We start from the raw sequence: 72,089 nt of genomic DNA on the forward strand, positions 1-72,089 counted from the left end.
TACTTGAAGCTTTGCATCACAACAACACATCAGATAGTATCATTTGCTACCCTACTAGTAGTAGCCATAGCTTGATTTGAAGGAGAAGGAGACAAAAGGATAGAAAACACTCACTTGTTAGACTTGTTGATTAGGGTGTGAAGAGATCGATAGGTAGATCGATTTATAAATAGATGGATGGATAGATTGATTGATTGATAGATAGATAGATTGATTTATTAATTGATTGATTGATATACAAGAGAGAGAGAGAGAGAGAGAGAGAGAGGGAGAGAGAGAGAGAGAGGGAGAGGGAGAGGGAGAGGGAGAGGGAGAGGGAGAGGGAGAGGGAGAGGGAGAGGGAGAGGGAGAGGGAGAGGGAGAGGGAGAGGGAGAGGGAGAGGTACAAAGTTCAAAGGAGTTGTAATATCCACCACAAGGAAGGAGAGAAGAAGCTAGATTTGATATCGAGAAGAGCGAATCTCATAATCAAATATATGAGATGCTCACACTTTTCTTTTTGTTGATTGGTTTCTACTTGAGTATTCTCTATGGCCTCTCCATAGTGTATTGGATAAGCTGTGAGAAGAGGTGGAGCCCACCTATTGAGGTAATTGCCAAAGTTGGGTAGGCTTGTAATAGTACACAATGTAAATTCATATATAATTGAAGATAATGAAGAATAAGAGTAAGTGAGTCTGCACCAAAAACTTCTTGTATTGTTTTTGTTGTTGTTGTTGTTGTTGTTCTTCTTCTTCTTCTTCTTCTTCTGCTCTCTCTCTCTCTCTCTCTCTCTCTCTCTCTCTCTCTCTCTCTCTCTCTCTCTCTCTCTCTCTCTCTCTCTCTCTCTCTCTCTCTCTCTCTCTCTCTCTCTCTCTCTCTCTCTCTCTCTCTCTCTCTCTCTCTCTCTCTCTCTCTCTCTCTCATGTTGCATTGTCTCCACATCCCACCATTGTTTCCTCTCAACTGGTATTAGAACTACATTTGGAGGAGTTCATGGTAGAAGTGAGGAGCATGAGTCAAGATTTGCCACAAGTTTAAGGATTTGATCTTCATTGTGGCATCTATGCTTTTTTTTGTATAGATTGAAAATAGGCACACATATTATCACTGTACAAATCTTATCACCAAGCTCTCTCTTTAAGTCAAATAGGTGCTTCAATTTAATGAGCCATTGAGGTTCAGTTGTGAGGCTAATATAGCATAGGCATAGATTATTCTTAGAAGCTAGTGACCAGCCTAAGTGGAATAGTAGGAGGCATACTTACTCTTTTGAACCTCAAGGTCTGCTTGTGTTTGTCAACAGAGAAGAAGAAAGAGAGACAAAGTTGATGTTTTGTTGAGACTATGGTGTTTATGGACTCTATTGTTCGTTTGTTGTAAGAGGGTGTTCTCAATTTTAAAAACTTATGTTGATGAATTTTTAGGGAATGTGCTATTCATACCAATTTCACCCACTTTTCAATGTTTTGGGATCTACATAGCATTAATTTGATTTAAAAACTCTTTCTATGTAGCCGTTGGACTAAGGTTAACAAAGCTAGAATAACTTTCACACTACAAGAAGATGATATAAGTGTTTTGCAAGTTGTATTTCTTGAGATAAATAGCCTGTAATAAATTTTTTGCAAAAACATTGGTATGCATTGAAGAGTGCTTGGATTATTATGGTATTGCTTGGCCATTGTAGTCAATGCCCAATTTTGTACCTTGGTCACTTCTTTTCTTGCATGTATTGCAATGGTTATGGCTTTGTCTTCTACTTCAGAAAATGCATTGTTTAACATTCAAAAATTGGATGGGACAAATTCCTCCTATTGGATGAGTAGATTTACAATGTATTGGAATAAAAGATGCAAATTAATCCAATTAAATTATCTAGCATAAAGCCTAAGAGATGGGGAGATGTATGGAACAAGATGAATAATTTTACATGCTCTTTCATTATACTTATGCTATCTAAGTCAATGTATTTCAATGTAAAAGACACGAAAAGTGATGCTTTTGGAGTCTAGAAGAAGTTATGTGACTTTATATGGAAATAAATGTGTTACATCATAGTTATATTGGCTAAAGAAACTTATTGATATTTCCACAAAAGAGGGAGCTTCTATGTTTAATCATTCAATGCATTTAATACCATCTTTAGCCAATTGACAACATAGAAGATTACATTTCACAACTCCCTAAAACATGTTCTTTCTTCTCACCCTACCTAAATGTGAGGTGTCTACCAGTCTCAATCCAAGGCACACCTTTTAGTAGTCTATCAGTAGGTTTTCCAAATGATGCCACACCTGATGCTCCCTTGGAGTATTCAGGGTTTTTCACTTAGGCCCTATTGATTCTACATCGCAACAGAAGAGATCTAGCCAAACCCACTAGGATTGGCTTGAATTTCCAAGTTCCTAAAATCAAACAGGTCTCCTAATAGCCAGCAAGCATCAGTAATTTCAAGTTTCCACTTCCTACAGGATTACTCGAATTGAAGCAAACTTGCCATTGCACTTGGTTCAAAGAGAATGGGAGACAAAGGGGAGTGCGATACATCAACCCTTGTGCCCACATAAGGCAAAATCCCATTCCAGCCCCCTAAAACAATGCAAGTCGGTTCTACCTAATGACTAGTTGGTCAATTTATTATCTTCTTATTTCTATCACCGATTTAAAAAAGCTCCCAACTAACTGGGATGAGCGAGGACCTATCGAGGGTCACACCCACCTGCTTTCCTTTGATGACGGTATCATCTTTAGTTTTTTAATTACCTACAACACATTTATAGAAACATATACAAGTAGCTTCCTTAATTAGTCCATTAAATCATATGTTCTTTCATGTAATTTATCTCACAGACATGCATAAAATTCAAACAACCCTTGAGTAAAATAAATTTCTTTATTACATTGAAATTTTATTACAATTTTTATCTTTTCAAACATGCAAAAGATATACATAATTCCACGAGGGTACTCTACCCACCAAGATTCCACCCTTGTAACTAGTATCTAGGGTTCCAAGATCCCATCCTGGGGTCGCGAAGGGGCTCCGTCAGATTCTAGGAGTAATGTCGAATTTACGGCCACAGCCTCCCCTAGCACCCACATTTCCTACTGCATGAGGCTATCCCTATGGACATACCTTTTTCTACGAAGCCAATCTAAGCCTCTCGAATTGATAACCATGACCATCTTGGAGTAGGGTCTCGCAACTAGCTTAGGGGTAGCCTAGCGTGATCTTTCCTTTTTTTCCTGTTTGTCAATGTTTTTTATCAGAGATCTAGATTCTAGCGAACACAAACAATCCTTTCAAACAATGACAATCATACCATCGTGCAGTTCACAACTTCCATAGCCAAGGTAGACCTTATCCTAAGGTAACCTTATATTCTAATGAGGATTCTCCTCCCCATAAACAAGTGTTGAGTACATCTCTTACAACATGTTAAGAAAGACATGAATTTCCCATTTGGGGCTAACTTACCCAACATAAGCAAATTTCCTTTAGAAAAAAATATTGTGATAATAATTTAACAAGATGATTTACAAGACCCTTAAATAGATATTCACTTTTCATAACAAGCGTAATCAACCTTAACCTTATCGCGTTGACAATATATTGAGTTATTTTATTGATCTCAAGTGCGCATATAGTCTTTTACTCATTTCGTGCAATATCCTCCTGCAACTATTTCCATCATGATCTTACGGATTATAATCTTGATTAATCTAACTACAAATCATAGGAAGCACTTAACCATTTATGCGTGTATTAATATGCTTTCTAGATAAAACTGTCAATTCGTGTAAGTGAAAAATATGAAAACTAATATTTTTTAATACTTAACTCTTATATGGATGCTATCCATGCAATCTAACAACTAGATCTTGTACCATTTAATGCAAAAGCTAACATTTTATGTAAAATTTTGGTAAAATATTATTATTTTATGTGGCAATATGAAAATAATTACCTATTTTTGAAACATGAATAACTTGGTTTGACACGACGACATTGGAAATTTTGTCGTTGCTTGCACTTGCGTTCTCCACACCCGATGTTTCGTTGGTAGTGGCAACTTCGACAACCTCAGACACTCCCGTATCGTCGGCAATGCCCGTTCTTTAACCACTTGTGGTGGTTCTCATGATCTTTCCACCTCATCGCTTTAGACCCATCATTTGCAAGTGGATTAAAGAGATAAAGAAGGAGGAATAAATTTGGGATGGAAGAGCATAAGATAAGATAGCTTAGTTGAAGACTGAGACTAGGGGGTTGAGAGTTACTCATACTCTCTCTCTCTCTCTCTCTCTCTCTCTCTCTCTCTCTAGCTCTGTCTCACAGCCTATTAGAGGGGTATCCTTCTACCTTTCTCTTGTAGCCCCTTGGGGTCTCCTTGTGCCTCCCTAAACTACTTCACATGCCCCTTATTTATAGCTAAATTAGAGAAGAAGGGTTGTGGCTAAGAAGAAGAACTCTCTATGGAGAGGATCTTGGAAAAATCAATAATCTGAAGCTACCAAGATGCAATCTAATGCTCAATTCACAAATCTGATGGTTCCATTGGCTTCAAAAGGGGGCTAAAACCTAAGGACATCTAACACCTGCTCAAAAATCTTCCAGATCACTCCTCCCTATTTCGGAGTGTTGTTTGCTGCTTGTAACTGGGATTGTGATGTGTGCAATTTTGCCAATCCTTATTTTTGCTTTTAAATCTCCAAAATTGACTAAAAAATCACTTTTTTTTTTATATGACATCCTATTCTAGAAGTTTCCATAGATTTTTAGGATATTTACAATAAACAATATCCAAAATATCAAAAATATGGTAGTTTTGTCAAAAAATCTAGTATTTTTGGACCATCCATACTACACACACTGACATTAATGACTAATATGGCTCATAGCTCAAGGACTCCTTGGTTAGGTATTACAACTTATTGATCATCAAGGATATGGTTAGGGTTAGCTATGTATGCTTTCAATAAGCTAACATGAAGTACATTGTGATTTTTATATTCCCATGGAGTTGTATCTTGTAAGCATGGTCCTAAGCACTCAAGATTCTTATAGGGTCCACAATATCTTGGACTTAGCTTTTTAAAATCTCCTAAAGACAAATAACTCTTCTTTGGATATGGACACGGATGAAGACCATGTCTCTCTCTTTGAAGATTCGTTTTTGCCTTTTTAGATCAGCATATGCCTTTTGTCATTCCTTGTAGCTTGAATATCTTATTTGATAATCTTGATTTGATCATCGATTTCTTCTAACATTTTTCTCGAACCTTCTACCCTTAGAGTAGGATCGGAAAAACTAAGTGGCATACGGAAATCTTAACCATATAGTGCCTGAAATTGAGTCATTTGGATACTTTGATGATAGGAGACATTATAAGCGAATTCCACTAAGGGTAGATACTGAATCCACCTTTCAGTCCCTTGCTGCAATATATGTACGCAGAATATCCTCAATAACTTGATTAACTCATTATGTCTACTCATTAGTTTGTGGATGTATTAGGAGAAACATGGACTCTCTTTTTGGCCCCTTAAGGAGTGAATAAAGAAATACAAGCCTAACCAATGAGAGAGATGGGATCCTAGATTCATGTAACATGAATCTTCTAGCCATATCTTGGCCCAAACCTTCCCTCAGCAATAAAATAAGGGAAATATGGGGAATACAATGCTAACACTTCCTAGAAGTTTGTGACACGAATTTTGATTTTCTTATTTTTTTTATGTTTGACTTTTCATTTGTCCCATTTTCACTTTTCCCCTCTTTCTTAGGCAGAACTCAAATTTATCATATCTCTTTCCCCGCTTCTTCTCTCCTGATGAAATCTTACAGCCTCATTGTTGCTTGCCCTATTTGTAACCCTATGAAATTTCATTTCCTCTACACAGACACAGAGTGAGTTTCACACATTTTATGAGAGTAAAGCTTGTTCTACCAAAGCCCTAAGATTTTTTTTACAAAACTTTACAGGTATATTGTTCTCTTCCATGGATGTTCTATGGTAAAGTTTTATCTCGTTTGGACAAAACCTGTGCAAGTTATGTGCATTCCCTAACATGTAATTTCTTTTGTTTGGTACTCTAGAAGTTTCTTACAGTCAAGAACAATGATCTTTTGAACACTCAACTTCTTCTTCAACATCTTATAGTTTCTCTATAAACAAAGCTACATGTATGTTGTCTTGTTTTTTTGTTACTCCATGGTTAAATTTTATCTCGTTTGGACAAAATGTATGCAAGATATATGCATACTGAGTTTTTCTTTTTTTTTTAAACTCCCAGAGTCTTTGAGGGTGGAAAACAATGATTTTTTAAAAACTCAACTTATTCAACATCTTTGGGGTTCTTTGCAAAGAGAGCCACAAGTATATTTCCACTTTTTTTTGTTGCTCCATGGTTAAGTTTCAACTCATTTGGACAAAGCCTATGTAAGTTATATGTATGCTTTGACTCGATTTTTATTTTATTTTTTGCACTATAGAAATTTGTCACTAAAGGAACAATGGTCTTGTTATAAGTCAACTTCTTATTCAACATCTTTGGGCTTCTTTGTGAAAAGAATTGTAGGTACAATGTTTTTTTTAAATTGCTCCATTTAATTTTCATTTCATTTGGAGAGAACATTTGCAAATTATACACATGTTGATAGGTAACTTTTCTATTTAGTTATCATAGATGTCTTCACAGAGAAAAAACATTAGTAACATACTTGCAGTGGAGGTCTTCAACAGGAAAGATAGTGGCGGTAATTGGATTTGTGATAAGTACTATAAGTTGGATTGGATTTTGATGCACCCAAGTACTCAAGGGAGTTTCAAGGTCAGGCGTAAGGATGCTGCAAACCCTAGAAAACATTGGAAATGTAGAATTTTAGAGTTTAGAAAAGTGTTCAATGGAACAAATACTGTAACAGAAGTGTTCATCCAACATGTTTATACACACAAACAAATCTCTGTACACGACAAGAACTACATTGCAAATTATAAACAAAACAGTAAGTTCTTAAATTATATCATTGTTTATTCTTTTGCATCAGAGTTGTTTTTAAAAATCTTTCTAGTGTTCTAATTCAATCTTGTTTTATTGACTGCTCTATATCCATCAACTTTGCATGAATGGTAGAATGTGGAATGTTTGAGTAGCAAGATGTTGTGGTCATTTAATGACTTGTACCATCAATTTCATGCATGTACCAACTATGTAGACGTGCAAAGGAACTCCATACATCTGCCAACACTGAGAATAACCTCTATAAGTAACCAAGGATTGAATAATCCCACTGTAAGCTGCAAAATAAGGATCCAACCAATGAAACCTTGCTTGAAAACCTTGTTCCAACTCTTTATTGCTGACCCAAGTTTCAAATGCCACAAGTAGCATACATCTTATTTAGCCTAACTCTGTCCTAATTTACCAATTTCATTGCATTATATTGCCATTCATTTACCTTTACATCATGTACCCCATGCCAAATACACCATGCTGAAGGCTGAATTCGTATTCCTTTGAAATGATACCTGCACCTAGATTTTAAATGTGTGGGATTCGAGACTTGAGGAGTGTGCAAATTTCCCTCTCAAGCCAGTTTGTGCTCCCCTTCAGGGTCCTTGTCACTAGGGGAGGTTCACCTCTCTTTTGTACTACCAACTCGCCTGGCATCCACTTTTTCTCGTGGATATAGACATGGTAGATCCATGCTGGATTAAGAAGACAGCATGAAATGCATGTATTGGAAAGTATTTGATTATCATTTCATGATATGCATGAGCTTGAAAGAAATTGGACTGAAAATGAAGTGGGGTTAGGTAAGGAATACCTGCAGTAGTGACTCACTGCTTTACAACGTTTATTTCACTTACCATTGGGAAAATTTTTCATTCATGGCAATGAAACAAGAGGCAAACAGTTCAATGCCAGGGTTAGAGAAGAATAGGTGAGAATTAGAAGCACTGGAAGTGATTATTTTCAATGAATGTAAGTGATCAATCAGTAATTAATCACTAGGATAGCTAAATGGATTGTTCATGAAGTGCTTTTAAGAAAATGATTGGAATTCTGAATCATTTTAATTTTTCTTTCATCAATTGGATTAGCTCAGTAATTGGATTCAGAAGGGAGAGATTAAAGATGATTGAAAATACCTCTTACACTTGTAATTGAAGAATGTAGTTGATGTAGATTCCCCACACAATGATGGATTGTCTTCATCTTTTAAAGATCCACAGAAATCCCAATTTCAGCATGCTTCAATGTAGTATAAGCTCCCAGCTTCATATAGACTCCATTGTTGCCCCATGCTTCAAGAATGGTTGATGAAGGAATACTTTTCTTCTATTTGATGAAGATCTTTAAGGATGATAATGAACAACTCCAATGTAGATTGAAAACTCCAATTATTGGAAAGAGAATCAAGAATTTCACTAACATTGAAGATGCATGCTATCCAATGCTTCCATAGATCAATATGTGCCCAAAGATGCTTTAATGTTTCTTCAATGTTGTCAATGAGTTGAAGCCACGTGCATAAGCAAGCTCCATGAGTGATTTGCCACCAATACTCCCTTCATTTGCTTCAAGAAATTAGAGTTTCTCTATTTCCGTTCAAAACTGTCAATAATAGGGTTTCATGGGAGAGAGGAGAGTCCAAAAATAGAGAGAAATCTTGCCAAAGCCTGAAGGAGACCACTTGTCAAGTGCTTTAGAGCATTAATCATGAGCTACTTGAGCTCCATAGCTCATCTTTAACATGTGACAAACCTGAATATGCAGCAAGCGCAATTCACGTTGCTACCTACTATTGGTTTTCCAAGACAGAAATGAGGCATAATGTGCCAATCCACTATTCCATGGGAAGCTCAAGAGATGGAGAGCAAGGCTATGAAGTCCTTTGGCAAGATAGAGATCACGGCAAGAGATTTAATCAGCCTTTGGCCATGGAGTCTTGAGGCTAGCTTGAAAGGAAAGGGAAGAAACCCTTGTTCTTGAAAAAGCAACTCAAGTTTGAGCCAAACCAAGTCCTGTAACCCTCATTTTGTCCAACTTACCCCAATTTTTGATCCAAAACCTTGTCACGAGTTGCCAAATTGGTTGGAGCTTGCTATTATCCATTGGTTCATGCCAAGAACCTCCATCTTAGTCACGGTTTGTGACAGATCTCCATGTCAAGCCACGATTATGGAAGAACTAACTCTTGTAACTGAATTTAACTGCGATTTTCACTCCCTAGTCATTGCAACTAAACAGGATCTAAACTAATGCTCTGATATCAATGTAAAGAAGTACTAACCTAACAATGGAAATGAATAGGAAATCAAATTAATCTAAGCTTCACACAACAAGAAATGTAACAAACTGAATTACAAACATGGTCATGCCATGGAACATCTTCTACTACCATAGCACAATGTAGCCATGAGCTGTTAACTAAGTACAAGAAGGTGAAAGATAAGAAGGATAAATTTGTGATAATGCTAAAGAATAATGCTACATTAGCACTTCTTGCCTTTTATACTAAACCCTAAGTCCTCTTTCTCTTGGCTCAAGTATGGTACAAAGTTTTATACTTGGAATAGGCTTCAACTCTCATGTCGATAATTTACTTCATTACAATCCCCAACCACTATTAAGGAAGTGAGAAGTTTTCTAAGTCTAACAAGGTGGTAAAGGATATTCATCAGAAACTATGCCCAAATTGTAACACCTCTTACAGACCTACTCAAAAAGCAAGTTGCCATTATCTGGACGGCAATTGAACAATCTAGCTTTGAGCAACTAAAGCATAGTTTAATAATTGGTCCTATTTTAAGGCTATCTGACTTAAGTAAGGAATTTGAAGTTGTCATAGATACCAAATCTCTTACATTGGGATACATACTAATGCAGGAAGGTCATCCTATAGCTTACTCTTTGAGAAAGTTGAAAGCCCATGAAAAGAGATATGCTATTCACAACCTGGAGTTGTTAGTTGTGATTCACGCTCTCAAATTATGGAGACATTACTTGCTTAGAAATAAGTTTTCCTTAGTCACAGATCATAAAAGTCTTAAGTGTATTTTCACTTGGCCTGATCTTAATATGAGGCAACGACGATGGATCGAAATTCTACAGGAGTATGATTTTATAATTAAGTTTAGTCCTGGTAAAGAAAATGTAGTAGCCAAATGCCCTTAGTTGTAAAGCCTTCCTTAATGCTCTTATTGGCTAAAGAACCATCTAGGGCAAAAACTCTGGCTACAATGGTATCAATGCCAACTAATCCTATCATCGAGTTGATTAAGAATAAAGCAAATAAGGACCCATACTATCAACAATTTTTTTGGGAAGTTCTGAATAAGGAACAAGATCCCAAATTCAAGACTAAGTATTGAGAATTCTCTACATATAAAGATGAAGAACTTGTTTATTTCAGAATGAGACTATGCATTCCAATCAAACTCTCAAGATAAGTATACTTTGGGAAGCACATGACTCTCCTTTTTCAGGACACTTGAGGTATGCAAAAACTCTTAACACTATCAGGAAAAGCTATTATTGGCAAAGACTTAAGGGTGATGTACTTAAGTATCTCACTAAATGTCTAAATTGCCAAAGGGTAAAATCTGAACATGTCAAGTTACTAGGAAAACTCCAGCCACTTGACAATCCCCAGATGAAATGGGAGTTTATTAGCATGGACTTTGTAGTTGGGTTACCTTATGTACAAGGAGGATATAACTCAATGATGGTGATAGTAGACATGCTAACAAAGGTCGCTCAACTTATTCCAACAAAAACCAATTACAAAGCTTCAGATATTCCAAGAATTTTTGTAAAATAGATTTTTAGGTTACATGGGTTACCTAAAAGGATCATCAGTGAGATTGTGAATCTCTTTTCACATCAAATTTCTGGAAGAGTTTATTTGAAGCCATTGAAACCCAACTTTGTTTCAACATTGCTTTCATCCACAAACTGATGGGCAAACAAAACAAGTTAACCAGGTGATTGAGGATATTTTGCGTGCATATTGCAGTAAAAAACCCAAAAGGTAGATTCAATATCTACCCTTAGTGGAATTTACTTATAATGCCTACTATCATCAAAGTATTTAGATGAATCCATTCCAGGTACTATATGGTCAAGATTGTCATATGCCACTTAATTTTTACAATCCCACTCTAAGGGTAGAAGTTTTGAGAAAAACATTAGAAGAAATGGATGATCAAATCAAGATTATCAGACAATATATTCAAGTTGCCAAGGGCCAACAAAAGGTATATGTTGATCTAAAAAGGCAAGAGCGAATCTTCAAAGAAGGAGACATGCTCTTTGTCAGTGTCCATCCAAAGAAGATTTATTTTTCTTTAGGAGAATTTAAGAAGCTAAGTCTAATATATTGTGGACCCTACAAGGTTCTCAAGTGCTTAGGACCAAGCGCTTACAAGATATAACTCCTTGAGAATATAAAAATCCACAATGTATTTCATGTTAGCTTATTGAAATCATATGTAGCTAACCTTACCATATCCTTGATTATCAACAAGTTGTAATACCTACCAAGGAGTCCTTGAGCTAAAACTTGACAGAGTAATTGATGTAAGGAATCAAAAATTGAGGAGAAGAACCCTTAGAGAATACCTTATCTAGTCGAAGGATTGTCCTAAAGAAGATGCTACATGGGTAGATGAGAATGCTCTTTATCAACAATAACCACTATTTCTCTCAAGATGAGGACATCTCAATTTCTCTAAGGGGAGTAGGATATAATAATTCCATGAAATTAAAAGTTAGTTGGTTAGTTTGAGAGTTATTTAGTCAATTTATAAGTTAGTTAAGAGTTAGTAAATTAGTAAAGTTAGTTAAATAACTAACTAACTAAGTTAATAAGTAGCTAACCTTACTAACTAAAACTAATAACTAACATTGAAAAAACTAACGATTAAAAAAACTAACATTAGAAAAGAAATAAGAGGGTAGCCCCGCTGTCAAACTGACGACGATCGCCAAAAAGAAGGCCACCCCTCCCCCCCTAATCCTCATCATCGACATCATCATCTTCTTCGTCCTCATCATCATCGCCATCATCAAAATTGTCATCACCATCACCATAAAAATCTTATTTACCATTTAAAAACTTCTTTATCCCCATATATAGGTATTGACAGCCTCACGACACTCCCCCTTTTCTTGCATTATCTTCAACAAAATAATAATTTTTTTATTTAAAAAAAAGAGAAAGAATCTCCCTCTCCTCTGAATGGAGGAGCTATCTTTGCTCAAAGAAAGCAGAAAGAGAGGGGAAGGGAAAGGCAATATGCACTCCCTTCTGCCTATATAAAGGCATGCCCTCTACTCAGTTGGAGGGGGCGGAAGGAGATTCCAAGAGGCTATGAGAGAGGAAGGAAGAGAGAGGAAGGAAGAGAGAGGGAGGTAGAAGGATACCCCCTCCCCTCCCCCGAGAGGCTGCGAGAGGAAGCTAGAGAGGGAGAGAGTTAAAGAGAGAGAGAGAGAGAGAAAGAGAGCGAGAGAGGGAATTAGAGAGAGAGAGGGTCAGAGAGGAAAAGAATTAACTCAACCTCCCCTTGTCTTGACCTTCATCTTGGTAATCTTTTGTCACACTCTCCCATCCTGAATTCAGTCCACCTTGTCTATCTCTTGAACCCGCTCGCGAACGATGGCTCCAAAGAAACGAGGTGAAAAGACCACGAAATCCACCCCAACTGGTCAAAGAATAGGTATTTTCAGAGATACGGGAGTGCCCGAGGTTGCCAAAATTGCCACTACCAATGGAACATCAGGAGTGGTGCAAGACTTGCAAAAGCAAAGATAAAATTCCCAATATCATCATGCAAACCAAGTTACTCACAACTCAGAAATAGGCTATTATTTTCATACCGCCACATAAAACAATAAGGCTTTTGCCAAAATCTTTCATAAAATATTAGCTTTTGCATTAATTGGTACAATAACTACTTGTTAAACTACATGGACAGCATCCATATAAAAATCAAGTACATAAAATATTATCTTTCATACTTACACCTACATGAAATGCCAGTTTCATCTAGAGAGCATATTAATACATGCACAAACGGTTAACTGCTACCTATGACTTTTAGATAGATTAATCAAGATTATAATTCATAGAATCATGATGAAAATAGTTGCAAGAGGTTATTGCACAAAATAAGTAAAGGCCATTATGCACACTCAAGATTAGTAAAATAACTTGATATATTGTCAAACGCGACAATGGTTAAGAGTTGATTAATGATTAAAAAGTGAAAGTCTATTTCAAGAATCTTGTAAATCATCTCGTTAAATTATTGTCACAATATTTTTCTAAGTATCAACTAAAGAAAATTCGCTTATGTTAGGTAAGTTAGCCCTAAACACGAAATTCATGTCTTGCTTAACAATGTTGAAAGATTTGTACTCAACACTTCTTTATGGGAAGAAGAACCCTCGTTAGAATGTAAGGTTACCTTGGGTTAAGGATCTACCTTGGCTATGTGAAGCTGTGAACTGCACAATGATGTGATTATCATTGTTTGAAAGGCTTGTTTATGTTCACTAGAATCTAGATGTCTGATTAAAAGCATTGACAAACAAGATAAATGGAAAGATTGTGCTAGGCTACCCCCAAGCTAGCTGTGAGATCCTACTCCAAGGGGGTCATGGTTATCGCTTCAAAAGGCTTAGATCGGCTCCGTAGCAAAAAGTTCTATCTATAGGGATAGTCTCAAGAAGTAGGAAATGTGAATGCCAAGGGTGGCTCTAGCCATAAATTCGGAAATACTCCTAGAATCTGACAAGCCCCTTTGCAAGCTAGAATGGGATCTTGGAACCCTAATACTAGTTACAAGGGAGGAGTCTTGGTGGGCAGAATACCCTTGTGGAATTTTGTATATCTTCCATAGGATCTAAAAGATGAAAATTGTAATAAACTTCTAATATAATAAATGAATTTATTTTTATTCAAGGGTTGTTTGAATTGTATGTGTGTCCATGAGATAAATTACGTGAAGAAACCTATGATTTAACAAACTAATTAAGGAAGATGGTTGTATAAGTTTCAAATAAATGTGCTATAGATAATTAAAAAACTAAAGATGATACCATCATGAAAAAAAAACGGGTAGGCGTGACCTCTGATGGGTCCATCCAATGATAGGGTGGTCCTAGTTAGCTGGGAGCTTTTCTAAATCAACAATAGAAATAGGAAGATGATAAATTGATCAACTAGTCCCTAGGTAGAACTGACATGCATATTTTAGGGGGCCGGAATGGTACTTTGCCTTATGGACAAGTAATCCTGTGTAGGAAGTGAAAACTTGAAATTACTGACGCTAGCTAGCTGTTAGGAGGCCCATCTGATTTTGGGAACCAAACAATTTAGGTCAATCCTAGTGGGTTCGCAGTCGGAACTCTTCCGTTGTGATATAGACTCAGTAGGACCTAAGTGACAAACCCCGCGATACTCCAAGGGAGTGCCAGGCGCGGCATTATTTTGGAAAATCAATTGATGGACTACAAAAAGGTGCACCTTGGATTGAGACTGGCAGACACCTCACAAGTATTATTTGTACAACAATAGAAAAATCACATTCCAATAGAAGTAAGAGCCATCTAGTAGCAATGCATCCCATTGTCACGAATCACATGATGGTGGAGGGAGTTGCTTGAGCTACTATGTTGAACACACACCATACATAGAAGATGAAGCTTACTCAAGAATAAGAAGAGATATGGAGGCCAAAACATTTTCTTACTAATATTTCTGACTTTTTTGTTTCACAATATAATGTATACGAAGTATAGATAATATATAATATAAAGAAAAGTATCCTACTAAGTCAAACAGTATATAATTGACTATACTAATTGGCTGACACTATAATTATGCTAGATATAGATAGGTGTAATAAACTAAATATAATAAGTGATAAGTTAGTGGCAATGTGAGGATCATAATGATCACCAATATGCTAAGTGTAGACATGTGGACCCATCTAACTAAGAAGTCCACCATCTATATCTACATGTATTGAGTTTGCCATCTTAACAAACCCTTTCACACTCAATTGCATCTCTACAAATCCAAATAAGCTTTGAAATTTTCAAAACTTCTCTATGCTTGCCCAATGCCTTTATGAATATGTCATCTATCTGATCCTATATGCTAGCATATACCATGTCGATCTCTCCTCCGCAAGTATACTCTCTCTCACAAAATGATAATGCACCTCAATGTGTTTTGTCCTAGCATGAAACATTGGGGTACTAGCCAATTGTATACTGCTCATGTTTTCATAGTGAATGTGTAATATTTCAACATGAAATATTAATGATTTTTTATCATACACGCCCCGCGCAAGAGCAGTTTAAAATAATCTCCGTGCCACTAGAAGAACCCTGGGCTAAATGCTCCACCCTCGCGCGTTAATAAACTCCATTCGCGTTATGCAAAAGAGGCCGAGGCTAAAAACCCGTAGGCCACACGGGAACATCTCTTTAAAGGGGAAAAAGGGGATAATGGTTAAAATTGAGGTAAATTTTTTTATTATTAACCCCCTCCCCCCAGCCGATGAATGGCAAGGAGAGGGAGTGTGAGAAGAGTAGGAGAGCACGGGGGGAGGAGGAAGCATGCAATTAGCCATGTGTATGGCTATCCCTCCCCCTTCCTCCTATAAGAACCCCCCTTAGGCTTGAGGGGGGAGGGAGGAGAGAGAGCTGTGCTATCGTGCTGCCCGCCATCGCCGCCTTCATGCCGTGCTGCTACCGCCATCGACGCCTGCTGCACCATGCTGTCGCTGCTGCCTCACCACCATCACCGTCATAATCATCATTGTCATCATCTTTCCCTCCATCCTCATCATTCCCCAATTACCATCTTCTCTCTCCACGTTTTTTGTCAGAAGATAGAAGCTTGGAAGCTTCTTTAGAAGCTTCTAAATTAGAGCTTCCATAAGCCCTGTTCTCCCGTGCATTGCGGGTTTTTCTTAAAACCGCATTCTGTAAGGGCCGTGTCCTGCGCAGAGGAGAAGAACTCGGTCGGAGAGGATTCGTAACACGTAAAGGATCCAAGAGGAAGTTTCTGAACCAGGATTTGATTCGTCAATGGCTCCCAAGAGCATAATGCATTTAGATATTAATCTCCTAGTTGTGATTCGTATGAGATAATCTATGACGTCCATTAGATGTTATCCAAGTAGTTGCATTGCATGAAAGGGAATTATGTACCTTGCAAATTGCATGTGGTGAAAATTACATCCTAGGTTGGGTTAAGTATTGAAGGATGAATTAAATCAATAATGGTCCCATGGCATTCATGCATGGACTTCTTTTATCGAAGCTGGATTTGGGAATGGATGAAATTGTCATATTAAAGCTTGAATTCAACACATTAAACGAAGGGTTTATAGGCATAGTTCTTGATGTAAATAAACGTAGGTTTTTATATGAGTTAGCCCTAAATTGTCAATCATTATGATTTAGGCAAGGAAAAGAAATGGTCATTGTAAATCTTATAGTTGCATTGAAGGAAAAAGTCTATGAATCACATATTTGCATGGAATGTGTATCTTGAAATTATTTACATCTTTTTAGAAAAAGTATTTGTATCTCTAAGAAGAGATCACCTCTTGTCGCAAGACAATTAGATAGATTTAGGTAAATCGCTTGTAATGGCATAACCCACATGGGATTCATAAAAGCATAAATAGTTAGTACGACGAATACCTCAAAGTGCTAGATAGAGTTAGTTACGTTAAAATTTTCTACCTAGTATCGCACTTGGGATGCCAAGTCAAGACTTTCAATCCCAAAGGTCCTACCCACATTCATGGAATATTAGGGTTAGTTAGAAGCCCATGCAAGAACGATCTAGGATTCTTACCGTAAGGATCAATTGGCCAAATACTAGACTTCCATTTGAATTTAGAAACCCTAGGGCCAAATGTTGTCGGCTTAGTATGGTTAGGTCAAAAGGACTCCCAAATCCTACATCTTGACCCAAAGGTATTCTTGACCAAGTAATACCATGTGATGGAAAAAATGACCCCACGAGTTAGGTGCAATAGTTGTCTCATGCAAAAAGTTGCAACGTCGCATGATTTTGTGACTAAACCACGAAATAGTATTGCCACTCCTTAAAACAAGGTTGGCAGGTTCTAAGTACAAGTTTAATTTGCAAGAGGATGAGTAGTCATCCTGCTTCATCACCCTTCCTTGAGATTGATTAGCCAAGTTAGGGAAGTTATGTATTGCCTAGCAAGGAATTGACCAATAGGGTTGTCCAGAATTTATTGACCTTAAAGGAACCTAAGGTATTTGTTAATTTGGATTAACAGGGTATAAATCCTAACCCAAGGAAAGAGGGTAAACTGGCAACACAGCTTAGAAACCCTTGGGGATCTTGCCAAGTCACAATTGATCCCGGATTGAATGCTGGATGCATTTGGAGAGAAGGAATTCACACGTTAGCAGTTGGCCGAACAAACGATCACTGGATTGATTGTGTTTGTATAGTTAGGAGCACTGTTTGTATTTTTTTGCTCAATAAACTAAAGATGGAAAAATAATTAATGCTTAAGGTTGAAGGCCTGGAGGGAGAGGCAGCATCAGTTACCCCCAACTATCTGCCTAACCCTATCCAAGGGGGTTGTTAGCCGCACCGGGTACGTGGACCAAACCCGCCGCGAGAGGTCTCTCCGTAGGTGCTGCTTGGAGTAGGAGGACACTTGGGTGCTAGAGGGGGCTCTGGCCGTAAATCCCTTGCCTCCGGATCCTGCACAAGAGGCCGACGTGACTCAAGATTGGATCTCGAGGCCCGCATACTAGTCTACGGGCGGAAACTTGGAATAGCGATCCTTGAGAATTACTGGAATTGCCTTCGGGCAGATTATGGAATAGCCTTCGGGTTGGATTACTTGATGTATTCCAAAGACTGATAAATAAGATCAATTATTGAAAATGAACTTGTTTGACATTGTTTTTCTATGTCAATGCTTAAGTTACGTGAAGGAAGCGGTGATTAATTGGCTAATTAAGGAAGCTATTTTTGCTTGTCAAACTAAATGTGGTAGGTAATTAGACAACTAAAGCAACCCTGAGGAAAGTGCGATGGATGTGACCATGGGTCTATCCTATGAAAGGGTGGTCCCGATTGGTCGGGAACTTTTCTCAACAGAATTGACAGCAAGGTAACAATGACCTAGAATCTAGAAAGCTAGAGTCCGAATTTATACTGTTTTAGGGGAACGGAATGAGACTATGCCTTATGGACAGAGAGGTCAAGCTTCGCATCCCTCTCGTTTCCCGTTCTCCTTGAACCAAGTGCAGTATGAATCCACTTCCACCCTGACATTCTGCGTAAAGTAGTTCGTCTAAGGCTCGTCTAAGGCTCGACGCTAGTTACCTCCGAGGAACTTGACCATTAGGGAAACCCTGATTATGGCCGGAATGCTTCCGCTTCGTGTGGCAGACTCGGGAAGACCTAGATCGCAAACCCCGTGACATTCCGTGGGAGTGCCGGGCGGCGCTTTCTGGACTCTCTTCCCGATGGGCTGCTAAGACGTGTCCTACGAGTGAACAGGTGGACACGTTATAGTTGGTATTAGAGCGAACCAACAGATCTAATATTCACAAGGAAACTTAATAAGGAGAAGTAGAGCAAATGTTGATGTTAAGAACATTTTATACTTACTTATCGATGCTGGCCCTGCAGAGTCATGAAGCATGGAACAGATTCTTGGTGTTCCGGGTTATGTTTATGATTGTGATGCATGCCTCGAATTATCAACGAAGGCTAGATATGATGAATATCCTAGACTGCATCTACAATCCATCGCCCCTGTACGTGGAACGAAGATGGATAGGTGATTCAAGAATTTATTACATAGCTACCCACCGACTTGCGTACCTTCGGACCAACTTGAAAGAATCAAGTGGATGGATGGCTTAAAGATCGTGAAGCTGTTCATCTTTGTTGAAGCTCACACAAACGCAACCCTACATGTCGGCGGTCGAAAGGTCAAGTAGAACACGTATGTGTACGAGAAAGTGACTCGAGTAATCCCTACTGACAAAATCAAGGTGTTGGGACATTATGAGAAGAATGGGTATCAAAGGAAAGGATATCCTAAGCTTCCTATGACCTATCGATTCCTGAAAATCCATGAATCCAATCCATACTATTACTCAGTTCCCATAGTTGAATGTAACACAATCTTATTCTCCCCAAATTGATGTGCCAATCAGCTTGTTCCATCTTCCCAAAAAAATAATTGTACTCGAAAGGGCTATGCCCATATGAATGAAATAGACTTTTTTCCAATGACTGTCTTGGCTGTAAGTGTTGGTAACGGAGTTAAGTGATTAGGTCACTTGGCAAAAAGATGAACTGGGCATGTAATGTAATGTGAGAAATGCTTAGTAAGATTTTAACGAAAAAAATATTTTAATGCCCAGGCACAACCTCAAGTGCAGATTCCTAGTTCGACCCCTACACCAAGTACGACCGTGATTCAGGAGAAGAAGTTTCTTCTCAAGCAAATCAAGCCACCAGAATTTGATGGCAAGGGAAGGACCGTCCAAACTGATGTCAAGATCTGGATCGAATCCATGGAGGATTATTTCGAAGCAGCAGGTACTACACCCGCTAACCAAGCAATGCTCGCCAAACTGAAGCTTACCGCTGAAGCAAGGCTTTGGTGAAAACAATTGTGCAGGGACCAAGGGATCTCGGAAGGGTCCATTACTTGGGAGAAGCTTAAAAGAGTTGTGTGAGGGAGATATCTATCACTTGCCTACCGCACGCAGAAGATGAACATCCCTTGATGCATATTATTCAAAGTTCGTCTCTCTTTTGAAGTATGCGCCACAAATGGATATGACACAACTGGTGTCAAAGTTTTGTGCTGGATTAAACCCACCTATAAACACCCACCTCGAATCAATGCGCCCAACAGACCTACAGGATGCACTCATTCGAGCTGCACCCATAATACAGGAGGTACAGACCAGGCCAAGAAATAACAAGACTTGGTCTTACAAGGATCAAAACAAAGGAGTGTATAGGTCCCAGGCGAAGAGAGTGCAGGGCCAGAATCCTTGATAAAGGAAGAAATCTAGGACCAACACTGTCAATAATTTCGTTCCTATCCAAGGTAATGGCCACAATCTCAGTTGTTTTCATTGCAAGGAGCTCGGTCACTTTAAAAGGGAGTGTCCCAAGCTCGGCGGAGGACAATGACAAGGACCATTCCAAGGAACCGTCCATGGCCAAGGAGCCGCCGTCAGGGCCAAAGGGAGAACCTCCAGTGTTGCCAACAAGGAGCTGTGTGATGAAGGAGACCCATATATGGAAGCAGGCATTGAGAGGGCAACGGTTCATGCCATCCTTCACAAGAAAGGCCCGAATCGCCAGTTCTCGGTGATTCAAACTCCATCAGATTATCAAGGTAAAAGTTTCAAAACCTTGATTGATTGTGGCAGTACACATTCCTTCATTTCACCAGTTTGTGCAGGAAGATTAGAAATAGCCACAAAAGATGCACCTACCTTGCTTGTGGAATTAGCAAATGGTCGTGAGGTCACTTGTACCAGGCAAACTGCTAAGGTGAAATTCCTACTGGATGGAAAGTCGACTTCGATCAGATTCAGGGTTATGAACCTAGGTATCCACGAGTGTTTGCTCTGAATGGATTGGTTTAAACCTAATGAGGCCTACATTCACTGTGGAAAGAGCCAAGTTTCCTTTTGAAATTTTGAAGGGGAATTGGTCACAACTCAAGGAGAGGCTGGGAAGCCAAAAATTCAACTAGTCAAAGCATCTTGGATAATAAAAGGAGTTAGAAAGGGGCTATCTGTCTATTTGATTAAGGTAAATAAGCTAGATCAGAATCAGGAGTCTGTCTATTTGATTAAGGTAAATAAGCTAGATCAGAATCAGGAGTCTAGGGAAGAACCTTTATGGCTAAAGGAATACGCAGAGGTATTTCCTAAAGAGCTGACAAAACTTCCTCCTCAAAGGAAAGTGATCACGAAATCAAGCTAGTGCCAGGAGCTGCACCAATCGCAAAGAGGCCATATAGAATGTCCATCCCGGAAGCGATTGAGCTGAAGGAGCAACTCAAGCAACTATTAGACCAAGGCTACATCCGTCCTAGCAGTTCACCATGGGGAGCTCCAGTGCTATTCCAAAAGAAGAAAGATGGAACGCTTTGGCTATGCATTGACTAGAGAGGGTTGAATCAATCGACCATTAAGAACAAATACCCCATTCCAAGAATAGATGAACTTCTTGACCGTCTTCAAGGTGCGAAGATCTTCTCCAAGATTGATCTCAGTTCTGGATATTATTAGATAAGGATCAAGGAAGAGGATATCCCAAAGACGACATTCAGCACAAGGTATGGACACTTTGAGTTCCTAGTCATGTCATTTTGGCTGACAAATGCACTTGCTACCTTCAACAGGTTAATGCAGGATATCTTTAGGCCCTATCTTGATGACTTCATACTCATCTTCTTCGACGATACCCTAGTCTACTCCAAACAGAAAGAAGATCATGAACCCCAGCTTCGCATCATCCTTGAAACAATGAGAGCGCACAAGCTTTATGCCAAAAAGAAAAAGTGTGCATTTTTCAAGTGACAGATTGAATATTTGGGATTCATTGTATCGACGGAAGGAATTTCAGTAGACCCGGCCAAGGTCAGAGACGTTCTAGAGTGGCCAACGCCAACAATTGTCAAATAAATACGTAGTTTTCTGGGATTGACAGGATGGTACAGGGTCTTTATCAAAAACTATGCTTTGATTGCAACACCGCTGACCGATCTACTGAAGAAGCAAGTATCAATTGTATGGTCACTTGCTGAACAATCCAGCTTTGACAAAATAAAGCAAAGCTTGGTATCAGCACCCATCTTAAAAATTCTAGATCTTAGTAAGGAGTTTGAAGTGATAACTGATGCTAGCACACTTGCCTTAGGATGTGTGCTTATGCAGGAAGGTCATTCTGTAGCATACTCTTCAAGGAAACTGAAGACCCATGAAAGAAACTATGCTACCCATGATCTGGAGCTGTTGGCTATCATCCATTCTCTCAAGCTTTGGAGACACTACTTGCTAGGTAACAAGTTTACCCTAGTGACGGATCATAAAAGTCTCAAATGGATTTTTACCCAGAATGAGCTCAATATGAGGCAATGTCGATGGATTGAACTGCTGGAGGAATATGATTTTGAAATCAAATACCAGCCTGGAAAGGAGAATGTAGTTGCTGATGCACTCAGTTCGCAGGGCATTTCTGAATTCTCTGATCTTGCAAGATCCATCAAGAGCCAGATCTCTAGCCACAAAGGTATCCATGCCAAACAACCCAGTTCTTGAGCTAGCTAGAGAAGAGGCATGCCATGATCCAACCTATCAGAAATTGCTAAGGGAGATCCCTATCAAGGATCAAGACCCGAAGCTACAAAAAAAGTATCAAGAATTCTCTATCAATAGTGGACTTGTCTACTATAGAATGAGATTATGTATACCAGCAAGCCAGTCACTCAAGCAGAATATACTTTAGGAAGCCCATGACTCCCCTTTCTCAGGACATCCTGGCTATGCCAAGACCCTCAATGCAATCAGAAAGAGTTATTATTGGGAAAGGCTTAAAGGTGACGTTCTCAAATATGTCACGAAATGCTTGTCTTGTTAACGCATTACGGCCAAACATGTCAAAATGCCAGGGAAGTTGCAACCACTTGACATTCCCCAAATGAAATGGGAATTCATTAGTATAGACTTTATTGTTGGCCTACCCCAAGTTCAGGGAGAATACAACTCCATTATGGTCGTGGTCGATATGCTTACCAAGGTTGCACATCTTATCCCTGTTAAGACAAACTATAAAGCCTCAGACATCGCAAGGTTATTCATCAAGGAGATATTCAAACTGCATGGGTTACCCAGAAGAATCATCAGTGATCGTGACTCTCTCTTCACATCACACTTCTGTAGGGCTATCTTTGAGGCCATTGGGACTCAACTCTATTTTAGTACAGCTTAACATCCCCAAACTGATGGTCAAATAGAGCGAGTCAACCAAGTCATTGAGGATATGCTAAGGGCACATTTTTGCCGCGAACCCAAAAAGTGGATTCAATATTTGCCACTGGTTGAGTTTGCTTACAATGCTTCCTACCAACAAAGCATTCAGATGACCCCTTTTCAAGCATTGTATGGGCACGATTGTCGTAGTCCTTTAAAGTTTTTGGATCCAACCTTGAGGGTTGAAGCTTCAAGACAGATGCTGGAAGACATGGATGACCAAATCAAGTCAATAAGACAAGACATTCAAGCCGCCAAGGACAAACAGAAGGCTTATGCAGACCTGAAACATCAAGATAGATCCTTCGTTGAAGGTGACATGGTCTTCATTCGCGTACGTCCAAAGAAGCGGTTCCCTATCCTCAGGTAAATGCAAAAAGCTAAGTCCAAGGTATTGTGGATCTTACAAGATCCTCAAGTACCTAGGGCCTAATGCTTACAGACTGAAACTCCCTGAAAACCTAAAAGTTTATCATGTATTCCATATCAACCTACTGAAGAAGTATGCACCTAACCCTAGTCACGTGCTTGATGATCAACAAGTTGTAATGCCTAGCCAAGGAGTCCTTGAGCTACGGCATGACAGGATCTTAGATGTTAGGGAGAGGCATTTGAGATCCAAAACCTTGAGAGAACACCTCGTCTAGTGGAAAGATTATCCTGAAGAGGATGCCACTTGGATGGATGAAAGTACTCTCAACCAACAATACCCCCAGCTCTTTTCGAGATGAGGACATCTTGATTCCTCTAAGGGGGAGAGGATGTAATATTTCCACACGAAATATTAATGATTTTTTATCATACACGCCCCGCGCAAGAGCAGTTTAAAATAATCTCCCTGCCACTAGAAGAACCCTGGGCTAAATGCTCCACCCTCGCGTGTTAATAAACTCTAGCCGCGTTATGCAAAATAGGCCAAGGCTAAAAACCCGTAGGCCACACGAGAACATCTCTTTAAAGCGAAAAAAGGGGATAATGGTTAAAATTGAGGCAAATTTTTTTATTATTAACCCCCTCCCCCAACCGATGCATGGCGGGGAGAGGGAGTGTGAGAAGAGTAGGAGAGCATAGGGGGAGGAGGAAGCATGCAATTAGCCATGTGTATGGCTATCCCTCCCCCTTCCTCCTATAAGAACCCCCCTTAGGCTTGAGGGGGGAGGGAGGAGAGAGAGGTGTGCTGTCGTGTTGCCCGCCATCGCCACCTTCATGCCATGTTGCTATTGCCATCGACGCCTACCACGCCACACTACCGCTGCTCCCTCACCACTATCACCATCATAATCATCATTGTCATCATCTTTCCCTCCATCCTCATCATTCTCCAATTACCATCTTCTCTCTCCACGTTTTCTGTCAGAAGATAGAAGCTTGGAAGCTTGTTTAGAAGCTTCTAAATTAGAGCCTCCATAAGCCCTGTTCTCCCGTGCATTGCGGGTTTTTCTTAAAACCGCATTCTGTAAGGGCCATGTCCTACGCAAAGAAGAAGAACTCGGTCGGAGAGGATTCATAATGCGTAAAGGACCCAAGAGAAAGTTGCTGAATTGGGATTTGATTCGTCAATGTCTCCCAAGAAAATGGCGAGAGGCGCACATGCGAGAGCTGCCACTCTGAGTTTGCGTGTGGATAACACCCCGAACCTCAATGCCCAGGTTCTTAAAAATTGATTCCGCATGAAAAGAATGCACTAGGCATGTCCAATTCTCGTAGGCAAGTTTAATCACATTGGAAATTTAATTGATTGCCCAATTTTCAAAGATTTAGTTGCATGATGTGGAATTGAAATTGCTTTCACTTTCAAGTTGCAATCCTGAACTCATATTGCATAGGTTAAAAGGTGGATTTGTCTAAATGCATCCTTGATTTCCTCGCGAAAAAGAACAGTGCATGATGCATTTAGATGTTAATCTCCTAGTTGTGATTCGTATGAGATAATCATTGATGTCCATTAGATGTTGTCCAAGTAGTTGCATTGCATGAAAGGGATCTATGTACCTTGCAAATTGCATGCGGTGAAAATTACATCCTAGGTTGGATTAAGTGTTGAAGGATGAATTAAATCAATAATGGTTCCATGGCATTCATGCATGGACTTCTTTTATCGAAATTGGATTTGGGAATGGATGAAATTGTCATATTAAAGCTTGAATTCAATGCATTAAACGAAGGTTTTATAGGCATAGTTCTTGATGTAAATAAACGTAGGTTTTTATATGAGTTAGCCCAAAATTGTCAATCATTATGGTTTAGGCAAGGAAAAGAAATGGTCATTGTAAATCTTATAGTTGCATTGAAGGAAAAAGTCTATGAATCGCATATTTCATAAAATGTGTATCTTGAAATTATTTACATATTTTTAGAAAAAGTATTTGTATCTCTAAGAAGAGATCACCTCTTGTCGCAACACAATTAGATCGATTTAGGTAAATCGCTTGTAATGGCATAACCCACATGGGATTCATAAAAGCATAAATAGTTAGTACGACGAATACCTCAAAGTGCTAGGTAGGGTTAGTTACGTTAAAAAATTATGCCTAGTATCGCACTTGGGATGCCAAGTCAAGACTTTCAATCCCAAAGGTCCTACCCACATTCACGGAATGTTAGGGTTGGTTAGACACCCATGCAAGAACGATCTAGGGTTCTTACCGTAAGGATCAATTGGCCAAATACTAGACTTCCATTTGAATTTAGAAACTCTAGGGCCAAACGTTATCGGCCTAGTATGGTTAGGGTTGGGTTGGGTCAAGAGGACTCCCAAATCCTACATCTTAACCCAAAGGTATTCTTGACCAAGTAATACCATGTGATGGGAAAAATGACCCCATGAGTTAGGTGTGACACTTGTCTCGTGCAACAAGTTGCAATGTCGCATGATTTTGTGACTAAACCACGAAATAGTATTGCCACTCCTTAAAATAAGGTTGGCAGGTTCTAAGTACAAGTTTAATTTGCAAGAGGATGAGTAGTCATCCTGCTTCATCACCCTTCCTTGAAACTGATTAGCCAAGTTAGTGAAGTTATGTATTTCCTAGCAAGGAATTGACCAACGGGGTTGTCTAGAATTTATTGACCTTAAAGGAACCTAAGGTATTTGTTAATTTGGGTTAAGAGGGTATAAACTCTAACCCAAGAAAAGAGGGTAAACTGGCAACACAGCTTACGAAACCCTTCGGGATCTTGCCAAGTCACAATTGATCCCGGATCGAATGCTAGATACATTCGGAGAGGAGAAATTCACACCTTAGCAGTTGGCTGAACAAATGATCAATGGATTGATTGTGTTTGTACAGTTAGGAACACTGTTTGTACTTCTTTGCTCAATGAACTAAAGATAGAAAAATAATTAATGCTTCAGGTTGAAGTCCTGGAGGGAGAGACAACATCAGTTACCTCCCACTATCTGCCTAACCCTATCCAAGGGGGTTGTTAGCCATGCCGGGTATGTGGATCGAACCCGCAGCGAGAGGTCTCTCCATGGGTGCTGCTTAGAGCAGGAGGACACTTGGGTGCGAGAGGGGGCTCTGGCCATAAATCCCTTGCCTCCGAGTCCTGCACAAGAGGCCGACATGACTCAAGATTGGATCTCGAGACCCGCATACTAGTCTACGGGCAAAAACTTGGAATAGCGATCCCTGAGGATTGCTGGAATTGCCTTCGGGCAGATTATGGAATAGCCTTTGGGTGGATTATGGAATAGCCTTTGGGCTGGATTATATGATGTATTCCAAAGACTGATAAATAAGATCAATTGTTGAAAAGGAACTTGTTTGACATTGTTTTTCTATGTCAGTGCTTAAGTTACGTGAAGGAAGCGGTGATTAATTGGCTAATTAAGGAAGCTGTTTTTGCTTGTCAAACTAAATGTTGTAGGTAATTAGACAACTAAAGCAACCCTGAGGAAAGTGCAGTGGATGTGACCATGGGTCCGTCCTACAAAAGGGTCGTCTCGGTTGGCGGAGAACTTTTCTCAATAGAATTGACAGCAAGGTAATGATGACCTAGAATCTAGAAAGCTAGAGTCCCAATTTATACTGTTTTAGGAGAACGGAATGGGACTATGCCTTATGGGCAGAGAGGTCGAGCTTTTCATCCCTCTCATTTCCCATTCTCCTTGAACCAAGTGCAGTATGAATCTGCTTCGACCCTGACGTTTCTGCATAAAGTAGTTTGTCTAGGGCTTGACGCTAGTTACCTCCGAGCAACTTGACCATTAAGGAAACCCTGATTCAGGTTGATCATAAGTGGGAATGGCCGGAATGCTTCTGCTTCATAGCAGACTCAGGAAGACCTAGATCGTAAACCCCGTGACATTCCGTGGGAGTGCCGGCGGGCGGCGCTTTCTGGACTCTCTTCCCGATGGGCTGCTAAGATGTGTCCTAGGAGTGAAGAGGTGGACACGTTACAAAATGACAACTCAACCATCAACTTGCATATCACCCAATAGCTTTTGTAGCCATACCACCTCACATGCTGCCAAAGTGGTATCTCTATACTCATCCTCTATACTCAATAAAGCAACTATTGGTTGATTTTTGCTACTCTAAGTAAGTGCTACACTACCAAGGAAAAACATAAATCCACTAATAGATCCTCTATCAAACTTGCTACTAGCCCAATCTACATGTGTACCTAAATATATGCACATCCTTACCTATCTCATAAAGAAGTCCATAATGCAAGATGGACTTCATGCACCTCAATATACATCTAACTGCATCCAAATGAGGCCTCCTAAGTACTTGAATAAATTGACTCATAAGTCCAACAACATAGCTCAAGTTTGGCCTTGTGATGGTTGTATAGATCAAACTTTCTACTATCTTCTTGAATATAGTAGAGTGTAGCATCGAGAGAGATGTTGCACGATCTGCCTCAAGAGGGAAAACTGCCATGCTAGAAGAAAAGCAAGCACCCCCATGTCACTAGCCCAGGTAGGACCAAAGCAATCTACAAGTTAGCCCTACATAGAAAGACAAATCTTGCAAAAGAGATGAGAATCTGCAAACACAAAGGTTAGTGGTGAGATGCTCCAAAGCAAAACATAACAGAAAGAAAATCTAACTCTAAATAAATGCAATGAATGTGTATGTGTGTGAGTAAATGTAGCGAAAGTCAAAAGAATGGAAAAGCTAAGGACAATGAATCCTATGGGCTTGACTCTAAGAGTGCAAAAAATGAATGCTAGACTGGCCTAGGTTATCCGAAAGGACCTAGAGACATGCTAGTCTAAGAAGGTGACTACCATCGCGTGCATCCAGTAGCAGGGCTCTACCAAGGGAATGCTTGACGAGGTGGAAAGGAAGGTGAGATGGATGCATGAAGTGCAACGGGATCGGAATCTACAGACCAATCAATCCCTCAGGGGTGGTGAAAGAGATGGGCTGTTGAGGCTGTACTCAAGCCACATGTCCAGTAGAAACAACGGGTGCTAAAGGAGCAGATGAAGTAAGAGTGGAAGGCGTAGCCCCACTGGACTGTGCAGTCGCAACGGTCTGCTGAGGCTTTTTAGGTGGAAGACCTTGGGCCTTGGAGCAACATTCCTCGTCCACATGTCCTGCTCTTTGATAGTGTGTGCAAAACCTATTTTTATTAGGGAGTTGCTACCAAATAGGTCTAGATTCTTTGGTTCCATCTGAGGAAGAGGAGTCACACTTTAATTGGATTGCCTTTGCATCTGGCGAGTTCTTGCCACTAGTGGTTTTCCCTCCCAAAGAAGAGGCAACCAACCCCCTCTGATCTAAATAAGGCTATGATGAGCATTTCTTATGGACTTGATCCTGCAGCCTTGAGTAACACAAGAACTGGCACTCAAACTCGTAGAAGGTTGGCAATCTAGGTTAGGAGATTATGTGTTGAATGAAATTGAAGTATTTTTTGGGCAACTTATTCAAGAAGAATGTAACCTAATTGTCATTTGAATTTGGGGAGCCAGTAGTGGCAAACTCGACAAGTAGCCACCTATATTCAGCTAGCTTGACTTTCAAATCATCCCCTTCCTTTATAGAGAACTCTTAAAGCTCAAAGGTGAGATTAATGCACCGAGTACAATCATGAGCCGCATAGCGATCGAGAAGGTGAGACCAATGCTTTAACGCGAGCGAGAAGTGCTACAACTAGAGTGAAACTCAAGAAGCAATCCATGCATCAGCTCAACATTGGTTGTGGCATTGCAGGCTCTCCATTGACAGATGTAATCAGGGTGAACTAGTTGAGGATTTGGCATAGGCTCATGACCAATGACGAGGTCCCAAAGACCTTGAGACTCAAGCACTTGTTGCATGAAATTAGAACAAGTGGTGAAATTTGACCCGTTAAAACGTGTGGAAAAGAGTCAGTAGGGTCAAAGAACTCTTCTTGAGCAAACTCTTCATCAGCATCATCTGTTTCAGCAGTCATCATAAAAGCATGTGTATCCTCAGGGTCCTCCTCTGAGTCCTCAAATACCAAGATGTTGTGAACCCATGCCTTAGCATTTCTAAAAGCACATTTCGAGGTATGATCAACTGTATACTTCTCGCCACACTTGAAACAAAGCTCTTTTCCTTTCTTTCTTTATACAAATCCATGGGAATGGACCTTGGACTACCAAAGGCTGAAGCATTTTTATTTCTATTTTCCCCTTGTCTGTTATCCATTCTTGGGCTGTTTGCTATCCTTAAATTGTCTTGTGGTCTTGAGGCATTAAAATTGGGGTATGTGGGGATTTTTGGAGTGCTGAATGGCATGTTACCACCACCATAACTGGCCCCAAACTGTCCCGGCCTTACAGCACCGCTTTGTTGTCCAGAATATGACTGCATGTGTCATCTTTGCTACCCAAACACTGGCCGAGATGCCCCTCTTTACTGTCCATACTCAAATGAAGCATCCCGGCGATACTTGCGAGAGTACCTCTCAGCCAATTCGATAGCTTTGAACAAATTCGATGGGTTTTGAGCTAAAACATCAGCTGAGAGTTGGGGATCCAGCCCATACACATACTTGTGTACCTTGGCATCATCACTAATCGACTCAACATACATGGTAAGGTTGAGGAACTGATTTTTGTATTCTCTAACAGCAAGACCACGCTGTTCAAGGCCATACCATCGGCGGGCAAGCTTTTCTTTCTCCACCGGTGAGACAAATACTTGCGCCATGAGTGCCTTGAATGCTTCCCATGAGTTCACTTGGCTGATTTTCTCTTTTAATGTACCTCCACCATGTATGTGCAAATTCTTCCAAGTGGATTGTTGCAAAATGGATCTTTTGGTCATCATTATGGGGCAAGATGTCAAAATAATCCTCAAGCTTGGAAAGCCACTCTTCAAGTTCAGCTGGGGATGATGACTGGCCATTGAATTTTGAGAAGACAATCTTGTCTCTCAGCTCTCTTTCATGATTAGGTGGCTGTCCCACATATCCAAACTGAGGCTGATCCATGTGGCTACCCAAAAATGAACCATTCTAGAGAAATTTCTGCCAAAAGATGGATGAGCTCGCATAGATGGCATGGGCCCTTGTGATGACTGAAAATTGCCCCTCATTGCATTGTTCATGGCTCCTCCTATCTATGTGAAGGCTCTCCCTATTCAAAAGTGCTGTTAGGGATGCCCATTCTTCCCAAAATGCCTTGAGAGCTCATATTTGCTGCATTCACTGGTGGGGCCGTCACTCGTTCAACATGCATATCCAATCTATCCTCATGTTCTTTCCCTTTCATTTGGAATTCCATCCGCTTAGTGAGCTGGGCAACAAGGGTGTCCATAGTGGTCTTCATTTGACCAATGCCTTCCATCAATTCTCTATGCCTCTCAGCATGCCTTGTCTCATGCGAACTGAGGGTATTAGTGAGTGCACTAAGGCTATCCATGCCATGAGAATAATCTTCATCTTCCACCTCAGGGTTATTTTCATCCCTCGGGGCACGTGCATCCCTTATTTGTTGCTGAAGGTCATCATTTGCCTTAGTTTTTCCCTTATTCCCTGCCATGGTTAGGTGCAGTCCCGTTAGACCACCTATCACTATTTTGCCCGTAACTTGAGCCAGGAAGCTCCGATTGACCTACTTTTTTGTTCAAACCAGAGCCAAGGATGCCCTCTTCAAATGAGCATAAGCATGCACTCCTATATTTTATACAAAAAAAATTTGTAATAGGAAAAGTACTGCTTTACTGTGCAATCCAACAGCCTGTCTACACCTGTAGGAGACCTGTTTTGACCTGTAAGTATCTTGTGGAGTCCAAATAGGGTTCCAAAACTGATCAAAGCCCTTAGTAGGACATGTGGGCACTCTGCAAGACCTGCATCTCAGTTCTTAGGAGTAGGTTTACCTCTATAAATGCAAGCAAATTTCTTACAGCACCCTGTGAGGGTTAAGAAAGGGGTTGCAATGGGTAATCTTGTCAATGCATGACTGAAGGGTCATCCCACGTGGCATAATGCATTGCCCAGTCATCCAATTTCAATGTTTGTAGCCTTATTCCAAAACTGAGCATGTCATAAGCATCTCTTAGCACAATTTTCCCATTCATAGGCATCTCTCATAGATCCCAAGCATTGCATTCACTGCCATTGACTGCATATGTATTCCCATGTTTGCAAATATATCCTCAATAAAATTTCCATACATTTGGAGCCAGTAATACATCCATACATCAGTGCCAAGTCAATATCTCAGTTCTTCAAGTGGGTACATGCACCTACAAGCAACTTTGGGCTCTGGATCACCGAGAGGTGGGCAAAGTTTCCCCCTGGCCAGGTTGTGCATCCCTTCAGGGTCTTTGATGGCAAGGGGGGGTCACCCCTCTTTTGTCTTGCCACCTCGCCTGGAATCAGGCTTTTTCCTCACCCGGAGTATACATGGCAGACATTTATTATTTAAGAAATCAGCATGCTATGCAGGGTGGCTTGGAAGTAATTCTTTTCATGAGGTGCATGGAATTGAATTGGGAATAAGGAGAGGGCTTACCGAGCAGTGACTCACTGCTAACTCACCTCATTTACAATGGATTTCAGGGATTAATATTTGCTCGAGCAATCATCACAAGTCAAGAGGTTAGGGTGAGGCAATCAGTAAATAATAGTGAGAATTTTCAGCATGGAATGGATCATCCTGAATGCAAGGAAGCCTAAGAGAGAACTGAAATTAAATTGGCAACATGTAAGCATTGAAATCTGGAAGAAAATGCATGATTGACTACTTGAATCTCTTCCAACAATAGGCTTTTTAGGCTCAGCAAGAGGATGAAATTAGAAGAGAGCTCAAGAGCCAATTACATCTTAGATTGGTGAAGACGGCTAAGAATCAGTTAATGTCCCCATGATCTGTCTCCAATGCTCCCATTAGCTCCATGATGACAACTTCAGCTAAGAATTGAGTCTTCAAGCTTGTTTCTTCAATGGGGAAATGAACGGTTGAACTCCAGTAGTTCTCAACATGCCTTGAAGATCATAGAAGAAGAATGCCCCAAAATCTCGCCCCATAATGCCTTCCCGTGCTCCATAGCTCTTCCCATTGAATAAACAAGCTCCATTGATGGCAAGGAGTCCAATCTTGAAGCTCTAGGACCCAATCTTGAAGGGAACTTGAAGAAATTAAAGGTCATGGTCTATGGCTATAGCTGTCCCAAATGTCCGGCTTGCAATCTTGCCTCCATCTTCAAGTACGGGCCTCTTGATGCTTGCTTCTTCAAGGATTCCTGTAGGTACAAGTCCCTGGGACCAAGGAAGTCAAAAGCCCTCAAGAATCAGTGAATGCTGAAGGAGAATCCATGGATGTCCATGGCCTGCACCTGTTAGTGTTTCAGAGGCTGAAGGATGTTGAAGAGGATGAAAAGGAGGGCTTCAATCTTGCTGGAATGAACTGTCAGATGACGGGGAAGAAGGCCAGGATGAAGAAGAGGCATGTTCTGCTGCTGGTTTTGCCCAGGATGCAGCCCGAAATTTGCACCGAAAATTACGGGCTGCTTCCTAAAGAGAAAGGGAGGGTCAAACCTGAACTGATGGCTTTAATCCCTGTGAGGCTCAGGAAGAGTGATCAAGATCACTGGGGCTGATGTTGAGAAGATCCATGGTGTTTCTCCTCCATGGGAGCTTGGAAGGAGCTTGAGAATGAGGAGAGAGAAGACTGCATATGAAAAGTAACCAAGACTAACTCTTTCCTACTTCTTGTGACCACTGTTTCTAAAATTTTACCTTCAAATTTGGCCTAGAATGACCCATGACCTGCTAAATTTGGTATTCCAGCCTCCAATCTGGGTCCAAGGACTCCATTAATGCTCTTGACTGCTGTCTACTTGGTCCTTGATTTGTGGCTCTTCAATGCTCCTCCATTTTTGTGCCTGTCACTGTATACCTAAAGCTTATTGGATTTTAAAACTGAAAAGGATGGAGCATGTAAAGTAACTAAATGGATCAGAGCTAGAGCTCTAATACCACTTGTAATGAAGGAGGCAGGAGAGAGAGAAGGAGAGGATAGAGAAAGGGTGTAGAAGAGAGAGAAAAACTGCACGAAGTGAGAGAAACAGAGTGACAAGGAGAGAGAAAGATTAGAAAAAGAGAGAGAAAGGCAGTGAGAGAGAGAGAGAAGCCATGAGAGCTTGGAGAAGGAGATGAAGATGAAAGGAGACTTGTATTAAAAATCTCATGATCAAAAATCAAGTCCCTAACACCTTATATACCAACCAGTGTAGCTAGTATTTCCCCCTTATTAAATCCCCCTCTCTTACAGCATATAAAGTTAAATTGGTTGCTAAGTTCTTTAAGCACAAAAAGGGAGTTGATTTTGATGAGATATTCTCTCCTATAGTCAAAATGACTACCCTAATCTTGGTATTGGCCTTGGTCTCTCAATTGGATTTGGATATTTATCAAATGGATGTTAAGATGGCTTTCTTACATGGGGACCTACATAAAGACATTTATATGCAATAACCTAAGGGCTTTGTAGAAAAGGCAATGAGCAACTAGTGTGTAAGTTAAAGAAAATTCTTTATGGTCTTAAGCAGGCACTCAAGGAGTGTGTACCAAAATGTTGATGCTTTCATGTATTCATAGGGGTATCCTTACAAGATATGGATTCATGTTTATACAAGAATAAGACTTGTGATGGTAGTTTTATTATTTTGGTGCCTTATGTTGATGATATGCTTATAGGACTAAGAGTGCTCATGTTGAGCCAGATGCCTTAAAGACTCACATCAAGAAGAGCTTTGAGATGAAGGACATGGGATAGGCCTCACACATACTTGGTATGCACATTATGCACAATCGCTCTAATGGACTCATGTACTTGTCCTTAAAGAGCTACATACACATAGTACTTAAGTGATTCCATATGCAGGATAGTAAGAATATTGGTCACACTCTTTACCATCTCATTTGAAGGCTAGTCATGCCAATTTTTCATAGTCTGATGATGAGAGGGCCGAAATGTCCAAGGTTCCATATGCATCTGTAGTGGAAAATTTGGCGTATGCCATTATAGCCACTTATTCTAGCATTGTATTTGCAATGTGAGTTGTGGCACGTTATATGGGTACACCTAGCATGTGACATCGGGACACTGTAAGGGGTATCATGCTATAACTTGAAGGCACATTAGATTTATGCATTTGCTATGGTAGCCAAGATATAGGAGTTGTTGGTTACACTAACTTGGATTATGTAGGACATGTAGATAGTAGGAAGTCCAGCTATGGATATGTTTTTACCTATGCTAGAGGTTCTATCTCTTAGATGTCCAAAGTGCAAAAAGGCATGATCCTATCTACTGAGGTTGAGCACATTGTATCCATTGAGGCTTGCAATGAGACCCTATGGGTATGTTGTTTGGTTGTAGATCTTGGTATGACTACTATGACTCCTATACTACATTTGGATTCAATGAGTGTCATTCAATTGGCCCGTGATTTGATCTTCCATGTAAAGACAAAGCACATTGAGCTACACTATCACTTCATCAAGGAGGTGCGCTATCACTTCATCTGACATGGAACTATAATAGAGAGGCTTGAACTCTCATTGTTCTCTTCTTCTCATTATTCCATAATGCTTACTAAAGTTTAATCACACAAACCTATAACTACACTAGGTCACTAACTAACTGTACCACTAACTGTGGTTGAGTCTAACCAACTCAGTTATTACAACACACATGTAGAGTGACAGCTAAGACGATAGCTGTCTAGATAAGGTCACTCATATTGGTGATACTGATCCAGAGCTTAATTCTCAACAATCCCCCTCAAGCTCAAGCCTCGAGTAAGTTACTCATGAATACATAAGTGCATCACGTGGGTTCAAAATAAGGCATTTTTAAAATACCATTTTATATATATTTTTACATACATAAGGATGTAGTATAAAGGGGTTATTTGCAAATTGAATAGAAAAGGGGTATGCTTTATTCAAAAAAAAATCACATATAAGGATATTTATAAATAGGCCTTGAATGCACGTGATGTAAAGGATATACATATAGTAACTTCTGCGAGGCTCAAGCTAACTATTGTAATCCAAGTAGCTCCCTGAAATGCACAAACTTCTCTTTGCCAAGTGATTTGGCAAAGATATCTGCTACTTGGTCTTCTGTCTTCACATGGAGTAGATCAATCTTTCCAGCAAGTACCATCTCCCTGATAAAATGGTAATGAAATTCTATATGTTTGGATCTAGCATGATAGATGGGGTTGCTAGCTAGCATCACACTACTCAGATTGTCACAATGCAGTGTGACTTTGTTGTCCAATTGTATACCTAAGACATGTAGTAGTTTCACAAGACAAACTGCTTCACATGCCACTAAGGCTGCACCCCTATATTCTACCTCCATACTAGATAAAACAACGTTCAGTTGCTTCTTGCTACTTGAGTTGATCATACTGCTGCCCAAACTGAAAGCACAACCAATGGTTGACCTCCTGTCATAGACACAACCAGCCCAACCTATCAACTTGAATGATTTCCCATACTCATTAGGCAATTCCATCCGTTAATCAGGGTTTCTTGAGTGGATGGGTCATAGCATTTGTAAGCCTTTCTCTCCTATGCATAGCAAAGAAAAACACTTTTGACAGTTTTTGGGTCTAACTTCTTCCTCTTTTCATCAAGCATGTGTACGTAGGTTTCTCATACAAAGTCGAATCATGAACCCCAATTGTAGGTATTTGGTTCAACACATAAACTGCAGTAACCACTGCTTCAACCCAATAAGCATTGAGCAAATTCTTTTCATTAAGCATTGCTCTGGTAGCTTCCATAAGCACTCGATCTTTTCTCTCTACCACACCATTTTGTTGAGGTGTGTAAGTGCATGTTAGCTATCTTTTTATGCCATATTTAGCAAGGTAGATGTCAAACTCTCTGGATACATATTCTCCACTTCCATAGATCTCAAACATGAGATATAACCTCCAAGTTCATTTTCAGCATGCTTCTTAAAGTCCTTAAAGACATCCATGACCTCATCCTTGTGCTTCAAAATGTACATCCATGTGTATCCATTGAAATCATAAATGAAGGACACATAATACCTAGCACTACCAAAAGATGCATTATGGGAAGGACCCCATACATCCAAATGTATCAACTGCAAAGGCCAAGAATTGTTTCTAACATGTCTCATGAACAGGAATCTCACTTGTTTTCCAAACAGACAAGTAGTTTATACATGTCCAAGATCAGTGTACTTGAACTTCAGCAAGCCAAGTACAACCTCTTTTTGCTACATATTTTTCAGCTTTGGTACATTAACATGACCAATGCATTTGTGAGATTTCTACATCCCGAACTACTCCTTATTATGGGCAAACATGGTTTCCTTCAATTTTGGGATAGATGCATCCAAGGTAAACATTCTACCATATCTCTTGTCTTTGACAATCACTTTATTGCCATTTCCATTTTCTTCAATAAAACAACCATCCCTGTTGAATTTGACTTGCGGATTTTGTTCTGCCATCTATCCAAGTGATAGTAAATTCTTGGTAATAGAAGGTACATGTAGTACATCATGTAGGCTCTTTATTCTGCCATTAGGCATGAGCAACCGAACCACACCTATATGCTGAATATCATGTTGTGTATCATCACCAATACATCAAATCCATGAGACCCTGCTGCTAACTCATCAAACCATTTGCCATGAGGAGTCATATGATTGGATGCTCTTGAGTCTATGTACCATTTTTCATCTTTGTCTTGCTTAGGCGTATTCTTTGATACATGCTACATAGCAAGCAGTCTATCTCCCTAGTCATCCTAAGTACCACTAGAAGATGCATAATGTCCATGTTGCCTACCTTTTGCCTTCATATCAACTTTCTTTTTATGGTAATCCTTCATGATATGCCCATATCTTCCGCAATAATGGCAGTCTTTATCCTTGTTAAACTACTCATGTGACTTCTACCAGGAGCCACCTCTTCCTCTAGGTGATCTCCCCCGGCCTCTAAAGGCTCCAAATCCTCATTGTCCTTGTGTATTTGAGCTATGCCAAGCATTTTGCTACTACTATCCATGTGTGTTTTGAGTGTCTCCTCAACCCCGAAAAGCTCCAAGAGCTCTACCACCTCTAGCTTGTTGACTAGAGCAAAATACATTATCTTTGCCACCCTGAGATGTACTTGAAGCTATATTCAAGCCAAGCTTTACTTCTCCATGTAGCAATAGTGCAAGTAACTCATCCCAATTAGGGGGTTCTACTCTCACAGAAATGGACATATCAAATGCCTTATACTCCTTGCCCAACCCATTCAATGTCACTGCAATCATATCGTCCTTTGAAACATGAGATCCAATAATAGCCAAATGGTCTGCTATAGTCTTTATTTCAGTCATGTATACTTGAATGCTCTTGCCATTCCTAGACACGTTGTTGAGCTAGTGGTTCATTTGTATCTTCCTTGCATGCATGACATTACCATAATTCTTCATGAGTGCATCCCAAGCATCCTTCGGGGAATGGCAATTGGTAATCTGCATATCCATCGCATCAGAAATGGATAAAGAAAACCAATGTAGTACTTTACTAGCTCTTTTCGACCACTGTTGGTGAGCTCTCCGTTGTTCCTATGTCAGATTTTGTTCACGCAATTTGGGTTCAACTTCAGCCCCCATACACAGATCCCAATAACCTCTGGCAATCAAAAAGTTATGCATCTTGAACTTCCATAGAGTGAATTTTTTGTTGTCGAGCTTCTCACCGACAATTTGAGTGATGTTATCAGTGCCTTGAGCATTGGCCATATTTGCAACTAAAGTATTCAATGCTATATGAAATCTATAAGTTCTTGACTCCTTGCAATTCAAGAATAGACTTTTTGTAGTTTAGAAACAATCTTCCTATAGTTCAAGAACATACTTTCTACACCTCAAAAATAGTCTTCTTGTAGTTCATGAACAATTTCCTATAGTTTAGGAACGACTTCTTGCAATTCTTTAGGTACAATTTCTTGACAACTTTCTTGCAATAAACTGTATTCGAGCAATGAATAAAAACATAGTCAACTGAGCATAGACTAAGCTCTCAACTTAGTTCAAAAAAATTTATGGTAGTGGCAAAACATCCCAGCAACAAACTATGTCCATACAAGCATCAATAGATGCATGGAACTGATGCTAACATTCACTAGACTTTCCCATAGTTTATGACAGGCAAGCAACTTGTTATGAATAGCAGCATAAACTCTACAATAATCAAGGTATTCTCGGCTCAAAAATATCCTTAAACCACTATAGACATGTCCCAATACATTGGGGATTCAATATGTTACCAAACAAGCATCAACGTTTGTACGGTATGCAAGTAGCAGTGCAAAATACTCTTCCCACAGGTTGTTTACAGCCAGTCCACTACTATAACCAACAATATTTTAGCCAAGATTTGAACATTTAATTCTCATTTACATCCACAAAAAATCTTATATTCATGGATGAACATGCAAGCATTTGCCAATAGCAAATAAGCATCACATATACTTCAACCTTGTAGGTATACTATTTCCAAATTCAGGACAACAACCAATTCACTATTTCTAGCCTACAAATAAGCTCCAAAATTGAGCATTTAATAGTCCAATATCATACCCATGTATGCATAAGTGTTGCTATAACACTTGCCAAGCATCCAGGATGATTGTCTACATCATTCTCAAGCCTTTCTTGATCAAACAATGCCCTGTTTTAGTGCTGGAAATTCCAGGACAGATTTCATCCTGCAATCTAAATAGATTTCAGCCTACTATTACCATTTAAATTTGAGTGTTGAGCTCTTCAAAGCCATGCTAGAATGCATGAGAGTAAATGCATATAATTTGCCAAGCATAAGTAGATATGAGTAGAGGTCAATATAGCTCCTAATGAGCTACAACCAAGTAGATGTATGTGTCCCTATATGATTAACAACATACCTTCTTTGTTTTCCAGTCAAATTTTGATTCAAACATCCCAGAAATGAGTTGAGAACCAAGATACCAATGCTATAAAGCTTTCTTCAATCCATGACAAGTTGTTTATGGCTATCAATGTCTGAGTTGGAGCAGGAGAAGATGACCAGCAATTTGGCACAATCTGTGTAGGTCACATTTTTTACTTTGTTACTATTTTTTCCATCAATATTCATGCAATAGAGCTCATTCAAGTGGCAGAGAACCCCTCTAGGAAGCCTCAATAGGTTGTGAGCTAATAAACCACAAGAAACATGCCTTCCAACTGATCTAATGGCTGCCAACACATGAACTTTTGCAGGTCATAGTGCAACTCTTGATTTCAGGCTCTAGCTCTTGCAATTCCGATACCAATGCCACCACCAAGCCTTCAGGCTTCAGGCTCTGATACCATGTTCAAGATTCAGAGGAAGAGAGAGAGACAAAGACATGGAGCTGTAATAAAGAGTCGTGAACTCTCATTGTTCTCTTTTTCTCATTATTCCATAATGCTTACTAAACTTTAATCACAAATAATTATAACCACACTAGGTCACTAACTAACCATACCACTAATTGTGGTTGAGTCTAACCGACTCAATTATTACAACACACATGTAGAGTGATAGCTAAGACGATATTTGTGATCATGAGCTTGATTCTCAACACGCTATCCACAAATTGCAATCAATAGAATACCAAAGTAAAGTGGCTGCTCTCCAAAAGAGTGCTCAAAATAGTAAGTGCAATAGTGTTGTAATAAATGCAATAGTATATATCAGTCCAATGTGGGCAAATAGACAAGAAAGCAAGCTTCCATTGCCAAGGATATCTAGGTAGCAATCAAGATATAAAAAATGCAGCTAGCGATGAAGAGGCATAGACCATTGATACCAAAGACCATGAAAAACTTAAAAGTGCCAATAAACCATACATCCCATAAGCATATGCATCATGCATGTAAAAGATCTCAAAGTAATTGCAAAGGTCTTCCAAATGCACAATCGGACTAAGTAAAGAGCAATGATGCTCATTACATAATCAATACACATAATCAATACCCGAAATATGTGTAGCTAAAAGAGGCATAAACTTTTCTTGTGAAATAGCTTATTGTCCACACTATTACAACAATGAAAACACTACTAATGCTAAGCTATGCAAGCTCAAATGTGTCCCCAAATCACCTTAATACATCCTCCAAGCATCCAAGCAACAATACATGAGCACATGAGTAATAGTAGAAGCATAAATGAGCTCCAAACACTAAATGAAAAATGTCTAGACCTCTATACATAAGATCCAATGTATGTGATCATAATAGCAAAGGTTTGGAAGCTTCAAAATGATATCCAAAATCAAGTATCCAATTTTAGGGAACCATCCAATGATTGCCAAGTGCTTGAGAGCTCAATGATTCTACTAGGTCAAGATACAGGGATGGATACTAGGTGCAACTAGTGTGTTTATTACTGGGCTCAATATTAATGGCCTTTTCCTTTAATAAGGAACTTGGAGATCTCCAAAAAATCCTTGGGAAGCCCTTGAAATAGGCGTTGATAAGCTAGGAGTAAGCTAGAAGAGTGAAGCTAAAAGAATACCTTGAAGGGTTGAAGCAATGGCTGCCATAGAAATAGTGAATGAAGCTTTGTCATAGGTTGAAGCCACTGATGAAGAAGCTCCTCAAATGCCCACTTTGATCATAGTTGAAAGGTGAGAAGAATGTGGAAGTACAAGTGGAAGCAAGAAAAGTGCAAGAGCTATGGCGATTCAAGCAAGAAGAAGAGAGACCAGTGTATGACCTGCCTTCCCTTATTTTATTTTTCACTAAAAGAATAAATAATAAAGTGACAATGATCGATGCTTGCCACTTGTAGTGTATAGGTCTGCATGTCTATATACAATAAATATGGGAGGCTAGGCACATGTGGCCTTTAAAAAATGTATTGGTACTAAAATATTCAATTGTTTGGAATTGGTAAATAGTGATGTATTTGGGCCTACACTTAAGGGTTCTTTTTGTGGAGCATCTTACTTTGTTACTTTCATTGATGATGCCACTAGAAAAGTATAGGTATTTCCTATTATTAAGAAGAGTGATGCCTTTTATGCAATTCAAAAGTTATTGGCCTATGAAAAAAATTATCCAAGAAAGAAGCTAAAATGCTTACAAACTGATAACGATGGACAGTATGCTGCAACGATTGGTAGGTACAAAAGGTTGAAATAGAATGGAAAAGGGATAGGGAATTACCCTTCAGTAGAGTGACTCACTTCTTCACAACATTTTCCACTTAAAATCATGATTATTTTCCAATATTAGTGATCAATGCATCACACAAATAGAACAAGTTTAGTGTTAGGCATAAAAATGATGCCAATGGATCAATTAGAGCACTAAAATTAATGGGCATGATATGTGAATGCAATCATAATCACAATCAATCGTAGGAGAGGCCATATATGCTATCCACTATAAATAGATACCTCTTAATATCCCTCTTTTTGGCAAGTGGAAAAGGCCAAAGAAATGGATGGAAAGAGAGATTGAAGAGAATAGAATCATATGTGTCTCTTAATGAGCAATTAAAAGCATTGATGGGGAGAACCAATTGATCAATTCTCCTTCCCTAATGAATCTAAATCTTCAATGCTTGCTATAGTGATACTCCTTTGCCAAGATTACTTGTTGTTTTGATGAAATCCCAAATTCTTTAAGTGCTCTTGAGTGTCATTTGCTATCCACTATTGTCCATAATAGAAGTAAGTTCCAACTCTTGATGGGATGAACCAATATCAGTGAAGTAAGTGCTTTCGGGCTTTAATTACTTTTAGAAGCAAAGAAATGCTAAAAGTCCCATCAAATCACAAGAATATGAGAGATTTTATCTTTCACAGTTGTCCATAGTCTTCAATAGAGTAATAATTCACCCATTCTTGAAATATTGCATTAATTTTTACCTAATAATGGTTGGCAAATTTTTAGGTATAATCATTGAAGCTTTATGAGTGAAAGCTACTTCAATAGAGTAAGAATACTTAAAGATTCAACTCATAAACCATGGTTGTCCTATTTTAAATTGGTTTAAGAGAGCTTGAATAGGTTGATGATAGATTTTCGAGAGGGTGGATGATGATGCGTATGTGTGACTATCAATCGCATAGGCGGTCTGATGCACGCGAAGCAGTCAAGCAGGGCAAATCGAAGCTGGAGTGGCTGGATACAGAGGACTGGAGTAATCTCCAGGATGAGGTGACATCCACTCCAGACAAGTGGAAGCAGCAGAAGGACGCAGCAAAAGCGCGCTTGGACGCAGGATCGGTGCATCACCTTGGTAGCGGCGGCTACGCAACATTCCTGGCAGATTTCGTAAGTATTAATAGGGTAGAGTACTCTAATTTAATGACATCCATGTTGATGTATGTATTTCGAACATGAATCTCAAGTACGTTATTTTTCAATGTTTGTGTGCCACAGCAAGGTTTTACGAATCGCGACCCAACTGTACTAGAGGTGACATACGGGGAGAAGCATGGCTTGAGTGCCCTGATCAAGAAGCTCTATGCTCGCAGAGGACTGGTAAGTAGTAATAAATATCATTTCTAATTTGAGAAATCTGTCATTATATGTCAGTTTGTATTTGGTACTCACAATTATATATGTATTTGCTGTTGCAAGCTCCCTTCGGTATGCCACTACAGCGAGAGGAGTTGTCTGATGCGGATGAGTCGTAGAGAGCAGATTAGGCTACATAGGATTACTCCCCATCTTGTATTATGTAAGGCCTTAATGGCCTCTATCCTCCATATGTAATAGCTAAGTGTATATGATTCGGACTTCTATGTTGTAGCATGACTCCATATACACATCTCCATGTTATTCACCACATATTGATGTACAGGTGTATACATATTTGCTTTGTCGCAGTAGCACTTCTCAATTTAAGTTCTGTTATTTTCTTTATCAATGCAGTGCACATTTGTGTTAATTAATGTCATGAAAGTACTTGTTTGCAAAGTCTTGTCATTATTTGGGATCGATTGTCTAACTTCTTTGACAGTAGGAATTGTCTCTTAGCCCTATGTGGCTCTAACTGTGGCAGGGCTGCATCTGCAGCTCTGCCACAAAAAAAAAAATCTGCAACCGTCGGTATTAGCGTCGCAAAATAATTCTGCAATCGTCGGTATTAGCATCAGAAATTCATATTTAACCGTCACTATTTTTGTCACTAATTTCATTGGTATTAGCGTAGCTAATACCGACGAAATTAGCGACGAAAATAGCGTCGCTAATACTGACGAAATTAGCGACGAAAATAGCGAGGCAAATAGCGACGGTTTTGTAGCAACACTAATAGCGACGATGGGGATATTTTTCATCTATAAAGAAAATGTCATTATAAACGTCATTATAGCATGTATATGTTGTAGTGTGTTAATAGTTCTCCAAATCACCTAAACTATTTATTTCATTGTGTACAGGCTCATGAGGGAACTCTTTTTATGGGTATCCAATCTAGTTTGTCACTACATATAGTATGTTTCATTGTTGCATTAAAAATCTCCATGATTCCTTTCTCTTTTCTATCTCCAAATGTTGTATTGGTTTATTAATTTCATATGTTCTTAGTGCTTCTTCTCTATTCGTTCGATGGATAAGCTTTCTATAGGTCCATTGGTGTAATTCTTCTAAACTATTAGCTTTCTCTATTGCTCCAGCCATATCTCTTATGGCTAAAATAGTTAGTATGAGCTTGATAATAGGTTTTCTACATACCTTGAGTTGACCACACTGATAGATTTCCATATCCCTTTGCAAAGCAGGGGGTATTATGAACACAACATACCATGTAGTGGATAATATGTTGATATGTCCCTACACTAACCATTGACCTTTTAAATGCATCTAGTGCTATTTCAAATGCCTAATAGTCATATGAGTTCCATACTTGTATGTCACAAAACTTAAAGATTATTTTTAAAGACTTCCAAACATTCACCTTGTGTGATCATACTCCACCACTATTAGCATAGTTAACAATCGCATTATGGATGCACTTCCACATATTAAACTAAATTCTTTGAGTGAGCTTGACAAGGATTATTTAAGGGTGGTGCAAATAAAAATATTCATGCTTTCACACATCTAATGGAAAGTTTCTTTGGCATGTCTTGACCATCCTTTGACATTTTCTCCTCCTTTTCAATATTTATATTTCCATCATACAAACCAACATCTGACAATCCCTTCTCAAGCACTACAATTTCCTTAACTTGCATGGATTGAGGTTGCATTGTCTATGAAAAAAATATATACAAGAAAAGTAATCTCTCAATGATCCTACACAAACCATGCATTATATAGATATATACTCCACACAAGTGAATATCTAAAATCTAGGTCTTTGATGTGTCTGTCACTTTCCTTTTTCCAATTATTTTTATCAAGTTCCTTTATATCACACATACAATGTATGCACAGGCTCTTCGAATTGGCCCCTTTTGAGACATTGTACATGTACTTTAGGGTCTTTAGATCACCTACTAGATGCCACTCAACTTTGAATCTTTTGGATCCTTCTATGTCCAAGATTCTCTCGTTCCTTTGCTCACGAATGATTTGGGGTATACTTGTCTTACAAAAAATTCAATGCAAGGTTTCAAAATTCTCAAACATATCCTAGAATGCATACATATTACAAGCATGTGACACAACCACGCCATTAACATAAGTAAACTTCCAATATAAATATATTAATTACCTCAAAGGACCTAGAAACAATATATTGTTCTCAAATTGGACAATAAACCATTTTGGATTTGGCTTTGAAATTATTGGATCAAGTGCCTTGTTCATCGACATGATGGTGACCCATTCTACCTTTGTAACCTTCATAATCTGACACTCATCGAGTTTGAGTATAGATTTTATGACACCATCACATTCATCTAGAGTTACTTGAAATAATTAAATAAAGTATGATTGTAAAGCTAATTCCAAGTGATAAAATGTATTGTTGTATTTGTTAAAAACCATCAAATCCCATGTTGCTCCATAGTATATATCTTTTGATATGAAATGGAGCTCTTAGAATCTATAAAACTTCATCATTCACTTTTTTTACATTCTTTTGAGTGATCTAGGTTTGGCAATATTGATCCATGTAGCTTAGATTCCTTCATCTTTGATTGAAGAGATTTTTAAATAGCTATGTACACCCCTATTGGATATACTTGCCTCATCCAACAAAGCTTGCATCACTTGAGTTAATCTAGTTTCCTTTCAAGAAGTCCTCAATCTCTTGTTTTGTAAGCTTTTGATACTTTGGATCCTTTAGGATTGCTTTGATAGTTTCCTTATTAAGAAGCATTTTAATGTGTGCAATTGATGTCTTTGTGCTTGAATCCTTTTCTTCATTGGGTTGTATGATATCTTTATATTCAGAATCAAAATGTTTAGTTATCATAAAATACTTTATAAATACTTTATGAGATGGAGAAAGAAGTAACAAACATCTTACTTGTTTCATTGCATGTATCCTTTTCTTAATTCCTTCACTTTGTAACTTCATATCTTGAATATTTTGAAGTTTTCTATACCATTTTGTGAACCCCCAATAATGTTTCTTTAGGCTTGAATTGATCTCTTTCTTTCTCCAACTCTAAAATAGTCTCCTTGTTTTGCAATAGTTTGTACTTACATTATTCTAATATCAATCTTAAAGAAGTACTTTTCTTCTCTTACAAATCTCTTTCTAACTTATATACATTGTTAATGGTATCCAAATGTTATGTATATATTAACAATCCATTATAACCATCTCTAACAAAGCTTCTTAAGGATGTATTATCCTTGAACAAAGGCATGCATTTAATCAAAGGGTCTTTTGGATATAGTTTCCCATCAATCCATAGATCTGTATTCCACTTTTCTTGTGTCCTACATAGTTTTTTGGTTGTAGAAGACATGAGATAGGGTTTGTTTTTCTTAATGGCTCATACTTGTGCTCAAGCTCAACATGGGGATGATATGCCTCTCTCTTGTATCTCTTTGATGATGATTTAGGCATCGACATCTCCGTTTGTGCTATTGATTCCACCCTAATCATCTCCATTTGTGATGTTCATTCGGCCCCATCCATCCCTATTGACTCCACCCTAGCCATATCTGTTTGTGATGTTATTTTGGCCCCATCCATCCCAATTTGTGTCGTTTGTGAAGTTTCTTTTTAAAAATGAATACATGGAAAGTTTTAAAATGTAATATGGTGGGCACAAGTTAAGGCTTCACGTAGTCTTTTGGCTCATATTTTGATAAAGAGAAACTATGAAATTAGTCCCAATCAATGTAGATGCAAGTCATCAAATTTTTAGCATCGAGCACTTAATTCCAAGTATTGACCTCTACAGTCCTAATTAGGGCTAATTGACAACTTAAAGGCTATAAGTTAATTTGTGTATTTTGAAAAAAATTTAAAATTTATGAAAAAATGAACTTTTGTTAATTTTTATACTTTTTGAATTACCTCTCTCTATGATAATGTTGAATTTCTTATGATGCCCAAACTTGAGTCCAAATCTCCCCTAATGGATATTGCATGACAAGTGGCCAAGACAACTAAGAAATGCAGCAAGCATCTCTACATCAAACACCCAATCATAGCAAACCATATTACTCAAGTAGTTGTGGAGAGAATTCCTAATCTTCTACGTGGTATCATACTTGCATAAGATGTATTAAAAATAATATTTAAAAAAACTAGTTAAGAAATGAGGATTTCTTGTAAATAGGTGATAAAGTAGGGGTTAAGAGATGTGTCGAGAGAGTGCTTATAAGATGATTGATTTCTTAGATGGTATCCAGTGTCTACTTGGTTGTATAATATAGGATCATGCAATGGTATTATGTATCCTAACATAAGAAAGGATTAGTTAAGAAATGACAATTTCCTATAAATAGGTAATAAATTAGGGGTTAAGGGATGTGTCAGAAGAGTGCTTATAAGATGATTTCTTTCTTAGATAGTATCTAGTGTTTGTTTGGTTGTACAATATTGGATCATGCAATGGTACTATGTATGCACATGGATGTGATGTTATTAGGCTATTCTATCACTATGAAGTTGGTAAACAGAAGGGAGGCATAATCAAGGACTTTTCCTTGGGTTGTTATATTAGAGACCTCACCTTTGTAAAGTTTGTTATTTTTCATCACAAGTTCTCAAGGGACAATGCAAGTTTCCTCTTTTTACATTGAAGACCACTTAGTGTATGCAGCATTTGGCCTGATGAGTGGGATCAAGGGTCCAAATGTGCTTGTAGAATATGGAAAAAGGCATCTACTTAGAAGTATATCAATTTCAAAAATTCAGCAACATTTGCCCATGAGACTTAGACTTACCCCTATTGGGCTATGAGTCTCTACCATGACGATCATTATTTCCTCTACCATCGTGTTTGCCTTTGATTGTAAGTGCATAAGAAGTACAAGCATCAATGTTTTTCCTATTCACTTATTCTGTGAGCAAGGATCCCTCTATATCAAAGCATTTAAAGCCATCTTTAGGGATATTGGCACTCATAGCAGTAGGAAGGTATTCCAAGACTTAGATAATGTGACAAGAAAGAATAAAGACTTAAGATTATCCTCAAACTGAATGCCCTATGAGGTAAGCTAGTTGAAAATGGAGTGGAACTCATTCAAATGAGTGGACATAGGAGTGCTCTCCTTCATACAAAGGTCCACAAGCTTCTTTAGCCAATACAATTGTGAAATAGGACTTTTCTTGTCATAAAGATCACATATCTTTTTCTATAAATCATAAGCACCATCTTCAATCTCAATAACATTGAAGTACACATGCTTAGACTAGAGACAACATAATGGTGGACTTGCATAGCTCATCCCAATCATCTCTATGCCAATATTTTGACTTTATTCCCTTGGTTTTCAATGGACTAATTTGTTTCTTTTGCACCAACACCTACAAAATCTATATCTTCCAATACGAGAAGTTATTGCCATCACACTCCTCTATGCTAAAGATAGCACTGCCATTGGAAGCGTTTGAAAGACCTACCATTATGTCGGCCAAACAAAGGGTGTATGGACTGATGTAATAACAATAAATTAGCCCCAAAGTTGAGCCAAAAAGCATAAAATAGGAGAAAGATTGAGCCAGTATGTTGTTGTCCACAAGTAAGAAGCACTAAAGTGGTTAGCAACCAGGATATATAATACAACTAGCAATGCAAGAAAAGGCATAAAGCACCAAGATACTAAATGCTATTAGAGACCCAAAGATATCAAATACATGGATGCAATCCCAAGCAAAAGAGTAGCATGTACGTAATCCAATTATTGTGCATAAGAGATATCCAAAAGCAATAGAGATCATCTGCAACTAACTCATTGCATATGAATGGTAAATCGCAAGTACATATTCAAGCATGCACTGACAAACTTCTCTAACAAGAAGAAGTATTAGGTGTATAAACCAAAGATAAATCAGCCCATAATCATCAATGTCTGCAAGGATAGTATTTACCAAAACGTTGAGCATATGTACATAGGCAAGAGACTACCATTGTCTCAAATAAACCAAGATCTGCAATGGAAAATATCAAAGTGCCCCCACAGAAGCAAACTAGAATGTCCAAGAACAAAATAAAGCTCAATACATGTGTCTCATAACATCTGGGTGCCCAAAGATATAAAGCAATACATCTAGGAGCATATACCCACAATAAGCCTTCAAACCCAAAAATGGAGAATCAGTTAATTGAATAGCCACTACAAGTATGCATCCAACAAAGCTCAAATTCAAATCTTAGAGCTCAACATAAGCATATTTAGGCATAATAATCAATGCCAAGTATCGATACATCTATGTAGCATTTGTAGAGTATTTTTAGGCATTCAATATATAATCTTTCACTGTGTATGCTTGTTTCCCATAGGGTATTACAATAAGGAATCCTTCAATGATGAAGTTATTCAATCTCTAACATATCCAAAAGCCTTTCTCAAGCATCAATATGTCATCCGAGTAGAATAAACTTGCCCCATAATCATCAATAGAGCATTAAGTAAATACTTGCTATCCAGATAGTATAGAATAGGTCTTTCCTAAATGGTAGGTCAATAGCTAACCTCAAACACTCCAAACAATACTCAAAATGGAAGCCTTCAATGCTATGGAGTATGCCTCATTGATGCTAGAGCTCAATAGGAGCTAGAGGATATGAATGATGTCTAAGACAAGAGTAGCCTAAACAGGTGTAATCACACTAACTACTCCTAGGGTACTATTGGCTACTATTAATCTCAAGGCTCACTTAGCAAGGTTCATGTTGAGGGGGACCGAACCAACTTGTCTTTTTGGCCTGATTTTTGTTATTTTTGTCAGCAGCTGAATGATTTTTTTAAGGGTTTATTGATTGATATTTGATGTATTGGAAGTATTTTGGAATGTTTTGGATGGGTTGAGTATGTGTGAGAAGCTCATGATGGTTTTTGGTTGAGATATAATGTTTTGATAGGTTCTGTAATGAGTCTGTTTGGTTCTAATAGGGTTTGTTTTGCCTCTGTTTTGATCTGAATTTTTTTTGTTTGTGAGGTTGGAATTTTGAATGGGTCTTTTGAGGAATGATTGAGAATGTTTTGGATTGTTTGAAGTGGTTTTGGTTTGAGCTATATGGTTTTTATACCTTCTGTTGATCCTGTATAGAACACAATATTAGTGAGTTTGGGAATCTCCCAATTCCCATTTTTTGAACACTAAAAGGGTGGCACCCAGATAACATGTCCATAAGTTTCTCAAAACCATATGATGTGACATATCATTGGAAAGTTCTTGAAAAATGGAATCTATTGAGCTATTGAGTACTCCATTTGGATTTATAGTGTTCAAGTTATGAGAAATCCAAAGATTTGACCACGTGTCCCAAACTTATGGGAAATTCCCATATTCCCCAATATGGTGTTATAGTATTTTGTAGAACATATGTCTCTATTTCCCTCTATATCTGTTCTAATGGATGGATGTTTAGCTTGGGGAATGTTTTGCAATCTTGGAAGAGGAAGAATGTTACTAAATTTATTACTTATTACACATTCTCTATTTAGTAAATTTATGTCAATAAATTAATTACTCACTTTCTTTAAGTGTTGATGATGATCTAACATGACCATGAGACAATTTAGAGACCGGCATTCCTAGTGCATCACTTAATGGGGTAATCAGAGCACTGTGATGGGGATATCTGGTACAAGCAATACAAGTTATAAAGTGGGAAGGAAGTGTTTGCCAAGTATAAGAGTGTACACAAGAACCAAGGAGTTACACATAAATGAAGATGGATTGAGTTCTAAGAAGAGGAAGTGCATTAGCATTGTGTATATGTATTTATGTGTACATTCGAGGACGCCTGGGAACGTTTACTTGTGTGTAATGAGCATTGCATTCATTTGGGGTCATCCTCTCCCTTACAAGTCAAGGTTTAAGGTCTTTCTCTCTTAATGAATTCGAGAGAGAAGTAATTCTTTCACTAAGAAAGATGAGAGAGGTAATTCTCTCACTAAGAAAGACGAGAGACGTGATCCTCTAGAAGTGAGGATCCTCTCGAAGTGAGGAGAGAAGTGATTTTTTCTTTCTAAGGTCTAAGATAACATAAGCTTTTGTGTGGAAGTCAATATTTGAGGCTCAAGGTGGTTGCATGGACCATAAGTTAAGAATATAATTTTAAAAAGCTGCTTTTCGACATGGTAAATACATTTTTAGAATATCTCATGATAGAAAGCCGATCTCTAAAAACAGCCCGCATTGGTTATCAGAAACGACAAGATCTACTACTTTTGTGTTACACATTTTTCTATCCGAGCAACGCACAAAGAGATATTCCAAAATTGGTATTGCAGAGTAGGTCCTGGAACAAACACATCTTGCATGAAGATCAACCTTTCCAATCTTGGCATGCAAGTCTCTCTCCGAGAAGAGAAGCTCTTGGAGCCTATAAAAGGGAGGCTCTCCTTGGGTGTGGAGGGGGTGAAGGAAGCATCACTTTGCATGCATGAAAGAGGAAGAGAGAAGGCGGTTCGAGTCTCACAAAGTGTTGTGGAAGCTCTGCTGAAATCAAGCACCAAGAAGAGAGCCCTACACATATTTTGTAGGAGAGAAGAAGAGAAATCAAGAAGATCAAAGGAGCCAACTTTCGAGTTGTGCAAGTGCTCATTGGTTGTATACCATGCAAGGATCTATGTAAGTTCAAGCTCACCAACCCTCGAGTTGTGCAAGTGTTGCGGAAGCTCTACTGAAATCAAGCACCAAGAAGAGAGCCCTACACATATTGTGTAGGAGAGAAGGAGAGACTCAATAAGGATCAAAAGGTTCCAACTTCCAAGTTGTGCAAGTGTTAGTTGGTTGTATACTGTGCAAGGAACCGTGATCTTGTTCCCAAGATGTACAAGTTAAGAATTGGTTTATATGTAACGAAGGAGCTTGCTCCTTGTCAATAATATAACTTCACAAGGGGGGACTGGCTTATCTTCCAGTCCCTAATGTGTTGTCAATCCCTCTATCTCTCTCTCTTTCTCTCTACATCTTTCTTTTCTCTCATATGTTCTCTCTCTGCACCATAATATTCACCATATATCATTTAAGTATATAATAAGGTCGAGCGTGTATCTCGAATCTTATAACAAAGAATGCAAGCTTGAAGAAGCAGAAGAATTAGCTAAATAATACTTGAAGTAAAGACTACAATGGCAATGACAGTAGTGAGTTCTCAAGGGACACTATAGTGGCTTTGGTGACTCTTCATAGAAGAAGACTTGAAGTGAAGAATACAATGGCAGTGACAGTAGTGAATTCTCAAGGGACACTATAGTGGCTCTAGTGACTCTTCATATTAGGCATACCTCTTTGGGTATCCATGACCAAGATAGGGTTATTGAGAGTAATTCATTGTAATTCCAATGTACTATTGAGAGAGAGCAAATGTGAGAGAGATAGAGTATGAGAGATAGCCAATTCTCTATGAGAAACATTATATCTAAATGAGAGAGAGACTATGAAGACTACGAAGATGATGAAAGATGAATACTATGTAACCAATTCCATTCAAAGTTGATCTTTATTTTGCCATTGTGGTTCTTTGATGGTTTTTATGAAGAATATGAAGAATACATTGAAGATTCATTGTGATAAATCCGTGGGAGAATTGCTATATGATATTGCATAAAGATTTATAAAGATTGGTGTTGTTTTTCTTCTTGTGGTTGATTAAAATATTAAAAACATGCTTGTTGGTGTGACAATATAGATTTTATTGTGGTAGATTTTACATTTTTCTTGGTGTTCCTCTCCATGTTTTTTGTGCGCAGCTGAGGAACCTACCATCAACAAGTACCAACAGAGGTTGAAAATGGAAGAAGTGGCATTGTTGAAGAAGAAGAAAAGCAATAGAAGATTGTAGAATTCCTACTACTGTTGAAGAATTAGAGATCTTTATTTTCAAAGCCACTTTCTACAAGAAGTGTAACCCTCAATGGCGGAAGCATGTCACTATCTTGATGTGGGCTCTATGTGACAATTTAATTCCATTATCTTCTGAAGCTATAGAAAGTTCTATCATTATAGCCAACTGTTTCCCACAAAACTAAAGAGAAAAGTAGAAATAGAGAGAATGCCCATCCATAGGAGATTCGTCCTTCATTGAAGAATTTCTAGACATTATCAAGTGGGAGATTGTGAAGAAGCTTCAAGAGTCATGGTCAACTCAAGTTCACAAGAATAAGAAGGAAAAGAGTTGGAATTTGTTCATGGATGCTCAATGGGAAGATACGTGGGATACTAGGTGTACTGACAACCTTCTGTTTGTCCAATTGGCAACCCATTGAAAGCTAGCAGACAAAGTGTTCTTCACAACTTATGCTATTGAAACCCTCCAAAGTTGGTATTATTAGGACAATGGCACTTTGCTAATCCTCAGAAGAATGAACTTTGATATCTTCATAATTGAATATCTTTCCCTTTACAATGGAATAAAAGACAAATTCAAAAACATTGAAAGGAAGGAAATGGAAAAAATATTGGCAAGAGAGTCCTCCAGAGACTGAAGCCCTTCTGATTCTATTGAGTATAGACAAACTCGATGGAGCTAACTCTTTGATGAATGATGCAATCAAGAGACAAGCACTAGAACAAGTCCAAAGGTACATGAGAAGAGAGAATTCAAAAATCAAAGTTGAGAACAAGCTAGCAATAGAAAGCCTCCTTTGATGCCCTTGAAGCACTCTTTAAAGAAGTCCCACTGGTGAATCAAGGTCCCCTTCCTATCCAGATCCATCCTAGAAATATTGATGGCAGGCTAGCAAATGTAGTCTTGTTGCCAATCTTCAAGGGAGAGTACAATAATGAAGGCCCTAATCTTCATGTAGCTAAGTTCATGGTAGTATATGTAGCCAACAATGCTAGAACTCTCAAGCATTGGTTGGCAATATTTCCCACTACTTTCAAAGGCATAATATTTTAGTAGTATGAGAGACAAGTAGCAAGAATGTTTGGCACATGGGATGACCTGAAGGTAGCCTTCCTCACTAAATTCAGGTGTGAAGGTTTTGAAGAGCAGATGCAAGAGGAGTTCATGAACTTAAGTCAGTCCTCTGTGATGAATAGGTGGAAGCATATGTCTCTAAAATGGAATCCATACTAAAGAGATAGACCAACCATCACTTGGATGAATGCATCTAGAAGGGAGTTTTTCTTAGAGGCCTACAACTAGAAGTTTGTAAGTTTGTGGAGTTGAGAAGACTAGTTATCTTGTAAGCTATAGTGGAAGGTGCAAGGCTGTATGATGAATTTGAAGCAAGGATGTCGATGACCTTAGGAAGAGGAGTCTTACCTTCTCCCATTCTAAGAATGGCATACCCACCAAATGCGGTCCCAAGGAGAATTCCCTACACGTGCCCTTAGATGTAAATAGTGCCAAAGTATAGTGCACAGAATTCACAGTGTGCCCATAGACAATCGTACCTCAAATGATAGTTCAATCACAACAACAATGGCCTCAAAGAGTTCCTCCAATGGCAACTCAACAGCAGTAGTGGAACCCTACCAATTGGAACCAACAACTCTACCAGTCTCAAACAGGAGCTTTGAATCAGAATCAAAATAGAGGACCCTTTGGATCAACCCAACCAATCTATGTAGTGATTACAAAGAATTCCCAAAATCCTACTATGAATACCCTAGGAGGAGAAGATTTGGAGGACTATTTGTCCAATTCAATTGTAAGCATCAAGAAAGAGCTTATGGATGTGATTACAAAATAGTTGCATATACTGAAGGTGAATACTGCCAATATGTCATAGGTTCCACTTGTACTTGGGTGGACTTTTTGGTTTGCTCTATTGGCTATGCAAAGTCATGCTAGTCTTGGCTATGCTCAAGGTAAGCTCGGCTAGGCTTCACTAGGCCCACATGAAGCATAGACATATGCTAGTTATAGGTCGGGCATGTTAGGCTTGCTATGCTTGGGGCAAATTGGCTTTGCGTATGCGCACACACACACAGACTCTGTGTGTGTGTGCGCGCGCGCGCATGTGTGTGTGTGTGTGTGTGTGTGTGTGTGTGTGTGTGTGTGTGTGTGTGTGTGTGTGTGTGTGTGTGTGTGTGTGTGTGTGTGTGTGTGTGTGTGTGTGTGTGTGTGTGTGTGTGTGTGTGTGTGTGTGTGTGTGTGTGTGTGTGTGTGTAGAGAATTACCCAAAAAACTCCTAAAATATACCTACATTGCATAATAATTCATTTGTAAGTAAGAAACAACCAAGAAGAAAGAGAGAGCACACAAGATTGAACCAAAACCTATGAAAAATCTGTGCACTTACCTTGAATAATGGTGCCAAAAGAATGATTAGAGCATGGAAGCTTTCTAATTTAGGTCATTTTTACTAATGTGACATGTCAGTATGATTTCTAGTATCAGTGTAGGTATGTCCGTTAGTAAGTTTCTTAAAACTTTGTCATTATGTAGTACAGATGGATTTTCATTGGTTTATGCCAATGAGCATACCATTGGTCATATAAATGGAATAACCTTCATTTGTTGGAATGGGAATTGATACAATCTAATACAAGTATGTGCATGGGAATACTTACGAAACATATTACTGTTTTCAACAATTCCCCTCCTCTAGAGCTTTGGAAGTGGGTATATCTTGTTAAGTATCCAATATTTTGTAGAATGAAAAACCCCGCATTAGGGTTTTTTTTAAAGGGTTGCAGAGCCCTTCTAGAGGCATTTTGACCTTCAAGAGAAGACAAATACCTTGTTATCAAAGGGCAAGTAAAAAAAAATTCTCTTCCTAGAGAAGGACATGATTTTACAAACCTTGCTATAGAAGGGTACTTATGGCATGTGTGCTTGATCATTGTTGCAAGCACGATTGATTGTGAAAGAGGTTTCTCCAAAATGAATCATATCAAGTCCAATGATTGTAATAGATTATCACTCAAAAGCTTGAATCAACTCATGTTCCTTTCATACAATGGTGCTAAAGACCCTACAGATGTTGATTGAGATGCCATCTATGCAACGTGGGATGGATTATGTAATACCCCCTGCTCCCGCATAGGAATCCCCCCCCAAAAAAAATGAATAAAGATAATTGAATTTTTTTAAAATTCCTCCCCCCTGCCATCACTGAACAGGTGGGTGGGGGGGTTAAGGGAGAGGACAATGTGGAAGGGGGAGAGGAGTCGTCGATGTGGAGAAAGCATGCATTGTTGAGGGGAAGAAGGAGAAGGCGATGATGTCAAGAAAGAAGGAGACGATGATAGTGAGGGAGACGCTAAAGATGACAAAGACAATGATAAGGGGGAGGCCACAACCACTCCACCTCCTCTCCATGTTTCCCCCCCAATAATAACCCCCTTCCCTATTATAACCCCCCCCCCCCATCGTAAAGAAGAAAAGGGAGATACTACTTCCTTTTCCCCCCCTTGCTACCGAGAGAGAGAGAGAGAGAGAGAGAGAGAGAGAGAGAGAGAGAGAGAGAGAGAGAGAGAGAGAGAGAGAGAGACGGTGAAAGAGAGAGAGAGAGAGAGAACCCTCCAAGAAGGTTCTCCTTCTCTTCCCCTCCTTAGGGGGTGACCACACACTCTGTCCCTTCCCCGCAAACTTATTCCCTTCTTCTCGCGAGTTAAACCCCCATCGCAATAGAGGAGAGTCACCCCGACACGCTATCTCTCCGACGAGAGAGAGAGAGAGAGAGAGAGAGAGAGAAAGAGAGAGAGAGAGAGAGAGAGAGAGAGAGAGAGAGAGAGAGAGAGAGAGAGAGAGAGAGAGAGAGAGAGAGAGAGAGAAAGAGATTTATAAGCCGAAAGTATGGCCCCCAAACGGAGGGAGACACATACCAATGGTAATCCCACATCCAAAAATGGAGCCACCAGCCAGGGCATTTCTGCGAATACAAATACAACATGGATATGGGTAATTCATATCCAAATATCCAGGTACTAATTGCCATCTCCGCTATTCATTGAGACATATGTTATATCACATTGGCATGCGCATGAGTTCATTTTAATAAGTAACCCGAATTATTTTTCAATAGTTAATGAACTGGTAGGGGATTTTAGGATAATTCTTTCCGTAACCATAGATGTATAAAGAGCATATAAGGTTACTTGATGGTTATGCACATAGACAGTGCATGCATGGGAAAGATTATATGAAACATACATCGATGGTACACAAATTGATCTTGCATTAAAGTCTTACTAATATCACGAACTATTAGTTCATTGGGATCTTGAAGTTGTGCATACCTAGTACAAACAACAATCATTAGGATTAAAACTATGATGCCTTGAGATCTGTCCGATAGCGACTATGTTTATCAATCCTATTTGGGGTTGGACTAGATGCAAACAACATCTCCAGGCCTCAAAGGCAAGGGAAGAACTCAAGGGATTAGGAAACCGTGAGATCAAGTACAAACCAATACTTCTAAACTTGTTGGGAAAAAGGTCGGGTTGTTGATCAATGTAAGTGTTCAATAGAATTTATATTCTTCCATAGTTGTATGAGACCTTGGCATGCGTCTTAGCCAAATTGTTAAGTAAATTTTGCATAGAATCGCTTAGGTCCCAAGGGGGAGAGCGAATATGCAATGGAAGGGTTATCGCAACTGTTCTTGCAATGTTTGGAAAAGAGTACCATTGTTTTCTTGGTTGATCAAACAACACCCTAAATGCTCTTACATTCAACTAATTGTTGGATTGTGGTTTGGATGATTATTCCAAGTGCTTGTGATTGATGGTAAATGCATGGTAGAGGTCTGTGATGACAAGTCACCATGGGGATAAAGGAATGTTTTCTGAAAGATGATATTATTAGGGTTGAATACCTTGTTTGTGCTTGATTTCTAAAATGAATTAATTAAGGGAATGATATTTTGCACGGGTGGATCATCTCCAAGATCGCACCGCGGATTAACCCTGAGAAGAGCACTACTCGATTCGCAGGTCGAAGGTCGAGTGGTAAAAAGGCCAACCACGGAAATTTTGTTTCACTCCTAGGCCGCTTGGGATCAGGTGGAGCTCTGGACACCCCTTGCCTAGTCCGGAACACAAATGAAGACTAGCGTGAGCCCAACATCTGTGGCATTAGAAGATCCTATTCTAGATAATGTATGAAATTTATGGTACGATGTGATTTGGACCGGGTACTTCTGTCGGGCAAAAGGAAGATATAATTTTTCCTGTATGGGCAGGAGACAAAGATTAACCCAATGAATAAAGTTAAGAAACTTGTTTGTCAAAAGAATTGCTTGCTCTGTTTTCATGTCAGTGCTAAAAGTTATGCAAACGAGCCATGTTCCCTAAAAGGCCTAATTAAGGAAGCGTTGATTTTGAATGTCACACATAAATGTGATAGGGCCTAATTAGAAAACTAAAGCTATCAAGGGAAGCGGGTGGGCGGAACCCTGACAGGCTTGTCCTACGACAGGGTGGTCCCAGAGAACTAGGAGGCTTCTCACAAGGTTTACTGACGTCCGATCCTTAGAAATTGTTAAGTTAGAAACCTGATTCATGCCGTTTTAGGGGACTCGAATGGAACTATGCCCTACGGGTAGAGAGGTTGAGCGATGTATCCCTCTCATTTCCCATTCTCTTTGAACCAAGTGCGGCATGGGTCTACTTCGACTTGGGTATCTTTGCGTAAAGTAGGATATCCAAGACCCGACGCTAGGATGCTGTCAGGAGACGTTGACCACGAGGAACCCAGATTTCAGGTCGATCTCAGTGGGTTCGGCTGCGAATGTTCTGTTGCAAGGCGGACTCAAGAAACCCTAGGCAACAAACCCCATAACATTCCATGGGAGTGCCAGGCGGCATCGCTTAGATTTGTCTCTCGATGGACCACTAAAAACGTGCCTGGACAGCGAATAGGTGGGCACATTAGAGATTCAAAGCTCATCGCAATGTTAATGTGGTAGCAACAGAGTTTACATAAGAAAGTATAAGTAATGGTCTACTTTGATTGTATTGCTATTTCATTTGAGACTATGGATGATTGTAGAGCTATTCTTGTTGCCTTTCTAGATTATCTTAATTGATTAAGCTTTAGCCTCAACCTGACATTGCAATTTTATTTTTGGTGATAGCATTATAATTTTTTAAATGCTTAAATAATTACTCATATGTTGTACTAAGTTTTAAATATTCTATCATCATATCATGTCAGTGTTAGATTTTTATAAATTAATGGATATGAAAAACCAACAAGATGACTTATATAAATGCCATAGTTTTTTTTTTTCTCAAATACTATTCTATTAGCTAGAAATGCAAATTTTAGAATACATGTCTAACGAAGGTCAAAAGTTTGAAAAAGCCCTTCCACAAGAAAGGGAGACTAGAAATGAAGCTATCGTTTGAGAGACGAGGGCAAGGGGTTGTCTTGGAATTCCAATAGTTTTCCTAGAAAACCAAACACAGGCCCATGTGAGGGTTGGGTTTCCGAGTTTTCTGAGGAAAACTTTTAGAAGACCCTATTCAAAAATCCCCCGCAAGGACAACTCCCTAGTGCATGTCGACGTTTGAGGTAGAGTAGCAGCCAGGCGCTTCAGGTGATAGTCAACATGCTGGTGTTGGAGAGCAGAAGATGGTAGGTCTAGTGGTGTTCGATTAGCAGCTCGCAGTAAAGTGCTCTTGGTGAAGTGCGCCTAGAAGATGACCACTGCTTGCACAATCCATATTGTTAAGGTGATGTGCGATCATCGATGCACGTTTCCAGAATCATCGAATCAAGCGTAGCACGAGCTATAATTAACATGGTCTTTGCTCGACAGTGTGATGCAGATGATGTACTTGTTATTGATGATGATGATGATAGTATAGTATATTGATGATTAGTGGGAGATGGATGGTGGTGTTGTAGTGTGATGATCATCGGGCGCAGAGTATTGGGTGTTGCTATCAGTGGGACACTCGCGGGACAGATGTTGTCACTGCTGACTATCGTACTCGTGCTAGAGTGACAACATGTTTGGACCTATGATGACGAGATGACGGCAATTAGGAGCTGACACTGAATACGATTAATGGCACAGTTGGCAGCTAAAGACAGCTAGTGACAATGTCTATACCACAGTGTAGGCAACGTACCGACTAGCCACATGTTGGAGCAGCCGCAGGTCGCATGACAAGATGAAGGCTAACACATGTGCTGTTTCTGTGAGCATATGATCACTGATGATGATGCAGAGACGTCGACTGGGTTATGTTGTGAAATACTAGGCCGAATATCCTGTGGTATATGTAATAATGCCATTACAGTTGATGATGGTGATTGGGAGGACCACAATGCTAGTGACCACAACGCTGTTAGCAAAGAGCAGCCATGAGATAGTTGGAGTTGCAATGGGCAGTGCTAGTATTTACAACCCCAAAGCACTTCTATCATGATCATTGCCATTACAATCCTCTCCTCCATTGCAAAATTCCTGAACCTGATTTCCTGTAGGGAAGACACCTAAATCATGGGAAACATGCACACAAAACTAGTAAAATTGCAAAAATGTAATAGTCTATCATGATCAAACACAACAATCTGCCTAAAATAATCCTACTGTAGCAAACAACTTCCTAAATCAATTTATAGCCATGAATAACACCTAATTTTCAAGAATAGTAAAGAGACATGAAATATACATCATAATCACTCACAATATTATACTCTCATAAGAAGTATGAATCAGATTATTTCTAAATAAAGAACTCATGGTAGGTAACATTAATTTTTCAAGAGACAAAGACAAATTGATAGGATCAACCATTAGCAGCCCTATGTGGGTGGTATCTTGAAGATCTTTTCATTCTAGATGACAATAGATACAAAAAGACACAATTGAAGTACATCAAGACGTGTGTGTTCTTTCCACATGAAAATCCCAGGAAATGCAAGGGTTACTTCACACGTATGCTAACACTTGCATGAAAGCATACTAAGCACAAAAAAGGTAGAAAAGTACTAATGTGGATGATATATTTCAAGCCCTAACACTACATACTTGTCCTTAATCGCCTCTCTAATGAAGTGGTAATAGACCTCTATATAATTAGTCTTTGTATAAAAGACTCGATTACTTGCTAATAACCGGATGGCACTCATTAAGTCCAAATGCAATGTAAGAGATAGTCATAGTCTGTGGCGGCCTACTAACCATAGGGCCTCCTTGTAAGCCTCAATGAGGGATTGCAATGTACTCAGTCTCGGTAGTAGACAAGGTCATTTTCCTCAACTTGCACACTAGGTGTTCCTTGCCCTTTTCCTCAAATCCCTTAGGTTGTTGGATATAGATATTCGCATGCAAGTCTCCATGAAGAAAAGTTGCGTTCATATCCATCCGGTAGAAGTCTAGATCCATCTGCGCAACCAAGGCCAATACTAAGTATAGGGTAGTCATCTTGACCATAAGAGAGAATACCTCAACAAAGTTAACTCCCTTCTCCTGCTTAAAACCCCTAGCAACCAATCTGGCCTTATATATACTAGCTTGGGGCAACAAAGGGTACTCTTCAACTTGTACACCTACTTGCATGGCAATGCATGTTTCCCATTAGGAAAAGAAACCAAATACTATGTACGGTTTTTCTTTAGTGAATTATACTAAACTTGCATGGTCCTCTCCCAAACGTGACTATCACCTCTCTACATGGCCTCATCATAAGGGAGAGGCTAACTAGCATCTATCACCATGACATAATGCATAAAGGGATCAAAACGATCAGGAGGACATGAGGCTCTAGAGGAGCATCTTAAAGCTAGTTATTAGACCTATATAGCATGTCCTCTCTATGTAACATAATGATCCTATACCATAAGTAGATTATGAGCCACTACATGATCAACAGTAGCTGCTATACCAGGTTGTCTAACTGGGGTTGGTTGTACTACACTACAAGATATAGACCTTATACCGACGTTTAAAGCAACGAAAATACAAACAACAAAACTTTCCCCCGTCGTCGCAAAAAGCGTCGTTATTGACAATGCCATAGAAACGTTGCTATTGGCATCGCTATATGCGTCGCTATTTGTGTCGCTATATGCGACGCAACCAGAGAATTTGCGACGCGCATAGCGAGGTAAATAGTGACGCGAGCAGTAAAATTTGCGATGCAAATAGCAATGGTAACAAGGAAAAAAAAAATTTGTGGCAGGGCAGCAAGCTACCCTGCCACATATAGCACTGTGTGCTGTATGAGAGCCATACAAAATAGTTTCTGCACTACTGCATACAAAGCGCTTGCAAACAAAAAGAATGTATACTGAAATCATAAAACTGATACATGAAATAAATACACGATCGCATAAAATGCGATTGGTACAATCATGAAAGGATATCACTAATACATAGAAAATGTCTACATAGATCAGGCGACTAAAAACTAAAGGTGTGTGAGCTCCAAGGATCCAAGGGCGAGCTAGAAATCCTCGTCCCTCGATAGCTCATCCCACCGCAAAGGAGCATCGAACGGATTCTTAAAGAAAAGAAACAACATATCAATCCACCATACAATAATGCATTCAAATATCTCATGGTAACTACGGACAAGAAAGATGAGTGACTTACAGGGCCACCGTGTCTATACAATCGGTCGATCAATGCATTGAGACCATGCCTCTCTGCATATCGAGTCTCAAGGCCTTGCGGATCACAATTTGTAATGGAGTGCTGCAAAGAAAACAAAATGCTAACTGTTAGAAACATGATTGTCAGTACAAAGAATATTTCAAAAAAACAAATAAGCAAAACAAAAGAGAAACTTACAAAGTCCTCCAAATATGTCCTGTGGCCGCCACTCCCAAGATGATGGACCACTCTGGCCTCTAGTCGTGCCCTCGCCGCCTCCCGCTGACTCCAACGTCCTGGCGAATCTATAGCCTCCTCCCTCAGTCGGCGCGCCAGTCATCTGCATCTAACCAGTCGGGCTTTGCAGCCCCACTCTTGATTGCCTTGCGTGTGTCGGATCATCTATGTGACATGTATGCACGCATGCAATCCATCATCCAGCCCATAGAGAATCTATCTACTACGGCTGGCACCGGAAACTCCTCATGCAAGGATGCTACTATGTAGTCCTTGCTCCCCTCCGGTATGTTCTTCCAATGATCCAAGACGTTGTGCCAAAAAACTTATTGGCACAACTCCCTCATGCGAGCCATCACCCTCCTCCCCTCATCATTCATGATGATGGCTCCTGACCTACTGTCAACTAGGTATCCATAACCCCTAGGAGTCTGCCTAAGATGGGTCCTCTCCCATCTCCATCCTTGCTCCTGGGTATATCCAAGAGACCCCTGTACATCCGGTGTACCGACGAGGGTAACCTCTCTCAGAGTGGCACTCAAAGGGATGCCACCTCTGCTGACGGCTGCGCAAAAGCTGGAGTAACTGGAGTAGACGTCCCCACAGGTGTGACAAATCCTGGAGGTGACACAGCTCCAGCTGAACGACGAGATGGAGACACCACATCCGTGTCTCCACAGTAGCACCCCCTGATCCCAATGCAGTCCCTCCCTCTGGCCCAAGTCGTGAGCGTCGAGATCGTCTGCTCGAAGCTTAAGCATCTGATCACGCTGAAGCAGATCTAGCAGAGCGCCCTGACGAAGAACGAGACAGCTCCTGGTCTACCATCTCTCTGAATCTCGCGAGCTGATCTGGAGACATGCATGCCATCATGTCCTGAAACTCCTCATCGCTCATCCCTCGACTCATCTTGAAAATGTCACCTGCACAGATAAAAAATGGTGTTAGAATAATCAATTTAAACTATACAAAGCACAGTAATATAAATCATTTTTGAAAAATCCCTCTTAAAATGCATATCTTATGTACCTTTATGGAAGATCTAAACAACTAATTGAATAATACAATTCTCCAAGAATGAAGTATTCTATGGTCCCATGTTAATCTCCTGACACAACTCTGCATACACTGGAAGGTCGATAGACATGTCACCACAAAAGAACGAGTCTGCCTCGTTCTCAAAAAATTCTTGGACTTCTGTATTTCCATCATTGTTAGTCGATGTGGGCTCCAAGCTTGCGGTGGCCTCCACCCCTTGTAATATCGACCCCTCTATTTGCATATTTTCTTCATCTATGCCTGGAACATCGCTTTGATCATATACTCTCGTACTTCGAGGAGTTGAAGGTATAACATACCACCATCGAGGTTGTCAGGGGTTTGGATAGAAGATTACCTGTTCATAAACACGTACAAAGCGAGTTCAAACCATTGTGACATAAACCATGTCGTATTACAATTAGCAAGCAAATGACTCTATACACCTGTTCACAATGGGCCGGCAACAAAAAGGTGTCGCGCAAATCCGTCCATTTTTTTTTAGAATCTATTTCGAGAAATCCAGATGGACCTCTTCGAACTGTTGCTCCAGCTCCTCCAAGTACCACTTTGAACCATTGCACATAGAATAGTATCATGGAGAAGCTACGGTAATCCACCGTAATAATACTTTGCAAGTTCCCAAAATACTCCATCTCATCTACAACCGTGTTCGGATCCGTTGCTCGTCGCCGGCTCTCTTGCTCAAACCTTGCCATGACACCACAGTCCATTGTGGAGCGCATTTTGTCAATACGCTCCACGCGAAAATATCGTCCGCGCGACCACGCTGCACTATATATTTTGTAATGTACATTGAAACACTCAAATTAGATGTCACATATAAAATTTAGATACGTCATATCCTAGTCTAACAAAGCTTGCAATAGTACAGTAGCTATAAAACCAATGATGATGTGGGGTGACATATAATGAAGCTCCCTAATTAAGAAGTCAACACTAAGAGTAGGGAGATGGAGCATTAGTCAATTGAATAGCATCAAGTGAGAAAGCAACAAGTATGTAATCATCAAAAATATACTCCAAGGCATTTATCTCCTCTATCTTCGCACTAGACTTAGGCATAATCTCAATGGACTTTGTATTTTCTTGCACTCTTCCCTTGGCTTTTGCATTGTGCTTATCATTGCACCTTTTATGGCACTACAACCTCATGTGACCTTACTCCCCACAATAATGGCATGTCAAAGAGGACTCACAATCATGGGGCTTACTGTGCAAGTCTATGTAGAGACTTGGACAAAGACTTCTATGAGTCTCTACTGTGGCTATTATTCCCATTTCCACTAGACATGTATAGCTCATCAAGCTCTTTCCAATCCTCTACATCATAAATTTCTAACTTAATGCCCTCCAACTTCAATGGATTATCTTACTTATTCTGCACCAATACATATCATATTTGCATCTTTCAATACTAGAAGTTGTTCCCACCCAACTTCTTGATTTTGAAAATAGTAATGTCCTTTGGTGCATTGAAAGTACTTGTCACATTATGTTTGCAAATGACTAAAAAGTACAAGAATATGGGCTATTGTATTTACAAAAAAATAGTCCCAAAACTATGCCAAAAGCAAAGGCAAGATGTTGGAAACTAAAGAATATAGATGTCCACAAATAGAAGGTACTAGAGTGTCAAACAAAGTTTCTGCTCTCAAAGAAAGTGCTCATAAATTTTTTTTAGCATCGCTATCCATAAAACTCTAGCAAATGACCATACATTTGTAGGGAAATGACTGGCAGTAACAATGAGATGGGCATTGGCAAAAGCCAAAGGAGTAAGCTCCCACTACTAGGAATATCCCAATAGCAACTGGGATATATGAAATGCAACTAGCAATGTAGCAACCAAGTACCAAGAACTATCAAAACATACATGCTAATAGATACATAGATGCATACAACAATGTCTATCAAGCATTTATCCACCATGAACAACCCACTAACAATGACATGTACAAGGTATCCAAGCTCAAAAGTAAATCCGCCCACAATCATGTATCTCTGCAATGAACAATGAGGCATAAACCAAAAGAGTATAAAGAGTCTCTCACTGACTCAAAGAACCAAGCTCTACAATATAAATACAAATGTCTTCCACCTGAAGCGAATCCAAAATATTCAAGAGCACAAAAAATCTTGATACATCATGCACATAACATTTGGAAAGGCCAAGTGCATCAATGATACATCCAGAGCATATACACTCTATGTGTCTTCAACCTACAAGTGAAAAATCACTCAAACAAATGGTAATACCCAAATATATCCAAAAAAGTTCAAATCCAAGCTAAAAAGGTCACCATAAATATATCCAAGCATAAATATCAATACTAAGCATCAAAATAAGCATATTGAAGACCCGAATAGCATGTATGCATGTAATACATAAAGATCTATAACATGTAAGGTTGATGTCCAAACTAGAATTGTTATGTTTTGTTTAAAACAAATAATTGAAATGTGCATAGAATCAACTTTGTGAGTGCTCAAATATATAGTTCTCATCATGCTCTCTCTTTTAGCTAAAGAACACCTCAATCTGATATTGTATGCAACAATTATGGACAAAATATGAAAGTGCTATCAAGTTGCCGTAACTGTCCCCCACAAATTCTACAACATGCTCTATACCCACTCAAAAATGGATAGAATTCAAAATGGATAAAATAACTTCTTCTCAATTCAATTTGCACTCAACAAGGCTTCACTAAGGCCTAGGAAGCTTCACAACCAGCTTGGAACAAGTATTGAAGGTAGGAAAGCTAATGCATACCTCAAATGGACTAAAATAGAACTACCATGAGAGTTGTAAGTCAAGCTCTCTTCTTGGGTTGAATGCAATGTTGTAAATCTCCTCGAGTACCCACTTTGATACCAGTTGAAAGGTAGAGCAAGAGTGAAAACCTAAGAAGAGAGCAAGAAAGAAGGAAAAGTTGTGGAGGTTCAAGAAGCAAGAGAGAGCAAGAGTATATGGGAGCTCCAACAATCACAACACATGACCTTCATTCCCTTATTCTATTGTCATAGTATGAATAAAGAATAATGTGATAGTGATGGGTGGCCATCATCTGCAATGTACAAGTTTATAGGTAGTAAGAACAAGTAAATATAGGTGGCTAGACATAGGTGGCCTTTAACCCCCAACAATTTTAACTTGTGCCTCTTCAACCCAATTGATATTCAAGGTCTGGATATTCATCTACTTTGGATGAGGTAGCCATTTCAATGTGTGGTATAAATGTAGCTTTCTTAACACTTGAAGCAACTATGGGAAAAGAGGTTGCTTTTATACACGCTTTAGCTTCAAATTAACATGCTTAGCTTTCTTCTTGGAATTCTTCTTTCTAATGATAGATCCAATTGCTAAATATGGACCAAGGATATTGAATCCATCTTACTTTTCTTGTGCTCTAGTAATGGCATTGATCATAATAAGAATCGCATCCTCATCTTTCATCATTTTGATTGCAAAGAGACTCAATGGTACAATTGGGCATTATAGCCTTAGTAGTGCTAGTTTTCCTCTTCAAGAAATCCGGATACATATGGGTGATTCCACATTCAAGATACCTTTGGTCAACTTCACTCTTTTGATTGTTCTTGTTTTGAGTCAAACAATTAAATTATCCCCATATCAAGATCTTTGGAATCTGTTAATGAAGAGAGTCTTAAAGGCTATGAACAAAGCCTTCTTAGTTGCATTGAGGTCAATAAACCAAGTAACCAAAGGCTTGGTAACCAAAGGCCGATAAACCAAGTAACCAAAGGCTTGAGCCTGCTTGTTCACACCTCCTATTCGGTTATTGGCCGCACAAACTTCCTTGAATTGCTGTATGAATCTATTTTGGGTCATATTCAACACAATACTTAGCAAGTTAATTGGCCACTAAAGGGCACTTTGGCTTGGACTCATTGTGGGCAAGTGTATTTTCCACCCCAACCAACAATGTTTGGGCCATGTAAGCTCCTATAGTGAGCAAATGTGTGTGATCAAAGAGCCTATATTTAATGAGGCATGTTAAGGTGTTAGTGGATGATCATGATATTTTTTCATTCAACAGTATGTTCAAAATCCCATCCAATTTGGATTTCATGGTTAGAAATTCCTACTTCATTTCCATTGTGCATTCGAGGATCTTATTGAAAGTGCTAGTCCCCTAGTCCTTAATAGCCATGCCTATTGTTGCAAACTCTGCATTTGAGAGTTTGGCCTCCTCAAAGCATATGGCTTTTTGGTAGCTTTCCAAGGACTCTTGGACATCTCTTGAATTTTTTTTCATTTTAAGATTTGTTTACAAAAATATTATCTCAAAAATAAAACTTTTGGTTTTGGAAAACCTTTATTCCAAAAACTCTACACTTATCTAACTATCATGAGACATTCCTCACATTGAATAGTGCTTCAAAATTAGATCATTATTTCCAATATTCAGTATGATGTAACAAGCTTGATATAGAGAAAGGCTAAGTTGAGGACATTCTTATGTATACCACTTTATTGCTAACTAAGAATTAATACTTTATCAAAATGGTGAGACTTGGCAATGATTCTTAGTGTTTCAAGCCATGTTCAACTCAAGAATGCATTCCTCAAACTTTGATTGGAGGGGCTTATGGGGATCCTCAAACGGATCTACAATTTTTCACCTTTATACCATGAAGACACATAGCAATGTGTATTCTTTTATCAATAGTGATCATCTCGCTAACATTGGAATGATTCTAAAGAGGATCCAATGGATGGAGAAACTTAAAGTAGTTAAATTGTTTATCTTTGAAGAATCAAGGCTAAATAGGCTACTCCACTGACATAGTTGTTGTAAGGAAAGCTATCCAAACCTTCCATCCCAATATAAAACCTTAAACATCTTTGCCAAATCCCTAGAGTATAAGATGATTTATGTAAGGAGATTCCATGTCTAGACCTCAAAAACCCTATCATGATTTATGAATACAATGAACATTGTGTCATTAATCTTGCAATGAAACATGGTAAATGACATTGAATCATTTGTAACTAGTATTAGATAACCAAGGTATTCCACCAATCTTGTTAATGCCTTCAAGTTATAAGAGATGAAGTTCCTTCTCAAGCAAGTGAAACTACTTAAATTTAAAGGCAGAGATGTTGAGATACATGCTAAAGTATGGATAGAAGCCATTTTTCTTCTATATGGAAAGATGGAGTCATGATTGATGAAGTTTGAGGTTGTTTGAAAGCTCTTTGAATGGTTTTTGATGGTTTGGAATGTTTTTAGTATGAGCTATGTGGTTTTGATGCCTTCTGTTAACTTTCTATGAAATCTTCTATGACCTTCTGCTGAGCTTATGTAGAGCCTTTGTTCATGTTTTATTCTGCTCTATATGCCTTTGTAGGTGTTCTATTGGTTAAGGGTGTAGTATGCAAAAGTTTTCTAGTCTTGGAAAGAGGTTAATGCAAGTTCAAAAGAGTTCAAAGAAGTGGAAGAAGTAGCTGTTGAAGACTTGAAGTAAAGACTGGAGTGAAGTGATAGTAGTGAGCTCTCAAGAGTCACTACAGTGACTTTGTTGACGTTTCATATCAAACACACCCCTTGGGAGGGTTATACACGACCAAAGAAGGGTTATTGTGAGTGATTATTGAGTATTGTAGTGAGGATATGATGTAATATTGAGAGAGAGAGAGAGAGAGAGAGCTAATTCTATGCCAAACAATGTATCTACCTATGAGAGATTGTGAGAGAAAGCTATGAAAACTTTGAAGATGAATTATATGTGATATCTTTCCATTCAAAGTGGAGCATTCTTTTGTGTGTTCAATATCTATCAAAGAATTCTATGAGGAATATGAAGAGAATGATGGACTTTGTTAAAGTTAAAGCCATGGGAGAATTATTCCTATGAAGTTGCATGAAGATTTATTGTTCGTGGTGTTGTTTTCTTTGTTGAAAACATATCAAATATGAAAAAGATAGTTGTTGATAGTACAAGATAGATTTTCTTATAGTAGAAACCCCATTTTCTTGGTGTCTCTCTTGGGTCTCCATGTTTTTGGTGCACAGCCGGGGAAACTGCCATCAACAAGCATCAGAAGAGGCTGAAAATGAAGAAAATGGCATTGCCAAAAAGTGAAAAAATCAATGGATGCTTGCAAAGTTCCTTCTACCACTAAAGAATTGGTGGATATTCTCATCACCAAATCCACTTTCAACAAGAAGTTCATTCCACAATGGCGGAAACATATTACGATCATGATGCAGGCTCTATATGGTGGACTATTTCCTCTCCCTGATGAAGCAACAAAGACGTGCATCTTGGTAGAAAATTATTTAGGAGAAAACTAAAGTGCAAAAATAGAGAGAATAATCATCCATGGGAGATTCGGCATTCGTTGAGAAGTTTCCAAACATCATCAAGTGGGAGATCATGAAGAAGCTTCAAGAGTCATGGTCAATGGAAGTTCACAAAAACAAGAAAGAGACGAGTTGGAATTTGTTCATGGATGCTCAACAACAGGACACATGGGATGCATGGTGCACTAAGAATCTCCTATTTGTCCAATTAGCAACCCCTTGGAAGCTAGTAGATAGAGTATTCTTCACAACATATACTATTGAAACCATCAAAAGCTAGCATTACTATCATGATGGCACCACAATGATCCTCAGAAGAATGAATTTTGACACTTTCAAAACCGAATATCTTCCCCTATGTAGTGGTCTGAAAGCTAAATTCAGAGACATTGAAAAGCAGGAATTAGAAGAAATATTGGCAAGAGAGTCCTCTAGAGATTGAAAGCCTCTTGATTTTTTTTTGTTGAGTACAGAGCTGAATTTAGAAACATTGAAAGGCAAGAAGTAGAAGAAATGTTGGCCAGAGAGTCCTCTAGAGATTGAATCCCTCTTGATTATGTTCCATTCAGCACAAACCAACTGGGTAGAGCTAATTCCCTAATGAATGATGCAATCAAGAGGCAAGCACTAGAACAAGTCCAAAGGTATGTGAGAAGAGAGAAGGTAAAAATCAAAGCCGAGCTAGTAGCAAAAGCCTCCTTTGACACCCTAGCAGTACTCTTTACAAAAGTCCCCATGGCAACTCAAGGTCCCCTTCCTAGTCAGATGATCCATCTTGGAAATATTGATGACAGGCTGATGAATGTAGTCCCATTTCCCATTTTTAAGGGAGAGTACAATGAAGGCCCTGATCTTCATGTAGCGAAGTTTATGGTAGCATGTGTGGTTAACAATGCCAAAACCACTGAGCATTGGTTCGCAATATTCTCTGCATGTCTCTTAATCCCATTGTCCATCTACACAAGGATACCTCAGTTCAACTTTTTGATGCTCACAACTATCATTTTGTTGTAGGAAAATTACTTTGCTTGATTCATACTAGACCAGATCTTGCATACTTAGTTAATTTACTTAGTTAGTATTTTAATGCACCTAGAATATCTCATTGAATTGCTTGTCTTCATGTGTTAAGATATTTAAGATATATCTATAATTATGAACTAACTTATGGTCATGGCTTATGCTTGCAAGGGTACACTGATTCTAATTGGGCGGGAGATCTCAATACTCGATGTTTCCATGGCGGTTACCTCTGGTATGAGAGACAAGCAGCATGAACTTTTGGCACATGGGATGAGAACTGAAGTTTCCCTTCCTCACTAAATTCAGACATGAAGGTTTTGAAGAGTAGATCAGTCTGAACAGGAGAATCAGAACCAAAACAAAGGACCCTCTCGATCAACCCAACCAATGTATACAGTAATCACAAAAGCTTCCCAAAACCCTACTGCAAGTACTCCAAGAGGTGAAAATCTAAAGGACTACCTATCCAATTTAGTCGATCGCCAGCATCAAGAAGGAGCTTATGGATGTGATTATAGAATAGCTACAGACATTGAAGGTGAATACCATCAATATATCTACTCTTGCAGGAGGTGGAAGAGATGTGATGCATTCTAATACATGGTGTGGAAAGTGCCATCAAGGAGACATTTAGCCACTAAATGTACCCGAAAACCAACCATTCTTGGAGCCTTTTGTTCATATTGTTTAAGGAAGAACCATACAGAGGATATCTGCTCTCTAAAGGACATGCACGATAGAAGAAAGAAAGATTCAACTTGCCAAAATCCAAAATGAAAATGCAAGACATTGGACCAAAC

The sequence above is a fragment of the Lygodium microphyllum genome, chromosome 19 (genome assembly GCF_053477565.2).
Source record: "Lygodium microphyllum isolate KBCC chromosome 19, Lygodium_microphyllum_v1.1.10, whole genome shotgun sequence".
NCBI classification, from domain to species: Eukaryota; Viridiplantae; Streptophyta; class Polypodiopsida; order Schizaeales; family Lygodiaceae; genus Lygodium; species Lygodium microphyllum.